Below are 72,089 nucleotides of genomic sequence, written 5' to 3' on the forward strand. Positions count from 1 at the left end.
TACTTGGCCGAACAACGGAATAAAAACCGTTGTGTCACTTGTTCTTATTCTTGTGCGATTTTCTCTATCTCCATTCATTTCACTTGCATAATTACTCTAAGTTTAATACTCATCTTGTGAAGAACAATTAAGTGAAGAAGTTTACTCCGCGTGTACCCCTCTCTCGAACTTGGCCTTAGCTCTCACTAAACTAATATCATAAGTTTGTTTTGTGAAGCTGTTTTCTATAGGATCATCTATTCACCCCCTTAGATGCTCTCAGCATTTTCAAAAATTTTACCTCCAAGATATAGGCCACACGACCAAGCACATGTCTCTTCTACAAACATAGAACAAAGTACCACACCTCGGTACCCAAGAAAATTGCTTATGAGAACAGTCGATAAATCCCCGTATGTTTAAATGACACCTTATGAATTTAAGTTGCAGGCCGAACAATGAAACAATCTACCACCTGATATCATATCAGGTCAAAATTACAAACTTCCAACCGGAAAATAGAGACTTCATGTTGATTTCAACCATAATCTGATGCATGACTACTTATTGACAGAAATATGATTGAATTTCATGCTTTGGTAAACATCCAAGTTACAAAGAGGATTTAAACGCCCTCCCCCACCCACCCACCCTTCCCTTGTGAGAGCCGAGAGGCATGATTATGATGATGTCATTCCAAACAAAGGGCAAAATCTTCTGAGCAGGAATTCGTCTCTGCATCCTTTTCAATTCATAGGGTTCTATAGCAAGTTTTTTGTATCCATTTATTCATGAGGCCTTGTTCGGTTGCGCAGGGATCGGAGATTGACAAGATGAGTAACACACCTTTCCGAAGTTTATGTCACCATGTGTTTGGGCATGCAGTTCAGCTCTCATGATAACAAGTTCAGTATTGTTGGGAGCTTTACTTGTTGCACAGTCAGTGGCATTGGACTTAAACTGGGAATTGTTGATGATTGACATCGGCTTCTTGACTACCAGCAAGGAAGTGCAGTATAGTGCTAATTGCTTGAGCTTGACATATTCCTTGTCTCATGAGCTTCTTGGTACTTCAATGTTGATCAGTATGGCAGAAAAGGGAAGCCTAGAGTCCTAGAGATAGCATATTAGCATTTGGCTTTGATAAATCAATAATCATATGGGATCTAGGAGCCAAACTTATGTCATTTTTGCACAGCAATTCATTTGATTTCTTCAAGATTTGTTACAGTCAAAATTTATAGATGGCAACTAAGAAATACTAATTGTGGCAACCGCAATGTATGGTGCACATGCTTGTCTTCACTTATGCAGCACCAACATGGAGTTTTGGTATCAGCTTGGCACATTCAGGTGTATTACAGCCACTACTGGTTGAAACATATGGACATAGGTGTGCCATTTGTGAAGCTAATAGTATGGCCTATGATGCAATTTGTATTGGTGCCACTGGATGTTGGATTACTAAAACATTGCTGTTGGTTGAGAGCAAAAAATTTGTCGTCATATATATATATTGATATGAAGACTTTGTTGGAACTCAATTTGACATCAGTGGTTGTCTTCATGCTAACATTAACAATGAGTTGGTTGAGACAATGTTTTGTTGCCAGCTAGCTGCTTGTTCTTGATCGTGCAGTGGTAGCCAAAGTTCAAACTGGAGATCATGTCTGGTAAAGCTAAGCAGCCGCGAGGGTCATCAAGGCAAGCTAAATGGCCCTTGCCCCTGTTCTTCTCGCTTCCTTCAGGATGGATCCGACAAAGTTGGATTTTTAGCCAAAACCAAAACCATAGAACTTTCCTCTTTCCTAATTCTTTCTGATTCATAGCCGCCTGCCTCCCACACTGCGTGGAGACATGTAGCAGCCACAACAATCTCCAACACGCTTACACGCATGCGCAGACAACCTGAGCTGATGGCCAGAGACAAGTTGGTCGTATTATCAGTTCGAAATTGACTGCAAAATCAACATATAGCTCCGAATATTATGCTTGGTTCAAAGATGACATTATGCTTGTTCCTCGGTCACCTACTGCAAATCCAGTAACTAGTATTGTCGTGTAATTAACACATGGTGGTGTTCATATATTTCTTGTAATTATGTTGCTAAATACAATAAAATGATAGCATAGTCTCAGAGGAACCGGTGGCAGAGGTCGTGATAGAGATGTAACATGTAGAAACCTAATTGTATCCCTTGCATAAATTTATATCCACTAACAAAAAAACATGTCCACCAAAAAACTTATACCTATGAGTATGATTTTTTTCCTAAACCCATGCCGATACAGGTTCTGGATATGCAATGGATTTCACATACCCACTAACATCAATAAGAGAAATACTTTATCACATACAAGCAACAATAAAGAAACAAGTTATTAACAAAATTTAAATTTTAGCTTGAACTTTCGTCACGAGTAGTTCATTTTAACTAGAACATAATTAATAGCATTATGATATATATTTGTAAGTTATCTAATTTTTAAGTAGATTTTTTAAAACATATAGGTTTGCAGGTATGGGTAGTACAAGAACAAACTCATACCCATTGAATTTTCTTTTAAACATCCTTATAAATAGCTCTACATAATTTGATCTCAATCATATTTTGTTTGATTGGATTTCACCCTTTAGAGTTTGGTTTTGGGCTACTGAATTTGGTTTGTGGTACTCTTCCTCTTCGAGTATGCCTTTGTACAATTATTCTAATGTTGCCTTTGCTGGGTCAGTCACCTATCAGTTCTTGTGTTCATCTGTGAGGTCTTTGTCCTTTTGTAAACAATCTAGTGTAGTCTAATATACCACAGATGTATAATATGTTTTTTTAGAAAACCGCAGGAGAACTGCGCATCTTATATATTAGAGAGGAAAAAAGACATTACAATAGAGGAGAAGTTGCAGAGCAACTCTCCCAAATAAACCCTAAGGAGATTACAGATTGTTGCTGGAAGTCGACCCGACCACGCCCAGGGCAGCAACTGAGCCCAAGCCCCCAAACTCCTTAGCTCCTGCCATTACCCAGCAAACGTACTCATCCGAGAAACACCGGAAAATCCTGGGTAATGAGGGTGACTCCCCATGGAAAACTGCTCTGTTTCTCTGGAGCCATAGACACCAAGCCCCCAGGATGATCAGAGAGTTAAGCCCCTTTTTTCTGGTCTTGACAACCTTGTGGCTTGCCTTTCCCCACCAGTCTGCAAAATTCTCTTCATCAGCTGTTAGAGTGAGGTGCCCCAAGCCAATAGCAGCAAGAATTGTGTGCCAAAATTGCCGTGCAAAAATGCACGCAGTAAGGAGGTGCTGAATTGTCTCTTGGGCCTGATCACACATAGGGCAAACATCTGGGTGTGGCATTCCCCTCAACTGTAATCTGTCGGCTGTCCAACATTTGTTCCTTATAGCCAACCAAAGGAAGAATTTGCATTTAGGAGGAGCCCAGGTCTTCCATAATCTCTTCCAAGGCTCAAAAACAGTAGAACCAAAGAGAAGGACTCTGTAGCAGGAATTAGAAGAGAACAGCCCTGATGCCTCGTGCCTCCAAACATGGCCCTGATGTATAATATGTTACCACCATTAGTTGCTACTTCAAGCTCCTATAGATGATAGCCACCTTTAGAGGTTTTTACTTATACAAGAGTGCCTTTGCTTTGTGAAAACTTGAGTGTAATCAGTGTGACAAAGAACCCTTTACACTCCGAAACCAAATAAATTGGTGCACTTCCACTTACTGAAAGAACACTATGTAAATTGCAACATTAATCTTTGTCATGTACACACCCAAAATCAGCTTGCATCAAGCCACTTTTTCTCACTTGCAGGAAAAGTTTGGTGTTTGCTTCACTTTTCAAACGACAAAGCTTTGGATCTTGTACATAAATTTTTATTTGGGTATTTGTAGCATGTATATTTTAGTTTAGTTTTTCATATGTATATAACTAAGAATAAGCTTATGATGTAGTACATGATGGTGCTTGGACAAGCTCAGGCTCACTTTAATTATTTAACAACATATCGATAAATTAAACTTGTTTTATAACTTGTGAGCAAGATTAATAACTAATGAAACTTGAATGTGTATCAAGATCTAACAACAGAAAGCCAACCATACTGAGTTTTGAGACATGGTCTAGCCAACTTTGGAGAACCGAGATAAACAATCACTCCTACTTTAGAGACCCATCTTGACCGACTTTGATGGGCGGCCTAGCCGACTCTGGTTTATATTGCATTTTTTTATTCCGAACATTTTTGTGTGTCTAACACTGCATAAACATCTTTATATGCTAACTCGTAATTAATGTAATCAACAAGCATTTAAATGAGGTGAAGAGTTTAACCTTAATCATTAGGAAACATACTTAAGGTAGCAAACATCTCAACATTTTTATGGTGTTTTATGGCTATTTTATTCATAACCCTAAGTTATACATTAATCAAACAAGATAATTATTCAAAACATGGATATGGGTGCTTCATGAAACTATAAAATGATGCTCATACTGCTTGAGGGGCATATCTTAAGAGGAATAAAATGTAAAGGTGTGCGACATTCATCCCCTAAATTACACTTTTTCACCATCCTTTTAAAGATTCCATTCCCCTAAATCCTAGCTCCCACGGTGGTTCCCTATAAATCCATCCCCATATACACAATACATCATATTCCTAATATATTTTAAATTAGTTTATTTTATATATGTATTTGTTATAGTCTAAAATGGTACATACATATTAATTTTGTGTTTAATTTGTAGTTTATATTATAAAAAATAGGGAGAAAAGGAGGACACCTTAGGTGTTGTTTGGTACGCATATTTGTAATGTAATGTGTAACTAATAATGTTAAATCATGTTTGTTTAAGTCCAACCGTAATCAGATACCACACTAGAAAGTGATATCGGTCTATTCAAACTTATGACTGTTGGTACTTGAGTGTGAATCAGTACCATTATCATTTATGTTACATTTCATGAACTAAACGACACCTTAAATTTAGGGGCAGTAGAACTTATCCCCTAAATTTAGGATGTTCTTTAGGGATAATTATTGTGACTTTAGGACACCTCTAAAGGTTTAGAGGGTGCTTTAAAGGGCACCTCTGCAGAGAGCCTGAGGCTGATGACCAGAGACAAGGAAGTCATATTGTCATGTCAAAAATTGATCACAAAATCAACACAACTCCAAATATTATGTTTGGTTCAAAGATGACCATTGGCTTGTTTCTGAGTCACTTACTGCAAATCCAATAACTAGTATATACTCTGTTGTAGCTGACGAGAACTACATTAATTCTAGCAGACGGGGTTTTCCATGATTCATGTTGTGTATTGTTGAGTAATTAACACATGGTGGTGTTCATATATTTCTTGTAATTATGATGCTAAATACAATAAAATGATAGCATAATTTTGTGCATATATTTTTGTGAAAAAAACACTTGGAACCTTGAAGGAACCTGCGAGAGAGGTCGTGACAAAGATTGCGACATGTAGGAACATGATTGTATCTCTTGCACAAACTCATATCCACCAACAAAAAACATATCCACCTAAAAACTTATACCAACGATGTGTATGATTTTTCCCCTAAAACCATACATATACGGGTTCTGAATATTATGCAACAGATTTCACATACCCACTAACATCAACAAGGGAAAAACTTCGTCGTATATAAGCAACCATACAAAAAACAAGTGATTAACAAAATTTTAATTTTAGCTTGAACTTCTATTACGAGTAATTCATTTTATCTAGAACATAATTAATAGCATTAGTTGATATATTTATAAGTTACCTTAATTTTTAGGCAGGTTTTTTCAAAAATATAGGTTTATGTGTATGTGTAGTACAAGAAGAAACTAATACCTATATACCTATTAGATTTTTTTAAACCATCTGATCTGAATCATACTTCGTTTGATTGGATTTCACCCTTTGGAGTTTGGTTTTGGGCTACTGAGTTTGGTTTGCGATACTCTTCCTCTTCGACTCTGCCTTTGTGCAATTATTCTGATGTTGTTTTTGCTAGGTGTTGCTTGGATTGTAAATCTGATAGCCACCTTTAGAGGTTTTAACTTATACTTTGAGAGAGCGCCTTTGCTTGTGACAATATGAGTGTAATTAGTGTAGCAAAGAACCCTTTATTTCACTCCAAAACCAAATATATTGATGCACACTTCAACTTACCGAAATATCACCATAAAAATTGTGAATCTTTACCATGTACACACCCAAAATCAGCTTGCATAAAGACACTTTTGCTCACTTGCGGGAGAAGTTTGGTGTTTGTTTCACTTTTCACAGGACAAAAGCTTTGGATCTTGTACATCACTTTTTATTTAAGTATTTGTAGTATATATTTAGGTTATCTTTTCATATGTATATCACTTAGAATAAGATTATGATGTAATACATGATGGTGATTGGATAAGCTTACTCACTTCAATTATTTGACAACATATCGATAAATTAAACTTGTTTTATAACATGTGAACATTACTAATAACTAATGAAACTTGACTGTGGCTGTGAAAAAAAATGTTGTGAACTATGAGCTGTGAAAAAGTATTGTGGGTTGTGAACTACTAATAATCGTTTGGTGGAAATCATTAAAAGCTAATATTTTTTCATATATATTATCACAATTTCATCTAAAAGCCGTTAAAAGCAGGTATAGAAGTGCTTTCAGTTTTACACCGAGAGAAAGTCGACTTTTAGAAAGAAAAAACTGTTTTCTTGATTTAGTCCTTTGGTTTGGCTTTTTGCTTAGGACCAAAGTTAAAGTCAAACCAAACACACTCTAAATTTTAGTCAACTTTGGAGAACCGATATAGACAACCACATCGACTTTAGAGACCCAATCTCACCGACTTTGTCGGGGGAGGCTTAACCGACTCTGATTTATATTGCACAATTTTTATACCAGACATTTTGTCGTATCTAACACTGCATTAAGGGTGTGTTTGGTTTAAGGAATGAAGTGGTCCATCTTCTTCTCACTCCTCACATTTTTATCTGGTTTGTTGAATAGAATGAGTTGATCCATCACCACCACATTCCTCATAAGCTAATAATTAGTATATACATGAGGAGTGGGTTGATTCTACTAAAATTGATGGAATGAACTTATGATGCACCACCTCATCATACATTGGGTGACTCCACAAACCAAACACACCATAACATCTTCATATGCCACTCCCTCCATTCTTTCTTATTTATCGTTGTTTAGTAATGAACTAGCGGACGCCAAATATTCGAGTTCTTTTTTATTTATCGCTGATTAGTAATGAACTAGTGGACTAGTGGACGTCAAATATTCGAGAACGAATGTAGTGCTTCACTCACGGCATCATCAACAAGAAACATGATCCACATCATGTTACAAGGGGGAACAAAAGCCATACATGAAAAACAAAAGAACAAATGCTACCTTAAAACACAGTGCTCAATATCAGAGTGATTGAATGATTTAAACATTTGGTTAATAATTCAATAAGGAGTACTTTGCACGCACAACAATCCTGCCTTTCTCGACACCCAACTTAGCACCTGTGATCAGCCAATGGCCAGGCGCATCTTGTGGGCCCTTGAATGTTTCTGTCAGGTCAACGATCTTCAGAAGTTTAGCATTATCACTTGAGGATGACGAAGATTCATCTGTTCTATGTACCGAGGAACTTGATGGGCTGTGGTCCCACACTGATCTTCTAATTGTGCACCCAGGAACCCTGGAGAACAAAAGTTTAAGGTGGAGAACACTCTTTGCACCAAAATCCCACACTCCCAACTGTGCTCCTGTAACAATATAAACACCAGATAGGTCCGTAATATTTGTTTCAGTGTACTCTATGGGTGCTGTGCTAACATGAGCAAAGTTCTTCCATTTGATTGGCTCAAACCATCGGCTGTCCTGTTCTTCAGGACCTTGCCATTTTGGAGGTCCAATAGTAATATAGGAGTCCCAATGAGGTAGGAATATTTTTGGTAATGAGCCAAGGTGCTGCAAATGAATAGCCAGACGATTCTGTTTGGCTCCTTCCAAAATCAGTTTGAGGCCAACAACTGGTCGACGGCCAACAGAGATCTGCATGTGTCTCATTCAGAGTTAGCACGTTCACAAAAAATGTTTGTCTTAAAAAAACATATCTTTTTTATGAGTAAAATGCACCACAGGAACCACACTTGTTCCCCTGGTGCAATTTACACATATTTGTGCATGCCCTGATCTTTAGACTTATATTATTGTCCCGCCCAATCGAAAAAGGTTTACGATGGTAACTGTGCTTCACAGAGAGCTAATACAAAATATCAATTTCGTGATAACAACAAAGCCTTTTAGTGCCAATCAAATAACTAAGTAGCGTTTTCATGAGAACAATTGAAATAGCCTTTCTAGTGTAAAATTAGAAAAGGTGATCACTTTACTCACATGTTCAGATTCAAGGGGTAGTCTTTACCTGTTCTGTGCTAATGAAGAGCTTTGGGCCCATTAAGCTAAACTGAAGCGATGGGCAGACTGGTTCTTTCCTATGGTGACCAGCAATACCTGGTGGAGCTGGAGCCCAAACTAGTGGGACTCGAAAATCTAAGAAGTACTGTAATTCTTCAATTGGAGGTTTGTCTGTGAAACAGAACTTATCAAAACAGTATAATTGAAGAGATATCACACTATAGCTTTAAGCTCAGGGTATTATAAATGTACTATAGCGAATGAGTTGCATAGCTGCATAGGACAAAATAAGTAATCAAAAACAGGTCTTACAGGTCAAGTATAGCTCAACTGCACGAGCAAGGTGCTTCTTTCCTGGTATATCGTCAACAAGAGAGACAATTGATAGAAAGGTGATGCCTATGACATCTGGTGCTGAGGCAACAGTTCCTCTCCAATCACTAAAACTTTGAACAAGGTCGCAACCACCCCTCCTTCTGAATATTACTGTCATATCCTGTAAGGATAAAGCAACAGTAAATCAATATTTGCATATAAATGCTAGAACGGTGGACAGTTAGGGTGCCAGGAGAGTGCATCTTCCATCTACAGGTGACTCTACAATGCCTCTCGTTACTTGTACATGCACGCATTGAGACGTCAGTTACAAAGACAAGATATAATTTTATGTGCCTTTGTCCTTACTGCCATTAATGGTGAGTAGATTAACATGTGCTAGGGAGTTCATGGTGGTACTAGTTGGAGAGGCTGGTTATGACTGGGAGTCTGGGAGTAGGTTCTCGTGGTGATTAAAGGGCCCATTTGATAGAGCTTCAGCTCTAGCTTCTGCTCCTCTCGGAATGTTGTGTTAACCCTCTGGTATAGATTCACAAGTGAATTTCAGGCAATGACATTCTCCTGGCTCTGTCTTCGAAGAAACAAACCTGCCTTAGTCTGGAGAAGACCACTCTTCTGGCAGCAGTGCGACACATGCTGGATCTGCGGTTGCCAACTTGACCTCGTTGGTGGCAGGCAATCCTGTTCGACCTTGCCCTGAGCACCCTTGAGTAGCAGCTGGGGGAGCAGCAGACAACGAAAAGGGATGGTGCGGGCGGCAGCTAGGGTTGGTGGGCAACAGAGATGGGAGCCACAGCCAGTAGAGAGGTCTCAGACAAGGCATGAATTCAGAGTGAATAAAGGAGAGTAGGTCGTATTTTGCTCCATGATTGCAGTCCAAAAACAGTGAATCGATTCATGCAATTCACAACTGGAGCTTGAGTGGGTGGCAGTGTTTGGTAGTTGTCGGTACCTCAAGATTGGGGTTCCCACTACTGCTCGGTCAAGGCGGATCCTCAGGGATTACCCTTAGTCACCATTGCTAATGGTGGTCCGTCTTAGCCCAGTGACTGGGTCTGCCCAGTAAGGCCACTGGCCTATAATCAGCGCTCCGAAACCCCAGCGAAGGGGGTCCAGGTTTGCCACGTGTCTTAGAGAAGAGGGCTCTCGACACCTGCGCCCGGGGGGGCCGACCCCCGGGAACGGCCCCAACCCTCATGGTGGGCCACCCGGACCACTGGCCTAAGGGGGTCCATTGCTGCCACGTGCTGGCCAACGCCGGAGGAGACGGGACCTCCCCCGAGCACCATCCAGACCCCCAACCAAGGTCAGTCTGAAGTTGTTACAAGGAAGGGCGGTCTCAGTCATTACTCCCCACACAAGGCGAGACCCGGTGCTGCCACGTGTTCTATGACGCGTGACGTAAGCCACCAAAGAAAGCCTGACGTCAGTCACTGAGTGTAAAGCGCCTCTGCATTAACTGCGGGCGAGACGTATACCTGCCCGCCCCAGTGGCAGGCGGTGCGTCCACAGTACGCAGGCCACACGGTAACTCACATGTTACCGAGGCAAGACCTTTGACTCCGTGCGCCGCTTGGGCTACTATTATTATGACTCCCACTGTAGCCCGCACGCTACCGAGGCAAAGGGAAACAGGCGAACAAGACATGACAACGCCGCCTGAGCACCCCTACATGTGGTGGCGCATCGGCCTTGCCGCAACCTACACCTGCGCCCTGCTCCGATTAGGCGGGGCAAGGGCACGACAAGCCAGGAGATCTACACGAAGACCAAGAGAAGATATCCATTCTCCACAGACCGTCGCTCCACTTACTCCATATCTAGCAATAGATTACTGGGCCCACTTGTTGGGGCTCAGCTTCCTTATATGTGCCCCCTTGTACTATAAAAGGGGGGCACACAACGTTACAAGGGAGGAACACACGAAAAAAAGAAAGCAATACAACTCACAGTGGATGTAGGGTATTACACTCCGGCGGTCCGAACCACTCTAACCCTGGTGTTCTTGAGTTCTTCCAGCTAATCAGGCAATCCCTAGGCCTCCTCTTCATCTTAGGATTAGGGCGGGTGCACTCTGCCACCCAGCCGGAGGATCCTACCTCCGACATTTGGCGCACCAGGTAGGGGGTGGGGCACTTAGCCTGGCCCCTTCCTGATGACATCCCACTCATCCGCCGACGAGCTCGACCAAGGTGGATTCGCCGACATTTGGCGAAAGATGGAAAAGTAAAGCCTCAAGATGCTCTCTGTCGATCTCAAGCAACGCCTCAACCGGCGTGCCACGCCATCAAGCAAAAGGTGGTGGAAACCTCAAGCACGACGCTTGAGGTTACAGTCGTTGGCCCTCCTCCAGGTCCCATCATGCCCGGGGTCGCAGGCGTTGACCCCCGACAGAGCGTGGTGGTATTCGAGGTGGTCACTATCGTCCGGCTGCCAGGCACGGACGAGGCCGCCACCGGCGATCGGCCGCTATGCTCCAAAGTAGATGGAGTCATCTCCCCCGCCCGCGGGGAATGACTTCTTCTACTTGCCAATGGGTTTCAGGAAGCCATAATAACAAAGGCTATGCATTTGTTAACATGGCCTTCTTTCCTGAAATCCATTGGTAGGTCCCCATGGGCCAAGAGCAAGGCTAGCGCAGTCCGCTGCGCTGGCCTATGTCCTGGTCCCACAACGCACATGGTGATCGTCGTCAGCCACCACACAAGCTCATGGTGTGCTCAGTCTCCATCATCGCCCACACTTGGAGGGGTTAAGTCTCAACTCCCTCAGCGTGCTGGTGGAGACCAGCAAGCAAGCCAGTAATAGGTTGCGCCTTCGACAACCTCATCATGCATGAGGTAGCTAGTCGGTCGTGGAGGGCCCATGGGAGCTCCTCACGCGCACCGATGGCTCTAAGACCCAATTCGTCTGCCACAAGCTCCATGTCGTTCAAGGTAGAAGCCAACGACCTCCGTCGGGCTCTGCCTTTGGCCATCGCCAAGGCAGAACGGGATGTTGCTTACCCTTCGAGTCAGACGCACAACGGAGCTCAGACGGTTTAGGTCAGCCCTGAGCCTTACACCCGAAAGGTAGCATGAGAACGAACTCTTCCTTTGTAATAGGATTACATTTTCTATGGTCAAGCCCGGTAAGGTCCGCCCTCGTAAACCCAGCTAGCGCCATCTGTGACCCAGTCCAGTGAGAGACGCCCTTATAAAACCGGTCTCGGGTGTCACATGTATCCGATTGCGAAGGAAGAATCAGTTCTCATCCATCAGTTCCTTTCCTGTTTACGCATGTTGTTTCCCTCTACCCCTTCCGTGGATCTAAACTTCTATTGTAATCATGAAACTCGAATAATAGTGCCTATTCTTGCACCTGGTTTAGAACATCACTTGATAATGAATGAGGATCCGATCACTAAATGTTTGGTCTAGAGAATGGTCCACGTTCGCGAGGGTGGTCCAGAGTTGGGTAGCCGCTTAGCCTGGTTCCGTACTGTAAGCCTACAACCTTCCACCATGGCCTTTCCCCTAATATTGCTAATTTCTTAATTCAAGTTGGGGACGAGCGCCGTCTGTGGGAGACTGCTGGGGCCAAGGGATTGTCCTCCCTTGTTGCCTCCCTCTCAGTTGTGGACTAGAGCTTTATAGATGAATAAGTTTATGTACGTTACGTTTAGACCATCGTAAGGCGTCAATTGTACTCCGGTCTATTTTGGACCTTGTTTCTTTCTACTTTTAATATAATGATACGCAACTCTCCTGCGTGTTCGAGAGAAAAAAAACCCAGAACAACTGACCCAGTACCTCGAGCTGAGTACTTAGGGGTCCGAACCTCATTCAAACTCAAGGGATGATCCCAAACTAGGATCGACAAGAATAAGCACTACTATTCGAAGGATTGAATACGACAAGGTAAGGATCCGCTAAGCAGCGATCCTTGGCCACAACAGGATCGACCCCTGGTCTGAGCGTAGCCTCAAGCTTCCGAGGTTACCAATATCCTAGGGGGACAGCTAAGGGAAAAAACTTGCCTTTACAATAGGAAGTGAGGCCTGGGCGCCACTCACCTAAAACCCTGTGCGGGATCCAATTTCTGTTACCTTCATGAAACCTGGATTATGCTTTCACCTTGTCGCACGGTTTCAGAATCTTCCCTTTGTGATAGATAAGGATCAGGTCACAAGGGGCTAGGTCCAAGGTAAAGGACCACGTTCTCAGGGGTGGTCCGGAGGCAAATGGCCGCTTAGCCTGGTACCGTACCGTAAGTTTGGCTCTGTAAGCCCTCCACCACCCTAGAACAACTGTTCTAGTACCTAGGACTTGGCCCCTAAAGGACTAAACCTTATCCTCACCAAGGGACAGGTTCCTGAAATCCTGCTCGACAAGGTCTGGATACATAATCCAGAGGATTGAATGTAATCAGGATGAGGTTCCCGTAAGTATGCCACTAAGCACCATAACGGGGCTATGTGCAGGGACGCCTTTTCAATTCAGGTCACCAGGCGAGGGGGCCACAAGCATGACGCCTTTTAAAAGCAAAGCGCGGTTATGGCCCCACCTACGGGTTCGCCACCTCACCCGAGGTGGGCCCGGTGGCCACTGTCGGTACCTCAAGATTGGGGTACCCACTATTGTTGGGTCAAGGCGGACCCTCCGAGACTACCCTTAGTCACCATGCTAATGGTGGTCTGTCTTAGCCCAGTGGCTGGGTCTGCCCAGTAAGGCCACTGGCCTCGAGTGAAGGCCAGCACCTATAATCAGCGTTCTGGAACCCCAGCGAAGGGGTTCCGGGTTTGCCACGTGTCTTGGATACGAGGGCTCTCGACACCTGCGCCCAGGGGCTTGACCCCCGGGAACAGCCCCAACCCTCATGGTGGGTCACCTGGACCACTGGCCTAAGGGAGTCCGGTGCTGCCACGTGCTGGCCAACACCGGAGGAGACGGGACCTCCCCCGAGCACCATACAGACCCCCAGCGAAGGGCAGTCTGGAGCTGTTACGAGGAAGGGTGGTCCCAGTCACTACTCCACACACAAGGCGAGGCCCGGTGTTGCCACGTGTTCTACGACACGTGACGTAAGCCACCAAGGAAAGCCTGACGTCTGAGTGTAAAGCGCCTCTGCATTAACTGCAGACGAGACATATACCTACCCGCCCCAGTGGCAGGCGGTGCGTCCGCAATACGCAGGCGGCATAATAATTCTCACGTTACCGAGGCAAGACCTGACTCTCTGTGCCGCTTGGGCTGCTATCATTATGGCGCCCACTGTAGCCCACGCGTTACCAAGGCGAAGGGAAATAGGCGGACATGACAGGACGACGCCGCTTGAGCACCTCTACATGTGGTGGCGCATCAGCCTACGCCACAACCTGCACCTTGCTCCGATTAGACGGGGCAAGGGCACAGCAAGCCAGGAGATCTACACGAAGACCAAAAGAAGATATTCGTTCTCCACGGACCGCCGCTCCACTTACTCCATATCTAGCAATAGATTACTGGGCCCACTTGTCGAGGCTCGGCTTCCTTGTATGCGCCGCCCTTGGACAACGTTACAAGGGAGGAACACGAAAAAAGGCAATACAACTCACAATGGATGTAGGATATTACGCTCTGACGGCCCGAACCACTCTAACTCTGGTGTTCTCGAGTTCTTCCAGGTAACCAGGCAATCCCTAGGCCCCCTCCTCGTCTTAGGATCGGGGCGGGTTCACTCCGCCACCCGGCTGGAGTTTTCTCTCCGGCAGTAGTGCTCCTCAGCTTCAAGTTGGGATGTTGGCTCAGGAACGCTGCCAAATGGCCCCTCTAATGTGCTTACTTGCATATACAAATATATTTGGTTTTGTACGCTGGGGAATCAAATTATGGAAACTGAGTCATGCTTTTGTTGAAATGTATAAGTGGATTATATACCTTCCCCTAACAGCTTAACCTTTTGGATTGAACTGGTTATTGCATTCATTCTAACATGGTATGAGAGCTAGAGTTCTAATCCTGGTAGAGATTTTATTTTGTGCCTCCGTCACTTTATTTCCATGTTTGCGCCTTGCACGTAAGTAAGGTTATTGAAATGTATAAGTTGACTGTCTACCTTCAACTAATATCTTAAGCTTTTGGGCAGAATTGGTTAGTGCATCCACTATAATAGTTTTAGGTTCGAATAGATGGCACTAAACAAATGGAACCAGCTGGCCGGAACACAGGAGAACAGACCCTCATAAGTTGAGCACAGAGCAGCTTTCTCCATTTTTATTTGGCATGGTCCTACTAACCGATTTGTATTGTAGAGCTACCGAACCAAGCTTATGTCCGATGTTCTTAGCAAGGTATCTACAGTTCATATAAGTAAACTCTACAATGCTAAGTTGTATGACACTCCTCCAGAATGGGTTCAACAAATTATGTTTTTCCCATTGAATGCACACATAGAAACAATTTCTCTCACACCAGACCTAACCTCCCTCTTTATGCTACCACTATCTAAGCAAGCTTACAGAGAGTTGCAGAATTTATTTACAAAGCTGCTTATGGTACCCTTTGATACACAGGCCATTGACCAGTGGTCCTTCATATCGGGAAATCAGATTTACACCTACAGCAAGCTTTATAATTTACCCTATGTGAATGTCCAAGTCCCTGATACTTACAGATGGATCTGGAAATCAAAATATGTTCTGAGAATTTAATTCTTTGCGTTGCTTATATTTGTGGATAGACTAAATACAAGGATTATGTCAGAAGAAGCAACTTTGATTTACAGATAATGCAAACTGTGCCATGTGCAGCACATCCATGGAGGAAGATATTGACCATCACTTTTTTGCCTGTCCCTTTGCTACACTGTGCTGGAATAATCTCAACATACAGCAGAATTTACACTTGAACTTGCATGGTAGGCTTTTAGGCTATCTCCAGCAGACTCTCTATCCAATTCCTATTTCAAACTCCACTCTGTAAACAGTGCACTCTACAGTGCAAAACAGTATTTTGCACAGCCATATGCACGATCTGCTGAGCACGGCCTTAGCAGTGAGACAAGCCTCATATTTGAAATTCTTTATGGAGATTTTCATGGCAGCCTGCTGGGAGATCTGGAAGATCAGGAATGGATTTTCTTTTATGGAGATCGTGCTAGCCGTAACCTTTGGATCATGAGATTCAAGGAACAGTCAATCCTCCAAATGGATCAAAGTCAGAGAAGATCTTCGACCTTCTGTTTTCCAATGGCTAGTCTCTTGTGTAATCTATTTTTCCTTTTTATTTTCTGTACATATGTTGTACTCTGTTTTTACTAAAAAACAAAAATGAAGTGTCGTGGGGAACTCCCCCAAAGTTTTCCCTTCAAAAAACTGACTGTAACTGTTTATTCACAATACATAACAATTTTTTAAAGATGCATCACGTGCACATACAAAAGTAACAAAGCATGCACAAACTATCCTTAGTAAACAAACAGTTGTATAACAATTCAGGCAAACCAAATAATGTAGCCAAAACACCTCCAGCAAACTTGGATAAAGAAAGCAGTAAGGAGTTTGCTGACCTTCTCACTGTAATTGATAGAAGATGCATTTGACTTATTTTCCACATCTGCAAATCTTTCCCTCCCAATTTCCCTCGCATAATTTTTGAACTCCAGCTCTGACAATTGGGACAATGAATGCTGCTTAATGTATACCTCATCCTTACCACCAACCGTAACAGAGATAATAATATGGGTACCATAGTTCTCAATAAAGCTGCAAACAAGTGAAGCAAGACCTTCAGGCTTCAGCTAGTAAGTGGCTTAAGCTAATAGGGTGCGTAGAACACTAGGCTATCTCTAGCAGATCCCCTATCTCATCCTATATTTCAAACTACACTCTGTAAACAATGTCAAACAGTGTCATCTACAGTTCCACGCCCCCTATTTTACACGTACAGCCTTATCTCCAATAGGCCGCGCAAAATACTGTTTTGCACTGTTTGCATAGTGAAGTTTCAAATAGGGAGTGGGATAGAGAGTGAAATACGGAGTCTGCTGGGGACAGTAGAGTTGTACAAAATGGCACTGATCAGAAATGGATCCTGATAACAGTATTAAATAAGACTATTACCTACTGACCTTGCCAATGCTGATGGATCCCAAACATTTGGGATCCTTCGCTTAACGCTCTCAAGCAGCGTCAGTTCAGAATTCCTAATTTTAACTCGAAACAGAGGCAGAGAATAGCCATCAATCGCAAGGGCCTTCGTGGTCGCCGCATCATTCTTCCAAGAACCGGTGAAGCTGAAGAGAGAGTTGAAGGAACCCAGCGGTACTGTCTCGGACAAACATGACTTCCTGTTGAAATACTCAGCCATCTGCCCACAAATGAATCATAGTCACATAACGCGAAGTAAACGGCCGCGGGGTATAGGACATCGACTATGATTCACAATTTCACTTCACAAGTGCACAGCAAACAGAACAGAACGCGGCACGATCCGATAGGAAGTTTCCAATCGGGACGAAGCACCCCCAGCTCACCTTATCGAAGCTGCAGACAAAGGGACCGTCCGCTGCGGCGGAGCTTGGGCCGGACCCGGACGGGAAGGGGCGGATGCGCTCGAGGTCTCTGCGGCACTGCTCGACCTCGACGTCGTGGGGCACGCTCGGGAGGACGCCGCCGTCGGGGAGCGGGAGGTCCCGCGCACGGTCCTCGAGCGCGACGAGCCTTCCGTCTCCCTTGCAGTAAAGCAGCCGGTGGTCTCCAGCTGCGTCGAGGCCGCGCCCCACCGCCAGTAGCGCTGCCTCCAGCGCGGAGCCCGCAAGGCTCATGGATGATGGGGCCCGCCCCCTCTACCTCTTCCTCCTCCACCTCGGGATTCGCGCCGACTACGAGAGGGGAAGACCGCCAGAAGGTCGGGAGCTGTCACGACGGAAGGACACGGTTTCTGGGGGACCGGACAACCGGAGGAGGGGAAGGAGACCCCGATGCCGAGGTGGTTGGGTTTGACTGGCTTTTCTTTTTCTTCATTTATTGTTTTTCCTTAATTTCGTGCTATATTTGGTTTTATGTAAGGTTGAATCAACCGCTACATCAACTATCGTCCTGTTTGTATTTATTAGTATAGTATCTATCTTTACTATCTATTAAAAGAATAGTGTATACCATATCATAATTATACCTCCGCTTGCTCCCCTCGCGATCTCAACCTCCTATTTATTATTATAGTATCTATCTTTACTATCTATTAAAAGAATAGTGTATACCATATCACAATTATGCCCCCGCTTGCTCCCCTCGCGATCTCAACCTCCGATCCAACCACCGCAAGCGCCGCCATGGATTAGCCCCATCCCCGTGCCCCCTGACCCCTCTTCGCGTGTGCCCCTGCATCTGTCCAGTTCGCCCGCGAAAGCAACGGATAGGCTCCTATGGTGACCTCATCCACGCACGCCCAACCCCGCCTCCGTGAAACCTTCGCGCGTCAACGCCTCATCCACGCACGCGGTGGATAGGCGACATTCACAACCTCCGCGACCTGCTATGGCGGCTCCACGACATCCACGCCGACAACGTCGCATCCTCTGTCTCAGCCTCATCCGTCAGGTGCCACTCTGCTTCCCTTGTCGTCGTGCGCTGCACAGGTCGAGCACACGCTGCTTGCTGCTCGGCTGGTCGTCGATGAGCATGGGGCGCTTCGTCAACTCCATGGATCCAACGTTGGGGCTGTAGGTGGTCAGGGACTAGAACAACATCGTCCAGATTGTGCTCCGCTCGCCCAAGGGAGCATCCGCGTGGGTACAGACTGGCGGACTGCTAGGGATGAAAACGGTCGGTAAACACTAAAACCATTACCATTTTCATATTTTTTATTGGAAACAAAATCGAAAACGGTAACTCCGGAAACAGAAACGATATCGGTATTTCGGAAACATCGGAAACGAAAGTTTGGTGCGGTAAATACACCGGTGACGGTCGAAATCTAAAATACGATCGCTAAACATATCAAACTTCACGATACAACAAAGTTGGCAAAAGATCACAAAGACCACAAGTTCACAGTTCATGATATAACAAGTTCACAATATAACAAGTTCACAAGGATCACAAATTTATAACATAAAAAGTTTACAAATATCACAAGTTTACAATATAACAAGTTCACAGTATAACAAGTTCATAAAGATCACAAGTTCACAGACTCAAAGTTCACAATTCACAATATCCACTCGATTTAGCTGACATGGCATGCTTACTTATGAAATATTTTCTCCACACGTAAAGAGTTTTTCATAACCTCACAGGAAAACCCTAAAACCTAGTGTGTGGAAAAGACAGACTATCGGCTCTATATCATTATATATTACTAATACATAACATGTGTATAGAAAAGGGTGGATTAGTTCGAGAGACCAAATCGTTAATCCCAACTGCGTTCCAACACCATCTATCCCAAAAAAATCTTAAGGCGTCCAAAAAATATAAAAATAAGTAATCCTTATCTAGAGACGTACAGGCGATGCGAAAAATCACATGCTGGAAAAATCCGAAAAATCTAAGACACAATTTCGAAAAATTCTGAGACATAATTCCGAGAAACAATTCCGGAAAATTCCGAGACACAAATCCGGTAATTTCCGACAAAAATCGGTAACCGAAGGGAACGGTCGGTAAAACACCACGCCGATTCCGATAGAAAATTCTGAAAACCGATTTCGTTTTCGGAAAATGCCGTTACCGGTGAATCCGATCGAAAAATTTCGAAATCGGTTTCCGGAATACCGAAAATTTCCGAAATCATTTTCATCCCTACGGACTGCTATGTCACCCTCTCCTCTCTTCATCTTGTTGGGCGATCGATCGGCTCCGCATTGCTTGTTTGGTTGTGGTTTTGACGGGGCTTTGTCGTCTGGCTGGACTGCCTGATTTGCTTCGTGGGTGAGCCTGTACGACAGCCAGGTTGGCTCATGGAGGAACAATCGCGGCGAGGAGCTCCTCTTCACCAGCAGCAAGGTGATCTCCCCTTCTTTATTTCCCACAGTTACTCTTGCCATCATCCAGTAATCTGTACTACTTAAAGGTTCTCGGATTTTTCGTGGCGTTTGATTTGCTTTAGTGTTCTTAAACCGTCACTTGTGAAAAGATGTGAGTTCAATCGGGCTGCAAAGAACAACACTGAATTGTATTCATGTATAACTGACATCAAGCATCTTGTGGCATTGTCAACTACTGGATATGTAGATGGCGCATAATGGTTTGAATGGAGAACTGGCTTGGAGACCAATCAGAATCTATGGGGCTCTCATTGTCTGTACTAACTATCCCTCCGTTCACATAAAGTTAGATTTCTCTATCCTCACATTTGTTTGTTCTCGTACTATGTATTGTATAGAGACGTTGAAGACTAAAGCCACAAATTTGTGTTCTCATTTATGTCGTCGGTGTCTGTTGACGCGGCATTATAGCTCCTGTCGGGTTTCTTGCTTTCGTGGCGTTCTGTGTTCAAGGTGCTCGATATGGTTTTGTTTAACAGGGTACAGATTTACGTGCAAGATTAAACATATTTTGAGTTTATATGATATCATATTGGAGAAACATATGGTTCATTGGTCAGACTACATGTTATTCTCAAATCATAAAAATTGTATTGACATTTCTTTAACACATCAAGAATGTAACATATGTTTTGGATGTTGAAACAATGTCAAAACATGCTTGTGAATCTGTGATGCAATATTAAAGACATTTTGGGTTTATCAAACCTCATTGTTTTTTTTGGCTAAGCTGCATGTTTTTAACGCGTCAAGAAGGTAGCACAATTACCATGTTTTGGCTATAACATTGCTGAAAGATATCTCTGATGCAAGATTGAAGACAACTTGAGTTTATCAAATCTCATATTTGAGAAACTTTTGGTTTATTGTCCAAGCTATATGTTAAACATTTTTTTTGGATTATTACATGTTAAACTAGGGTGGGCCTAGTGCAGCGGTGTAGCCTACCGTCTGTAACCGGAAGGTCCTGGGTTCGAGCACTAGCCTCTGCATATTATGTGGGTAAAGCTTGTCACTTAAAGATACCTTACCCCATACCCCGCACAGTGCAGGAAGCCTACCGCACTAGGTACATCCTTTATTACATGTTAAGCTTCTGGAGATACTGAGAACCTTGACTCATGGGTCGCTAGAGTTTCTAATTTGGGATATGGCTTTTGTCTTCTGAAAATAATTTAGATAATATTTTGACCAAAGATTTATGATTTTAGTGTTAATCTATTGTTGTCCAGTGAATTGAATATGAGCTTTGTGGATGTTATAATATGCTTTTGTATTATGCTATTAGTGGTTCAATAGAGTTCATGGAGAAGCAACATTGTCAGCTCAATGTTCAACTTTCAATGTAGTTGCCATAATCTATAACTGAACAAATGTACAAGTTGTGTTGATGCACTAAATTATCGGCTGGCTGACCGAGCTCGGCTCGGACACTCAACAAGCTGAAGGAGCAAGCTTGGCTCGGCTTGAAGTCGACTCGTGAGCCGACTCAGATCGTGAGCTGCATCCATGTGACTATGTTATTATGCTCAAATAATAGGATAGCAACAATTTTGACATGCCATTTATTCTCAATAATGATCAACTATGTTTTTCAGATTTAGGTTTTAAGAAATGTCCACAAATTCAGAAAAGTGCAGCAATATACTCTTCTTTCAATCAAGACTACTGGGTGCAGCGAAGATTGTCCTTACCGCCCTCAGGCATCAAGATACAACACTGGATTGAAGGATTGATGGACAAGAATGCTGAAGCAACAAAAAATGTATTGTTATTATAGCAATGGATTTTTTTAATAGACAAACTTTGTATGAGTGTTCTCATATAAAGATTAAAGCAACGGATAGTTAAAGGCCACAACAAATATGCAGTTTTTTGGGAAAAGAAAAATTCCATTTAGCTAGTCTTTTCGCCTGATTTTGGTCTATAATTTTGACTTTACATATGAACCCGACAAGCAAGTCTAGAGCGCGGTTAGATCAAGAACATCAACAATTTCTAGCCTTTAAGGTTACAACCAATTGTCTCTACAAAGTTTTAGAGGCAGCTTAATTTTGATTAACACCACAACACATGGTTATACATATGTTATTGTTGCACTATTTTTTCGGTTGCAACGCACAGGTATTTACCTAGTCTACTACAAAAGTAACAAAACTCTAGTATAAGGTTTTTATCATTAGTCTATAGCCATCTTAATGCTACATCAGTTTTTCATCTACCAATTAGAAGGGGCCTACGGCTATAGGGAGAGTGAAGGGGGTGGCCGACTGCATGCCACAGCCACGCTGCAAGCGTGGGGCGCCCTGTAGCCGTCATGTGCGGTGAGAGGGCGGGCGCGCGGTTGCCGATGCGGACAGCCTCAGCGCCACCTTCCTGCCTAGGGTTGAAAACAGACGGGTAAAATCCCGTCCCGACCCGTACCGTTTTCTACATTTAACCTGACTGTTTCCGTATTTACGAAAAATTATGGAAACAGGACAGAAACGAGAGATGATTTATTCCGTCTATTTTTGTGGGATCCTGTTTTTATTCGAATTGAACCCGTATTTATTCTGTATTTGGTAAATATGAGACGAGCCTAATATGTATTATGTTAGGATTTATGGGCTATGCCCAATTGAGAAATTCAAATAAATCCCAGGAAAATGACAAAAGCCCATATAAGTGTATGGCTAGGGAATGGTGGAACCAATAGCACCATATTGCTAGCTCTAGTAGAGTAGAGCTAGCTTAAATATGGAAGTCACACTCACTCACTAAGTCATGGATGAGAAGAGAGAGTGTGGAGAGCCACACGCGCGCTCGCTCGCCTCGCCCGGCATGGTCGGGGCAAAGGGCGCGGGCGCACGACATGCGCGTGAATGGTCCGCCAAAATCCGGCCCCTCGCCTTGCATGGGCGCGACTTCCTTTTGCCGTTTGATTTTTTGGTTACTTGGTTGTTCGCTATAAAATCTAAACTGAACGCGAGATTTTCGCAGGCGGATAAGATCGAAGATAGCTATCTGGTCGCGGACTCGGTCCTATAAAAGGAGCCTGGCAGCCAGCCTCCAGATCATCCCAGTTTCGCTTTCGCCTCTCTTCATAGCTGAGCCGCCTTCCAGTTCTCTTCATCCCGACCGCAGACGTGCATCTGCGATCAGGAGATCAGGTCTTCGGAACCCTTCGTCTTCTAGATCCTGCACCGGGAGAGGGCGAATAAGGTTTTGGGGAAGCGTTCTCACGCGACTGCTCGTGATCTTCTGACCTCGTCGACCCTGCTGATTTCGCTGCTTCGACATCGTTGACCCTGCTGATTCTGGCTCACGCCATCAACCAGTATGTCTGATCAGTACGCATCATCTGATTTGACTTTTTTACTTTAGTTCTTCTGATTTAGTCATGATTTATATTCGGAATTTAATCTATAATTTGTCTAATTATTCAACATATTAGTATATAAACTAAAGCATTGTGTCTTTAGGTGACAAATTATAGCACAAGTGACCATTGTAACCATCGACTCTTTTCAATGACAAGTGATCTAAAGTCTTAAACAACATTGGATGTAGCTAAATATACACTATTAACAACCATACAACAATACAATGTTGCGTCCACTACCGGAATCGCAGGCTTTGCCGAGTGTTGTATTCTTTGTCGAGTGCCTTTTGTCGGGCACTCGGCAAAGAAGGCTTTGTCGAGTGCCGCACTCGGTAAAGTTAGGCTCTCGGCAAAGAGCCCTTTACCGAGTGCTGAACACTCGGCACAGGACGACACTCGGCAAAGACAACTTTGCCGAATGTCAAACACTCGGCAAAGGGGGCTCTCGGCAAACGACCGTCAGCGGCCATCCCAAAGCTGACGGCCGTCAGTCTTTGCCGAGAGCCAACGGCTGGCACTCGGCAAAGAGGTTCTTTGCCGAGTGCCACATAGTAGGCACTCGGCAAAAGAAGCTTTGCCGAGTGTCATCTCTAGACACTCGGCAAAGTATATTTTTTTTTATTTTGTCTCCCAAAATTTTTGTGGTGTGTTCCTACACTATGTAGACCTACATGTATCATTTGTGGACAATTTTAACAGAGTTTTCAATTGTTAGTAGATTTAGTTCGTTTATTTAAATTTCTTGGGAAAATTTAGATTTGAACTGCAGGTCACTCGAAACTTGGAAAACCGTGCATGCAAAAATGATATTCATGTTACTTAGCATAAGTTACGACCGATTCCAGGAGCGGACCGGAAACTTCGAGCAACATGCTCACTAAACATGGCCGTGAACTTGTCATCCACATGTTTAAAAATTGTATAAAACACAAACAAAGTCAGAAAATCCTGAAACTTGTCCACGTGTCATGATATCATATGTACAGGCTGCGATAAAAATTTTAGAATGTTTGGAGAAAGTTGTGGGACACTATGTGTACAAACCTAATAGATCCACATTGAAACTCTATGATTTCATGTGTAGTTCTCTTAGGTTTCTACACATAGTGTCGCACTCCTTTCTCAAAACATTCTAAAATTTTTATCACAGCCTGTACATATGATATCATGACACGTGGACAAGTTTCAGGATTTTCTGACTTTGTTTGTGTTTTATACAATTTTTAAACATGTGGATGCCAAGTTATTACGGCCATGTTTAGTGAGCATGTTGCTCGAAGTTTTCGATCCGCTCCTGGAATCGGTCGTAACTTATGCTAAGTAACATGAATATCATTTTTGCATGCACGATTTTCCAAGTTTCGACTGACCTGCAGTTCAAATCTAAATTTTCCGAAGAAATTTAAATAAACGAACTAAATCTACTAACGATTGAAAACTCTGTTAAAATTGCCCACAAATGATACATGTAGGTCTACATAGTGTAGGAACATACCACAAAAATTTTGGGAGACAAAATAAAAAAAATAAAAATATACTTTGGCGAGTGTCTAGAGATGACACTCGGCAAAGTATGCTTTGCCTAGTGTCCCCAGGGTGACACTCGGCAAAGATGTGTAAGTTAATCTTTGCCGAGTGTCAGATGGTAGACACTCGGCAAAGGATCCTTTGCCGAGTGCACCGATCTGGCACTCGGCAAAGTTTATTTTAAAAGTTAAAAAAACTTTGTCGAGTGCCAGATCACGGGCACTCGGCAAAGTAGGCGAATATACTTCGCCCGCGCATTCTTCCTCCTTCTTTCTCAGCTCTCGCTCTCTCGTCTGTCTGTCGCGCCCGCCGCTGCATCCCTGCGCTGCCGCCGCCGCCCCGCGCCGTCGCCGCCTCGCCGCGTCCGCCCGCGCCCGTCCACGCCGCGTCCACGCCGCGTTCGCCCGCGCCCGCCGCGCCCTCCCTCGCCGGCGCCCACCCGTCCGCCCGCCGTGCCCTCGCCGGCGCCTGACCGCCCGCCGCTGCGCCCTCGCCCTCTCACTTTCACGCGTCGCCGCCGCCGCCGCGCCCGCTACGCCCTCGACCTCGCCCGACCGCGTCCGTGCCCCTCGCTCGACCGCGCGCGCCCTCCACGCCCTCGGCCGCAGCGCGCCCTCTACGCCGCCGTGCCCGCGCCCCTCGCCGTGCCCCCGCCACCAACGCCGCGCGCCACCACCGCCGCCGGAAGCCACCTCCTCGCGCGCCGCCACCGCCTCCCGGCCACGCGTACCACGCCACGACACGACACTCGGCAAAGGTATAAACTTTTTATGCGTCAATTTATATTTATTATTGATTAGATGATAGAATGTATAAATCATGTAAGCCAAGGTCACCCAACCATTTATAAACTTGTTACTGTGTGCATGTCAGCCATCGTGCTGTTAGTTTTATTTGCAAGTTTTAAAAACCTCAACGTACAGGGGAGGTGCTGTCGATTTTTTTTGTATTAACAGACTTGTGTTTCTTTTTAACAGAGAAGATACTTGTCTTCCTAGCCGCTGCGGGTCTGCCTGCACCGCGTCGCCACTGCACCGACCCGCCACAGCCCCACTAGCCTGAGTCCACCGCCACCCTAGGTATAACCTCTATTTCCGCATCATGGTCGTAGATCACGTAACTGAGAGCACCTAGAGGGGGGTGAATAGGTGATCCTGTAACACTTCAAAAACTTAAGCCACAAAACTTGGTTAATTGTTAGCACAATAATTGCCAAGTGGCTAAAGAGGAATCCTCAACAAAACACAATAACCAACAAGAAATCAATCACAGAGATGACACGGTGGTTATCCCGTGGTTCGGCCAAGACCACACTTGCCTACTCCACGTTGTGGCGTCCCAACGGACGAGGGTTGCAATCAACCCCTCTCAAGCGGTCCAAAGACCCACTTGAATACCACGGTGTTTTACTTGCTTTATCTCAATCCCGTTTGCGAGGAATCTCCTCAACTTGGAGCCTCTCGCCCTTACACTTAAAGTTCACAAAGAAGCACAGAGCAAGGGAGGGATTAGCAACGCACTCAAGACAAGAAACCACAGCAACACCACGCACACAAGTCGCAATGAGAGCTCACAACACAACTCAATGAGTTCACCACTCAACTAGAGCTCTAATCGCTATTGCAAAGAATCAAAGACGCAGAATCGATGTCTCGGTGCTTAGGAATGCTTAGGAGATGCTTGGTGTACTCCTCCATGCGCCTAGGGGTCCCTTTTATAGCCCCAAGGCAGCTAGGAGCCGTTGAGAGCAATCTAGGAAGGCTGATCTTGCCTTCTGTCGACTGGTGCACCGGACACTGTCCGGTGCCCGATTTCTTTACAAAAATGGCGCAGTCGACCTTTGGTAGCCTGAGAGCCGTTGGCGCACTGGACATGTCCGGTGCACACCGGACAGTCCGGTGCCCCCTTCTAGCCGTTGGCTCGGCCACGTGTCCCGCGCAGATTGCGCGGCCGAACGTTGGCCCGGCCGACCGTTGGCTCACCGGACAGTCCGGTGAATTATAGCCGTACGTCGCCGGTGAATTCCCGAGAGCTGCCTCTTCGCTCGAGCCAGCCTGGCGCACCGGACACTGTCCGGTGCACCACCGGACAGTCCGGTGCTCTCAGACTCAGCAGAGTCTTGGCTGCTCGAGCCAAGACATTTCCAATTGGATTTTTCCTGTTTCCAGCACTTAGACACAATGCATTAGTCCATAAAACAATGTACTAAGTCTGAGAAACATACCTTTATCCTTGATTTGTACTTTGTCCACCTTTTTACACTTAGGCATTTGTGTTGGACACTAAATCACCAAAATACTTAGAAATGGCCCAAGGGCACATTTCCCTTTCAATCTCCCCCTTTTTGGTGATTTATGCCAACACAACATAAAGCAAGTAGAACAAGTACAAAATCAATTCAAATAAGAACTCAAATTGTTTTGATTCGAATTTGACATATATGGATCACTCTTTGCCACCACTTGGTTTGTTTTTGCAAATCAAACTCAAATTTCTATCTCTAAGTCAACCACACATGTTAAGACATAAAGAGAGTCATTCCAAGAGAAATTGATTCAAGATTTCAAAAACTCCCCCCCCCCTTTTTTATATAATCAACACTTCTCCCCACAAGAAGCCATCTTTTGACAAGAGAGACAATAAAAAGTTTTGACAAACCAAAAGCTCTATTCTACTATTTTCAAAATTTCTCAAGTGGTAGCTGATCCATTTATCGCTTTGGCCTTTATTTTCTCCCCCTTTGGCATCAAGCACCAAAACAGGATCAATCTTGGCCCTTTAACCCCATTGCCTCACCAAAATCTTCAAATAAGAACAAAAGGGCAATAAGAGTATAAAGATGAACTTGGAAAAGTTACTCTTTTCATCGGAGTGCAGTGGAAGTCTTGCATGGTCCAAGTCCACCTTTTCCCTTTCAATTCTCCTTGGAGACTAAAACAACCAAACTCAAGTACATGGTTAGTCTCAAAGAGTCAAGTTGTAGCACAGCTCCCCCTAAATATGTGCATCACTTGCAAACAGGACTTGTGAGGTTCAGGGAGTGTTTGTACATCTTGAGCACCACAATAAGCAACAACATGCAGAATGAACATGATCAAAGGCATAAACACATGTATGCTACATTTCAATCCAAGTTCCGCGAATCTAAGATATTGAGCTCACTACGCAGCCTGCAAAAGGTCTTCTCATCTAGAGGTTTGGTAAAGATATCGGCTAGCTGGTTCTCGGTGCTAACATGAAACACTTCGATATCTCCCTTTTGCTGGTGGTCTCTCAAAAAGTGATGTCGGATGTCAATGTGCTTTGTGCGGCTGTACTCAACAGGATTTTCCGCTATTCGGATAGCACTCTCATTGTCACATATGAGTGGGACTTTGCTCAGATTGTAGCCAAAGTCCCGGAGGGTTTGCCTCATCCAAAGTAGTTGCGCGCAACACTGTCCTGCGACAACGTATTCGGCCTCAGCGGTGGATAGGGCAACAGAGGTTTGTTTCTTAGAGTTCCATGACACTAGGGACCTTCCTAAGAATTGGCACGTCCCCGATGTACTCTTCCTATCGACCTTACATCCAGCATAGTCGAAATCTGAGTATCCAATCAAGTCAAAGTTAGACCCCTTTGGATACCAGATCCCGAAGCAAGGCGTAGCGACTAAATATCTAAGAATTCGCTTCACAGCCACTAAGTGACACTCCTTAGGATCGGATTGAAATCTAGCACACATGCATACGCTAAGCATAATATCTCGTCTACTAGCACATAAATAAAGCAAAGAACCTATCATGGACCGGTATGCTTTTTGATCAACGGACTTACCTCCTTTGTTGAGGTCGGTGTGTCCGTCAGTTCCCATGGGCGTCTTTGTGGGCTTGGCGTCCTTCATCCCAAACCGCTTTAGCAAGTCTTGCGTGTACTTTGTTTGGGAGATGAAAGTGCCGTCCTTAAGTTGCTTCACTTGGAACCCAAGGAAGTAGTTCAACTCGCCCATCATCGACATCTCGAATTTCTGCGTCATAACCCTGCTAAACTCTTCACAAGACTTTTGATTAGTAGAACCAAATATTATGTCATCGACATAAATTTGGCACACAAAAAGATCACCATCGCAAGTCTTAGTAAAAAGAGTTGGATCGGCTTTCCCAACCTTGAAAGCATTAGCAATTAAAAAGTCTCTAAGGCATTTATACCATGCTCTTGGGGCTTGCTTAAGTCCATAGAGCGCCTTAGAGAGCTTACACACGTGGTCGGGGTACCGTTCATCCTCGAAGCCAGGGGGTTGCTCCACGTACACCTCCTCCTTGATCGGCCCATTGAGGAAAGCGCTCTTCACATCCATTTGGTACAACCTGAAAGAATGGTGAGCGGCATATGCTAGCAAGATACGAATTGATTCTAGCCTAGCCACAGGAGCAAAGGTCTCCTCAAAGTCCAAACCTGCGACTTGGGCATAACCTCTTGCCACAAGTCGAGCCTTGTTCCTCGTCACCACCCCGTGCTCGTCCTGTTTGTTGCGGAACACCCACTTGGTTCCCACAACATTTTGCTTGGGACGAGGCACCAGTGTCCAAACTTCATTGCGCTTGAAATTGTTGAGTTCCTCCTGCATGGCCAACACCCAGTCCGGATCTAGCAAGGCCTCTTCTACCCTAAAAGGCTCAATAGAAGAGACAAAGGAGTAATGCTCACAGAAATTAACTAATCTTGAACGAGTAGTTACTCCCTTGCTAATATCACCCAATATTTGGTCGACGGGATGATCCCTTTGGATCGTCGCTCGAACTTGGGTTGGAGGTGCCTGAGGTGCTTCTTCTTCTTCAACTTGATCATCCTGTGCTCCCCCTTGATCATGCGCCTCCACTTGAGGTACCTGTTCGTCATCTTGGGATGGGGGATGCACCATAGTTGAGGAAGACGGTTGATCTTGCTCCAAATGTTCCTGAGGCCGCACATCTCCAATCGCCATGGTGCGTATCGCGGCCGTTGGAACATCTTCTTCATCTACATCATCAAGATCAACAACTTGCTCTCTTGGAGAGCCATTAGTCTCATCAAATACAACATCGCTAGAGACTTCAACCAAACCCGATGATTTGTTGAAGACTCTATACGCCTTTGTATTTGAATCATAACCTAATAAAAACCCTTCTACAGCTTTGGGAGCAAATTTAGAGGTTCTACCTTTCTTCACAAGAATATAACACTTGCTCCCAAAAACACGAAAATAAGATACATTGGGTTTGTTACCAGTCAGCAGCTCGTATGAAGTCTTCTTGAGGAGGCGGTGAAGGTAGACCCTATTGATGGCGTGGCAAGCCGTGTTCACGGCTTCCGACCAAAAGCACTCGGGGGTCTTGAACTCTCCAAGCATAGTCCTCGCCATATCTATGAGTGTCCTGTTCTTCCTCTCTACTACACCATTTTGCTGAGGTGTGTAGGGAGCGGAGAACTCGTGCTTGATCCCCTCCTCCTCAAGGAACTCCTCCACTTGAAGATTCTTGAATTCAAACCCGTTGTCGCTCCTTATCTTCTTTACCTTGAGCTCAAACTCATTTTGAGCTCTCCTGAGGAAGCGCTTGAGGGTCCCTTGGGTTTCAGACTTATCCTGCAAAAAGAACACCCAAGTGAAGCAGGAAAAGTCATCAACAATAACTAGACCATAATTACTTCCTCCTATGCTCAGATAGGCGACGGGTCCGAAGAGGTCCATATGCAGCAGCTCCAGTGGTCTTGATGTGGTCATCACATTTTTGCTGTGATGTGCTCCTCCCACTTGTTTACCTGCTTGACAAGCTGCACAAGGTCTATCTTTTTCGAAATGAACATTGGTTAGACCTATCACGTGTTCTCCCTTTAGAAGCTTGTGGAGGTTCTTCATCCCCACATGTGCTAAGCGGCGATGCCACAACCAGCCCATGCAAGTCTTAGCTATTAAGCATGCATCTAGACCGGCCTCTTCTTTTGCAAAATCAACTAAGTAAAGTTTGCCGTCTAGTACACCCTTAAAAGCTAGTGAACCATCACATCTTCTAAAGACAGACACATCTACATTTGTAAATAAACAGTTATATCCCATATTACATAATTGACTAACAGATAGTAAATTATATCCAAGACTCTCCACTAAAAACACATTAGAGATAGAATGCTCATTTGATATTGCAATCTTGCCTAAACCTTTCACCTTGCCTTGGTTCCCATCACCGAATATGATTGAATCTTGGGAATCCTTATTCTTGACGTAGGAGGTGAACATCTTCTTCTCCCCCGTCATATGGTTTGTGCATCCGCTGTCGATAATCTAGCTTGAACCCCCGGATGCATAAACCTGCAAGGCAAATTTAGGCTTGGGTCTTAGGTACCCAACTCTTGTTGGGTCCTACAAGGTTAGTCACAATTTCCTTAGGAACCCAAATGCAAGTTTTATCACCTTTGCATTTTGCCCCTAATTTCCTAGCAACTATCTTCCTATCCTTTCTACAAATAGCAAAGGAAGCATTCAAAGCATGATAAATTGTAGAGGGACCATTCATAACTTTCCTAGGAGCATGAGCAAAATTCTTTCTAGGCACATGATGAATATTTTTCCTAGGCATATCTCTACAATGCATATAGGAAGAACTAGAAGCATACATAGCATAAGAATCATAGGCATGTGAATCAAAAGCATTACAACTCCTATGAGACTGTCTTCTATTATTGTACATAAAAGCATGGTTCTTTTTAGTACTACTTGCCATAGGGGCCTTCCCTTTCTCCTTGGCGGAGATGGGAGCCTTATGGCTTGTTAAGTCCTTGGCTTCCCTCTTGAAGCCAAGTCCATCCTTAATTGAGGGGTGTCTACCAATCGTGTAGGCATCCCTTGCAAATTTTAGCTTATCGAAATCACTTTTGCTAGTCTTAAGTTGGGCATTAAGACTAGCTACTTCATCATTTAATCTCGAAATTGAAACTAGGTGTCCATTACAGGCATCAATATCAAAATCCTTACACCTAGTGCAAATCATAACATGTTCTACACAAGAATTAGATTTATTTGCTACTTCTAATTTAGCATTTAAATCATTGTTAACACTTTGTAAAGTAGAAATGGTTTCATGACACGTAGATAGTTCATAAGAAAGCATTTCATTTCTTTTAACTTCTAAAGCATAGGATTTTTGTGCCTCTACAAATTTGTCATGTTCATCATACAACAAATCCTCTTGCTTTTCTAAAAGCCTATCCTTTTCATTCAAGGCATCAATCAATTCATTGATTTTATCAATTTTATTTCTTTCCAATCCCTTGAACAAGCTAGAGTAATCTATTTCCTCATCACTAGATTCGTCTTCACTTGAAGAAGCATAAGTAGAGTCTCGAATACATACCTTCTTCTCCCTTGCCATGAGGCATGTGTGACGCTCGTTGGGAAAGAGGTATGACTTGTTGAAGGCGGTGGCGGCGAGTCCTTCATTGTCGGAGTCGGACGAGGAGCAATCCGAATCCCACTCCTTGCCAAGATGTGCCTCGCCCTTTGCCTTCTTATAGTTCTTCTTTTTCTCCCTCTTGTTCCCTTGATCCTGATCACTATCATTGTCGGGACAGTTAGCAATAAAATGACCAAGCTTACCGCATTTGAAGCATGAGCGCTTCCCCTTGACTTTGGTCTTGCTTGGCTGTCCCTTGCGACCCTTAAGCGCCGTCTTGAATCTTTTGATGATGAGGGTCATCTCTTCATCATTAAGTCCGGCAGCCTCAATTTGTGCCACCTTACTAGGTAGCGCCTCCTTGCTTCTTGTTGCCTTGAGAGCAAGGGTTGCGGCTCGTTGATCGGACCATTCAAGGCGTCGTCCACGTACCTCGCCTCCTTGATCATCATTCGCCCGCTAACGAATTTTCCAAGGACTTCTTCGGGCGACATTTTGGTGCACCTGGGATTCTCACGAATATTATTTACCAAATGAGGATCAAGAACGGTAAAGGACCTTAGCATCAGTCGGACGACGTCGTGGTCCGTCCATCGCGTTCTTCCATAGCTCCTTATTTTGTTGATAAGGGTCTTGAGTCGGTTGTATGTTTGTGTCGGCTCCTCGCCCCTTATCATCGCGAACCGTCCAAGCTCGCCCTCCACCAACTCCATCTTGGTGAGCAAGGTGACGTCGTTCCCCTCATGAGAAATCTTGAGGGTGTCCCAGATCTGCTTGGCGTTATCCAAGCCGCTCACTTTGTGGTATTCATCCCTGCACAGTGAAGCTAGAAGAACAGTAGTAGCTTGTGCATTCTTATGAATTTGTTCATTAATGAACATGGGACTATCCAAACTATCAAAGTGCATTCCACTCTCTACAATCTCCCATATACTAGGATGGAGAGAGAATAGGTGACTACGCATTTTGTGGCTCCAAAATCCGTAGTCCTCTCCATCAAAGTGTGGAGGCTTGCCGAGAGGAATGGAGAGCAAATGTGAATTTGAACTTTGCGGAATACGAGAGTAGTCAAAAGAAAAGTTCGAATTAACCGGTTTCCTTCTCTCGTAGTCGTTGTGGTCGTCGTCCTTTTTGGGAAGAAGTAGACTCATCGCTGTCGTCGTAGTAGACGATCTCCTTGATGCGCCTCGTCTTCTTCTTCTTCCCTTCCTTCCATCTATGGCCCGAGCCGGAGTCGTTAGGCTTGTCGTCCTTTGGCTCATTGACGAAGGATTCCTTTTCTTTATCGTTGATCACGATACCCTTCCCCTTAGGATCCATCTCTTCGGGCGGTTAGTCCCTTTGTGAAGAGAACGGCTCCGATACCAATTGAGAGCACCTAGAGGGGGGGGGTGAATAGGTGATCCTGTAACACTTCAAAAACTTAAGCCACAAAACTTGGTTAATTGTTAGCACAATAATTGCCAAGTGGCTAAAGAGGAATCCTCAACAAAACACAATAACCAACAAGAAATCAATCACAGAGATGACACAGTGGTTATCCCGTGGTTCGGCCAAGACCACGCTTGCCTACACCACGTTGTGGCGTCCCAACGGACGAGGGTTGCAATCAACCCCTCTCAAGCGGTCCAAAGACCCACTTGAATACCACGGTGTTTTGCTTGCTTTATCTCAATCCCGTTTGCGAGGAATCTCCTCAACTTGGAGCCTCTCGCCCTTACACTTAAAGTTCACAAAGAAGCACAGAGCAAGGGAGGGATTAGCAACGCACTCAAGACAAGAAATCACAGCAACACCACACACACAAGTCGCAATGAGAGCTCACAACACAACTCAATGAGTTCACCACTCAACTAGAGCTCTAATCGCTATTGCAAAGAATCAAAGGCGCGGAATCGATGTATCGGTGCTTAGGAATGCTTAGGAGATGCTTGGTGTACTCCTCCATGCGCCTAGGGGTCCCTTTTATAGCCCCAAGGCAGCTAGGAGCCGTTGAGAGCAATCTAGGAAGGCTGATCTTGCCTTCTGTCGACTGGTGCACCGGACAGTCCGGTGCACACCGGACACTGTCCGGTGCCCGATTTCTTTCCAAAAATGGCGCAGTCGACCGTTGGTAGCCTGAGAGCCGTTGGCGCACCGGACATGTCCGATGCACACCGGACAGTCCGGTGCCCCCTTCTAGCCGTTGGCTCGGCCACGTGTCCCGCGCAGATTGCGCGGCCGACCGTTGGCCCGGCCGACCGTTGGCTCACCGGACAGTCCGGTGCACACCGGACAGTCCGATGAATTATAGCCGTACGTCGCCGATGAATTCCCGAGAGCTGCCTCTTCGCTCGAGCCAGCCTGGCGCACCGGACAGTCCGGTGCTCTCAGACTCAGCAGAGTCTTGGCTGCTCGAGCCAAGACATTTCCAATTGGATTTTTCCTGTTTCCAGCACTTAGACACAATGCATTAGTCCATAAAACAATGTACTAAGTCTGAGAAACATACCTTTATCCTTGATTTGTACTTTGTCCACCTTTTTACACTTAGGCACTTGTGTTGGACACTAAATCACCAAAATACTTAGAAATGGCCCAAGGGCACATTTCCCTTTCAGTAACCCAGTTAGGCGTCTCCCGTTCGAAAGTGATATGGTGCAGATATGCAGATCTTTGCATATCTACAAATGTATCAGTTTCGAATTGTCCATGTTTTTTGGATAGCCCGCGGTTGTGTAGATGGTGTTAGTTTCATGCTCTACTCCGGTCCAAGATAGAGTTTCGGCGTCACCTCCCTGTTGTTCTCCGGACAGTACACTCTCCCTGCCAGGACGTGTATCCGGAGAACAGCGGGGAGGTGCTGCCGAAATTCTATCTCGGATCGGAGTAGAGCATGGAAACTAACTCCATCTACGCAACCGCGGGTGGGATTAGGACCTATCATCACCTATTAGAAGGTAGGAACGTAGTGTACATGCATTACATGTCTATATTAAACTATACTCGGTTATATATATTAGAGGATGGAGGACCGTGAGTGGATGTACACGGGCCGCGTTCGACGTAATGATGTCACCCCTGAATGGATTAGGAAGACCGATGCTTTCGTGGAACGGGCATATGGCGAAGCTGCTAAAGGAGCTAGCCTAGTCCCTTGTCCGTGCAGCAAATGTGACAACCAGAAAAGAAAACCAAAGAAGGCCATGGTAGAACATATTTGGAAGAATGGATTTACGCCGGACTATACTCGGTGGATCTTCCATGGTGAAGCGCATCGCACGAGAGAGGAGGTGGTGAGACAACGCGTCGAGGATTACGATGCTGATGCCGGGGTAGCGGACATGTTGAACGACTATCACGAGGCACAGTTCGTCGAAGGACGTATGGAGGACGAGCCAGAGGCGACCGCAAAGGCATTCTACGACATGTTTGACGCGGCACAGAAACCCCTTCACGGCAAGACAAAGGTTTCTCAACTGGATGCCATTGGGCGTATAATGGCGTTCAAGTCGCAGTATAGCATGAGTCGAGACGCCTTCGATGGTTTGTTGACAGTTATTGGCAGCCTGCTTCCGGAGGATCACGTTCTGCCAAAGAGCATGTACGAGGCACAGAAACTCCTTCGTGCACTCAAGATGACGTATGAGCAGATACATGCTTGTCCGAAGGGCTGTGTCCTATTTAGGAAAGAACACACTGAGGCAAAGTACTATCCGAAGTGTAAATCGCCTAGGTTCATGGAGGTAGACTCTGGTGATGGACAGAAGAGGCAGCTCGACATCCCCGTGACAATCCTATGCCACCTTTCGTTCATACCGAGGATCCAGCGTCTATACATGACAGAGGAATCCGTGAAAAAGATGACATGGCACAAAAAAGGCAAACGATACAATCCTGACAAGATGGTTCACGCATCCAATGGTGAAGCATGGACCCACTTTGATGCCATTCACCATGAGAAAGCCAAAAAGGCTCGTAATGTTCGTGTTGCGCTGGCCACAGATGGGTTCAATCCATATGGAATGACCGCTGCCCCATACACATGTTGGCCCGTGTTCGTTATCCCCATCAATCTCCCCCTAGGCGTATGCTTTCAAAGACAGAACATATTCGTGTTGTTGATAATTCCTGGACACCCGGGGAATAAAATGGGCGTGTACATGGAGCCTTTGATTGATGAATTGGTCCGTGCTTGGGAGGAAAGGGTATGGACGTATGACCGAGCTACGAAGACAAACTTCAAAATGCATGTTTGGTACCAGTACTCCATGCATGACTTTCCGGCGTATGGGCTATTTTGCGCCTGGTGTGTTCACGGTAAGTTCCCATGCCCACTTTGCAAGGAAGCTCTTAGGTTCATTTGGTTGAAGAAGGGTGGCAAATATTCGTCATTCGATAAACATCGACAATTTCTCCCTCCTGACCATGCATTCCGACTAGACATCAAGAACTTTACGAAAGGTGTCGTGGTGACAGACCGCCCACCTGCAATGATGACTGGTGCCGAAGTTCGCGAACAGATAGATGGTCTCATGGCCAACCCAGAAGGTGGTTTTGTGGGATATGGTGATCAACATATGTGGACACATAAGTCGGGCTTGACTTGGCTCCCCTATTATGATGACCTGCTCCTTCCACACAACATTGACGTGATGCACACTGAAAAGAATGTCGCCGAGGCACTTTGGGCAACAATTATGGAGATTCCTGATAAGTCAAAGGATAACGTAAAGGCAAGAGTGGATCTGGCAGAGTTATGTGATAGACCAAACCAAGAGATGAAGCTGCCTAGTGGTGGTAAGACATGGAGAAGGCCTAAGGCCGATTTCGTCCTGAGCAGGGCCTAGAGGAAGGAAGTACTACAGTGGATCAAGATGTTAATGTTCCCTGATGGGTATGCAGCTAACCTTAGTAGGGGGTGAACTTATCTACTCTGCGAGTCTTAGGGATGAAGAGTCATGACTTCCACATATGGATTGAACGAATTCTTCCGGCGATGGTTCGAGGCTATGTCCCTGAGCATGTCTGGCTAGCGCTTGCAGAGTTGAGCTATTTCTTCCGCCAGCTTTGTGCAAAAGAGTTAGCTCGGACCATGATTGCAGACTTGGAAAGGATGGCACCCGTGTTACTATGTAAGCTGGAGAAGATCTTTCCACCCGGCTTCTTCAATCCGATGCAGCATTTGATTATTCATCTCCCGTATGAGGCACGAATGGGGGGGCCCGTGCAGGGACGTTGGTGCTATCCAATCGAGAGATGTCTAAAGACTATCCGAAAGAAATGTAGAAATAAATGCAAAATCGAGGCTTCCATTACAGAGGCATACATACTGGATAAGGTGTCAAACTTCACAACAACTTACTATGGTGACAAACTGTCGAGCGTGCATAATCCACCCCCTCGTTACAATGATGGCGACAATGAATCGAACCTCAACATTTTTCGAGGGCAACTCGGAAGCGCAAGTGGTTCGACCACCAAGACCCTGAGACATGAAGAGTGGCGCCATATCATGCTATATGTATTGACCAACCTTGAAGAGGTGACGCCATACATGGAGCAATTTCTTCATGAATTCTGGCATCGATCAAGGGACCCAACTCCACAGGAATATGATACCCTTCTTCGAAAGGGTGCGGGAAATGGATTGCCCGATTTCATTTCCGGGTGTAAACGTAAGGTACGTGCTTAGTTTGTCATTTGAAGTTGCTCTTACGTGCGAATAATATAACAATCTAGCGTGTTTGAACTTGCAGGGCCAAAGAGAGCCGTCTATGAGTGCCAAGTTGAGACAAGTAGCCAATGGCTTTGCCTATAGGGTCAGGAAATTTTCTGGGTATGACGTCAATGGATACCGTTTTCGCACAACAAGCTACGACCAAAGTCGGCCCAATCGAAAAACCACGTGTTCTGGAGTCTTTACGCCCGGGCTTGACGAGGTCGAGTATTATGGAAGAATTGAAGAAATATATGAACTCAATTTTTATGGTTCCAAACCTATTACTCCAGTGATATTCAAATGTCATTGGTTTGACCCTGAAGTTACGAGATTGACACATTCTAATCCTGGGCTAGTCGAAATTCGACAGGATTCCACCTTACCAGGAGACGATGTCTATATTGTGGCCCAACAGGCCACACAAGTGTATTATCTTCCATATGCGTGCCAAACGAAACAACATCTTAAGGGTTGGGATGTTGTGTATAAGGTATCACCGCACGCTAAATTACCTGTTCCAAACGATGAAGATTATAACTTAGACCCGGAGACATATGACGGAGAGTTCTTCCAAGAAGATGGGCTCGAAGGGCAATTTGAGATAGACTTAACCGAAGCGATCGGAATGGAAGTAGATATTGAAATGGTTGTTGATGACGAGGATGATGAGGTGCAAAATGAGAATGACTTAGAAATACTTGAAGGCAATGCCAGTGACGAAATTGCGCCTTCAGATGATGTTGACTATGAAATGGTTGATAGTGATGATGACACTTATGATCCGACTAACCCGGACACATATGAAGATTATTTTTAATCGATGTAATGCTATATTTCATTTATTTTGCATATGTTTCTAAATACATATTTTTTTATCTGTGCTTAATTGTCTACTCTTAATTGCAGGTTGTTGGACAAAGATGGTGGGCGGTGGGACGAGGACGAGGAGGGGGGGGAGGGGGAGGAGGAGCACCCGTAGGACGGAGGAGGCGCAGCAGGACGACGCCGTACAGCAGTAGGTGGAGCAGCAAGCCGCTGTCGATGCGGCACAGCAGGACGACGACGATGCGGCGCAGCAGGATGACGACGACGACGACGACGCCGCTCAGCAGGACGTCTCAGGTTCTGGCTCCTCAGGTTCGAGGAGTATCTACCTGCGAGGTCCCGCGAGTCTCCCTAAGCGACCCATACTTCGTGACAGACGTCCGCTGATACGACCCGATGGAGAGAGGTAGGTAACTTTAGATGTTGTTGCTGCCTTTTCATATTATATGTTCAAATTAATAATAGAAACTAATACTTCATCTTAATCACTTGGACAAGTCTTGGATGGTTTTGGAGACTGCAGGGGGTCACGGCCGCAACCCCAATGGCATCCTCGGCCTTCTATGCAGGGAACACTTCCCTGGACTTGTCGAGTACGCCGGAGTGACGAGCCCAGCATACACCTTCGACCACTACGCCGTCGCCCCGATGCAGTAGATCGAGACGACAGACAATTCAACAAGAAGGCGGAGCGGGTGAAGCAAGAGCTATGGGTAAGTCTTCCTCGCACTATATTGTTTAATAAGTCACATTTGTTGCATATTCTTGAAATAATGTATGGATACATCATATTTGTATGTAGGATTTCTTCAGATGCGATGCTGGATACGAGGCCATGGCGGATGTGGTGTCTACTACGTGCTGTAAGAAGCTCGTCGTGGACATGCACTACGAGGCGCGCATCCAGGCCATCGTCACTTACCACGGCTCCGTCCTTGGGGAGAAGGTGAACAAGAAGGCCGCCCGAACCATGTCGTTGACTCCGGACCAGTACTTGCAGGTAAATACAAAACTTTATTATTGGTACTAAATATGCTTATTTTTATCTTCTGATATGCGGTGTACTTATATTTTTTTTAGATGATTCCTCATTGGTGCGCCGCGCATCCTGAGTGCTGGGAGCAAATGGTGCAGAGGTGGTGCTCGGCTGAGTGGGACGAGGCGCACAACGCTAGCCGGGAACGGCGTTTGCTGATGCAAGGTCCCTCCCACCATCAAGGCAGCCGCAGCCTGGGCAAATACGCGGAAGCATGGGTACGCGCTCTTTTTTATTTAGGTATATAACTTTCGATTAGGCATGATTTCTAACCATCTCGTTGGTTTTCTCGCAGTCGGCGGCACATGGTGGCGCGCCTTGCTCCACGTTCTCGGCATATGCTATGGCCCACAAGGGGAAGGCGACGTCCGACGTCACCTACAACCCGGATGACGGACCCGAGGCGTACACCAACCTCGCCATCCACAGCCGCCTCAGTGAGTACACCGTCATGGCCAAGGACGTCCATGGGCCAGATTACGATCCGAGGACCGAGGACATCGACGGAGATGTCCTCATGAGGGTCGGAGGAGGCAAGAGGCATGGGCGGTACTGGATTGCCGATGGGGCAATCGACTCGTCCTCCACTCCCACTCTCTCTCAGGTGCGAGCAAGGAGCACGAGCGCGAGCCCAGCCATACGACCTCGGCAGGACAGCTCACATCATCGTATCCAGCAACTCCAGGTTATTCCTTATCTATTCATCGTTCATTGATTATTATATATATTCTCTTTGCATTATCGTAACATTAGGGCGAAATATTACAGACTCAGCTAGATGATGATAGGAGGCAACGTGAGGAGCTGGAGAAGAGGATGGCGGAGATGTTCGCGTACATGCAGAGCCTTGGCGCCGCACAGGGTCATGCTCCACCACCTCCGTTGTTCCCTGCAACTGACCCTCTGAGTTCACTACTCCTGTGAGTATCAAAATTTTAGTACTGCATGATATATATTCATATGTTCTCACACATACAATCTCTTCTCTATGCAGGGTCAATCGACGGCGTCGAACAACCCTCATGCTTCGTCCAGCCCTTCGCCGAACCAGTCCAGATGCCCACCTTGTTGATGATCCAGACTTGGTCTTGTGAGTGTTGGTGATGTTTGGCTAGACTTGGTCTTGTGAGATACTTGGTGATGTTAGTGATGATGATCCAGACTTATATCTGTTTTGTGATGATCCTGACTTATATTTGTGAGACTTATATTAGTGAGACTTTGTGATATATATGTGTCGGCGTTTCGAGACCGGGGGATCCCTAGGCCGACGAGTGAATGTCGCCGCGTGCCCCAGCCTAGATGGGTCGAGCGCGAAGGGGGGAGAGCGAGGCGGCCGGAGACCGGCGTGAGAGAGGTGGGAATCCCGCGGCCTTCGTGTTCGTCCCGCGCCCAGGTCGGGTGCGCTTGCAGTAGGGGGTTACAAGCGTCCACGCGGGAGAGGGAGCGAGCGGCCCCAGGCGAGCGCCTGTCTCGTCCTCGTCCCCGCGCGGCCAACCTTCTCTAAGAGGGCCCTGGTCCTTCCTTTTATAGGCGTAAGGAGGGGATCCAGGTGTACAATGGGGGGTGTAGCAGAGTGCTACGTGTCTAGCGGAGGAGAGCTAGCACCCTAAGTACATGCCATTGTGGCAGCCGGAGAGATTTTGGCACCCAGCTGGTGTGATGTCGTGGCCGTCGGAGGAGCGATGGAGCCTGGTGGAGGGACAGCTGTCGGAGCGGTTGAGTCCTTGCTGACGTCCTCCTGCTTCCGTAAGGGGGCCGAGAGCCGCCGTCGTCACAGAGTATGGGGGCGCCATCATTGCCTATCTGGCGGAGCGAGCCAGATGGGACGCCGGTCTTGTTTCCTGCGGCCTGAGTCAGCTCGGGGTAGGGCGATGATGGCGCCTCCTGTCGACGTGGCTGGCCTGCGCCCTAGGTTGGGCGATGTGGAAGCTCCTCCGAAGCCGAGGTCGAGTCTGTCTTCCGTGGCCGAGGTCGAGTCCGAGCCCCTGGGTCGGGCGAGGCGGAGGCCGTCGGCTGAGGCTAGGGCGGAGTCCGAGCCCTGGGGTCGGGCGAAGCGGAGTTCGTCGTCTTCTGGGGCTGAGCCTGAGTCCGAGCCCTGGGTCGGGCGGAGCGGAGTTCGCCGTCTTCCGGGACTTAGCCTGAGTCCGAGCCCTGGGTCGGGCGGAGCGGAGTTCGTCGTCTTCTGGGACTTAGCCCGAGTCTGAGCCCTAGGTCGGGCGGAGCGGAGTTCGCCGTCTTCCGGGACTTAGCCCGAGTCCGAGCCCTGGGTCGGGCGAAGCGGAGCTTCCTATGGTGCCTTCGGCCGGGCTTGACTGCCTGTCAGTCTCACTCTGTCAAGTGGCACCGCAGTCGAAGTGGCGCAGGCGGTGCTGTCCTTCTGTCAGGCCGGTCAGTGGAGCGGTGAAGTGACGGCGGTCACTTCGGCTCTGCCGGCTGGGGGGGGCGCGTCAGGATAAAGGTGTCAGGCCACCTTTGCATTAAATGCTCCTGCGATTTGGTCGGTTGGTGCGGCGATTTGGTCAGGGTTGTTTCTTAGCGAAGGCAGAGCCTCAGGCGAGCCGGAAATATATTCGCCGTTGGAGGGGGGCCTCGGGCGAGACGGAAATCCTCCGGGGTCGGCTGCTCTTGTCCGAGGCTAGGCTCGGGCGAGGCGTGATCGAGTCGCTCGAATGGACTGATCCCTGACTTAGTCGCACCCATCAGGACTTTGCAGCTTTATGCTGATGGGGGTTACCAGCTGAGAATTAGGAGCCTTGAGGGTACCCCTAATTATGGTCCCCGACAATATGGTGTTGATGATAAATTTGTTCATTCTGTGATGCGATTGATATATAATGTGATGTGAATGATATATATCTTTTGTTTGTTTGGATGGAACAGCAAAAACAAATAAAAAGGGACATCCTGGTCACTTTGCCGAGTGTAACACTCGGCAAAGGGTCGCTTTGCCGAGTGCTATGACCATGACACTCGGCAAAGAAGGAAACCTGGGAACCGGTAAAGCCATCTTTGCCGAGTGCTGACCATGGCACTCGGCAAAGAAGGAAACCTGGGAACCGACAAAGCTATCTTTGTTGAGTGTTGTTGCCAAGGCACTCGGCAAAGGGACTGGCAAAGGAGCCCACTGAAGGACTCTTTGCCGAGTGTCGGTCCACTACACAAGCTGCTGGTCTGCTGCACCGCCGCCTAGTATTCTGGAGCTGTCCATGGAAGCTCTGGGCTTATTACTGATGATCTTTCCAGAGCTAGCTAGGATCCTTTGTGCTGTGTGTGCACGCACATAGAAGAATCTGCGCCGACCTTCTCCCAAGACTGTGTTGTATCATTGTATGTGCACGCAGATAGAAGAATCTGCACCGACCTTCTCCCAAGACGGTAGTAGTCTCTGACCCCGCCCCGCCTGGAAGGATGGATACCTGCCGACCGAACTATGGTCCGCGTGTGACGACGCCCATGCCAGTGTTAGCGTGGCTCTTGGGTCTCCTCGTGGCGTGATTCGCACTTTCGCAGTGCTACGCTACGCACAGTTGCAGCGGCGAGCCGAGCCGGCAACAATTGCACAGTCCCTTCCGTCTCCGTCAAGCATAGCCGTCTCTAAGTTTTTTTTTGACCCCGGTACAAGACATAAACATAAGCCCTGGGATCTATGATATATAGAGATAGAAACAATCTAAAATATATCTTTTTATATTTGATCTATTCTCATATTATTGTCATCTCATATTATCTGTTTTAAAGTCAAGATTTTACAAAATAATAAACAACTTTTGTCTTTTTATACTATTTATATTTAGAAAATTTAAAAAACTGAGGCCCTACGTCGCTCCATTTGCACTGGGCCCGGGACGGCCCTGCCGTCAAGCTAAGAGATTACAGATCCGATCCACTTCCACCCGTGCCACGGCAGCGATGCGATCCATGATTGCGCCATCATCGCCATTGCCATGCGCTTCTTAAAAGTTTCTCGTGGCCTTGTGGGTCATTATGGCTGCTTTGCTTCTTAAAAGTTTCTCGTGGCCGTGTGGGTCATTATGGCTGCTTCGCTTCTTAAAAGTTTCTCGTGGCCTTGTGGGTCATTATGGTTGCTTCGTCGCTTCCTGCTGCTAACTAAGATCCTCACGGCCACCGCCGCCAGCACCACACTGTAACGCCCTGAATTTGGGGTAGAATTTTTTCTTCTTGTCTCTCACCAAATTCAGGCGTTACCCTTTTCTTTTCTCGTTCCCTCGCTAAACCTTGATCTTTTCCAAAGTTATAGCAGAGTTTGGCTTGGATTTCCCGTGTAAAGAAAACCCCTAAATTACTTGATGTTGTTTGATGCACCATGCCGAACTATGCATTCTTTGATTGCTTAGAGATGTAAGTGCATTCATCTAGAAAGATCGGATTTCGAAAAGGAGAAAAACCTTTTCTTTCTTTTTCTTTTTCTTTCTCTCTCTTTTTTTCTCTTTTTCTTTTCTCTCTCCCGCGCCGTGGGCCGCCCTGGCCGGCCCAGCCCCCACCCCGCGCCCCTTTGGGCCCATTGGCCCAGCCGCCCCCTCCCAATCCCCCCCAATTCCCCCCAATCCCTCTCCCTCCCTCTCATTCTCTCTCTTCCCCACCCCAGCCGCCGCCCCTGCCCTAGCCGCCGCCCCCTGCAGCTCGGCCGCACCGCCGCTCGGCCGCCCCGTCCCCATCCCCGGTGAGCCCTCCCCTCTCCCCTCCCCTCCCTCTCCCCGGTCAGGCCGCCGCCCGGCCCAACCGCCCCTGCCCGCGCGCCCAGCCACCGCTCGGTCGCCCCTATGGCCACCCGGCTCGGCCGCCCCTGTGCCCGCCCGGCTCGGCCGCCCGCGCTGCCGCTCGGCCGCCCCTGCCCCCGGCCCAGCCGCCCCAGCTCGGCCGCCGCCGCCCCTGCGCGCCCTGCCCCGCCCCTGGCCGGCTCGGCCGCCCCTGCGCGCCAGCTCGGCCGCCCCCTGCCCCTGCGCCCCCGCCGGCTCAGCCGCCCGCCCCCCGCCAGCTCGGCCGCCCGCCGCCGGCTTGGCCGCCCCCGCCCCTGCCCAGGCCGGTTCAACCGCCCCCTGGCCGGTTCAACCGCCCCCCTTTTTTTATTTTATTTTATTTTATTTTATTTTCTTTCATTACTATTACTTATTTTATTTTAGGCAGGATAATCATTGTTCATGTTATTGAAATAGGAGACTTGATTTAGAATTCTGTTACGCTAGTTAATTCATATAATCAATTGTTTATCCAGTTCAATGTTGATCAACTAAAAATGACTAGGTTTCCATTAGTGCATATAACTAAATTCTTTTGTTAGAACCAATTGTAACTAATCATTAGTGCATAAGCTTTAACCCCCCCCCCCCCCGCGAGACCTTTTCTCGTTTCTTTCTAACCATAATGAATGTGACATCGAATGTCATACTTGATGCATATCCACTTTATTTGTTCCCTTGTATGATGTACTGTTTGCTTCCCAATTTGAATGGATGTATGTATGTATGCTTGCAATCGCATAGAGAACGATCCGGTTGAAGAGCCCGAGGAACTCGCAGGAGAAGCCCCTGAGCAGCAGTCGGTTGGTGGAGGCAAGTGTCCCTTGACCTATCTATGTCCTATTCATTATTTAATTCACCTCCCGCTGTATACATTTATGCCTAAGGATTGACTAGTTTTGTTATCCCTGTCCTTGCTTACCTATTTGGGTTGGATTATTATTGTTTAGCTTTATGCTATTGCTCAACCATAATCAATGAACATGATGAGATTATCTATGATACGCTGTTTTCCCTCTTCTTATTATGATGTTATACTTGTGGCCTTTAAGGGGGCTCGAGCGGTTTCTCGAGTGCCTCTCCGTAAGGACCTGTTCTATGGATGACCGCCCGGGAAAACAGTGCAACCATGAGGGTGGAATGGGGTGCCCTTAGATGAATAATTAGAGGATCCGGGGTGTAGTTCACTTAGCCGTCGTGCCGTCAATGGGGCTCGGTGTATGCGGCTCGCTCTGCCAAGTTTGGGTTCGCCCCTTGGGGAGGAGTGCGGTGCATTTAGGAAACCTAACGGGTGGCTACAGCCCCGGGGAATCTTTGTAAAGGCTACGTAGTGATGCCCTGCTAGGCCACCTAGGTAGTGGTCAATGGGGAGTAGCTCTCTCCGGGCAGAATGGGAATCACGGCTTGTGGGTAAAGTGCACAACCTCTGCAGAGTGTTTAAAAACTGATATATCAGCCGTGCTCGCGGTTATGAGCGGCCAAGGGAGCTCCAGTGATTAGTGGTACTTGATCAGAGACATTATGGTACAGGTGGCTATGAGATCGATGGTTTTGGTTATGACTATGGTGCTGGTAAGTGGTATTCTTTCCGTTTGGAAAGGGTACATCGGGTTAATAACTTGGGTTAAAGCTAAAACCTGGCTTTCTATTAGTAAATAATAACCTGACCAACTAAAAGCAACTGCTTGACTTATCCCCACATAAAGCTAGTCCACTACAGCCAAACAGGATGCTTGCTGAGTATGTTGATGTGTACTCACCCTTGCTCTACACACCAAACCCCCCCCCCCCCGTCCCCAGGTTGTCAGCATTGCAACCACTGCTCAGGCGAAGATGAAGCTATGGAAGGAGACTTCCAGGAGTTCCAAGACTACGACGAGTTCTAGGTGTGGGTTAGCGGCAACCCCCAGTCGGCTGCCTGTGAAGGCCGCGTTTATCTACGTTTCTTTTCCGCACTTTGATTTATTGTAAGGACTATATGGACGTCTCAGACGTATGATGTAATCAACTATTTTCCCCCTTTAATACTATTTTGAGCACTGTGTGATGATGTCCATGTTATGTAACTGTTGTGTACGTGAATAACTGATCCTGGCACGTACATGGTTCGCATTCGGTTTGCCTTCTAGAACCGGGTGTGACATATGTGGTATCAAAGCCGTGCTGACTGTAGGACCGCTAACCTAGAATAGAATGGTCGTTCTAAGGACTATAGACCTCTGTCCCTGCCTTGACTTTGATATCCCTTCAAAAGTTGGTCATACCGACCAAACCTATGTTCTACTATATATAATACCTTGCTGAAAATCATGTTTTATTCTAATCCTTCATTTATTTATGATTCATTACTTGCTGGTCATATTAATTCTGTTCTCACCCTTTTGCTTGCGATGTCTTTTGTAGATGGCTCGACTTAGACACACTGCACAAAAGTCAGTCATCCCCTTCTTACCCTCCCGCCTTGCTGAGCGTCCGCTTCGCCGTCCCGTGGCTGGACAGTCCAGCCACTTGGAGAGACTGCACCACCGCCTGCGTGAGGAGCAGGAACGTCGACGACAGGAGCAGCAGGGCTCTTCTTTCTCGCTCCACCAGGAGATAGAGTCTGTGAGGAGCTGCTCCCCTGTGCTTCCTCTGGAGGCGCCCCCTGCACCATCACTGGGCGCCCCAGCTTCTGGAGTAGCTGCTGGAGGAGACCCAGACGACGGAGGTGGCGACGACAGCTCGAGCCACGACACCGACTTCTCTGCTAACCATGAGCCGGAAGGATGGGTTGCTCGACCCATCACTCGCGACGCTGCTCGCGGGTGTCACTTCCACGATGCGCTCGACACCCTGCTACGTCGGGCATTTAACCGGCATACTTGGTCCGTCGAGTATCGCTGTGTGGTCTACCAGCACAGTCGCGGGGTCTACCCGGACCGCTGGGAGGCAACCTGCTTGGTGCGCTGCCCGGAGAACAGTCTCCAGGGTGCAGAGGCCTGCTCAGAGCACTATTCTATCTCTGAGCGGGACTCAGCTGAGGCAGCCATGCAAGATGCTGCACGGCGTGCGCTTTCGCACTACTGCTCGGTTTTCGGTGGGGCAGCTGACGGTCTTGACCTGAAGTATTACCCCCGCCGTCCATCTGGCAGCACAGGAGGCGTGATTGTCTCACCTGTCGGTGAGGGCAATCCTAGGTTGAGCAGCACAGTCAACCTAGCCGCCGTGCTAAACACGGAGCTGGACCATGCATTAGACGAGCTGAGTAGGGCTCGTGCTGAGATCGCCCTGCTGCGGGCTGAGCGCGCGGAACGTCGTCACCTGGATGGTGGTTCCCCCGCTCCCGTCGGGACTCAGCACCCGTACCGCTCACCTCAGCGTGGACACCAGTCTTATGGCAATCCCGACTGCAAGACCAAGATAACTCTAGAACCATAGATCGTTAGAGTTGGATCTTGTAATTAATACGAAATATATACATAGAAGCTTCAGTCTTAGCGTTAGTCTCGCTTTTAGTTAGTCTTAGTTAGACAGGGTAGTTTGCTATATCCTGTGCATTTATGCTTGTTATGATGAACTATGTTTGGTTTGGATCTTTGTAATGACTGTCACCAGAGTGTGGGTATCTCCTGCATTTTGGTTTACCTATTATGTTAATAAAGTTAGTTATATAGTTGGGAAACCTTTTATTCCACTTTCCTCTTTATCTGAGAAGCTGTGTGGTCTGTGTTGAAGATCAGTGAAGATGCTCATCTGTTCAGTGCTGTTGAAGAATTCTATACTCTTTTCTTATGCTGCAAGATTTGCCAGATCAGTTCTGATGTGTGGTTGCATTCTGCAGATGTCAGAGAACAGGCGCAGAGGAGGAAGGCGTGCTCAGCAGGAGCGAGCCGCTCAACAAGAGGAGGTGCCCCAGCAGCAGCACCTGCCGCCCCCGCCCCCGATGACCATCGCGCAGATGTTTCTGATGCAGACTCAGGCAGTTCAAGCCATCGGTCAGACTTTGGCCGCCATTCAGCAGCAGCAGCAGCAACAGCAGCAGGCCCCACCTCAGCCTCAGCCTCAGATGCCCAGAGATAAGCGTGCTGAATTCATGAGAGGTCATCCACCAACGTTCGCTCATTCTTCTGACCACATGGATGCGGAAGACTGGCTGCGCACTGTGGAGCGGGAGTTGCATACCGCTCAGTGCGATGACAGGGAGAAAGTCCTGTATGGTCCCCGTCTGTTGAGAGGAGCAGCCCAATCATGGTGGGAGTCTTACCTCGCCACCCATGCCCACCCTGACGCCATCACCTGGGAAGAGTTCAGAGGAAGCTTTCGTCAGTACCATGTCCCTGCAGGTCTGATGACTGTGAAGAAGGAGGAGTTCCTGGCTCTCAAGCAAGGGCCATCGTCTGTCAGTGAATACCGGGACAGGTTTCTGCAGTTGTCTCGCTATGCTCCTGAAGATGTCAACACCGACGCCAAGCGACAGTACCGTTTCCTGAGAGGCTTGGTTGACCCTCTGCAGTACCAACTGATGAATCACACCTTCCCGACATTCCAGCACCTGATTGACAGAGCAATCATGACAGAGAGAAAGCGTAAAGAGATGGAGGATCATAAGCGCAAGATCAGTGGACCCCAGCCTGGAAGCAGCAGTCGTCCTCGTTTCTCAGGCAATCAACCTCAGCAGCATCAGCAGTTCCAAAGGCAGTATCCTCAGCATCAGTATCAGAACCGTCAGAGCAATCAGTCAGGAGGTCAGTTTCAAAGGCAGAATCAGCAGGCACCTCGTCTTCCTGCCCCAGCAAACCAGCAGAACAGTCAGGCAGCACCAGCTCAGGTTGGAAACAGGGCATGTTTCCATTGTGGAGAGCAAGGCCACTGGGTGATGCAATGTCCGAAGAAGGCAGCCCAGCAGCAGTCAGGCCCCAATGCCCCAGCAAAGCAGAATGTGCCTCAGCCTGGAGCAGGCGATCGCTCTCAGCCGCGTTACAATCATGGGAGACTGAACCACTTGGAGGCGGAAGTAGTTCAGGAGACCCCCGGCATGAAAGTAGGTATGTTCCCAGTCGACTCCCATATTGCAGAAGTGTTATTCGATACTGGAGCAACGCATTCTTTCATTACTGCATCATGGGTAGAAGCACATAATCTTCCAATTATTACCATGTCAACCCCCATTCAAATTGACTCAGCCGGTGGTAGAATTCGAGCCGATAGCATTTGTTTGAATATAAGTGTGGAAATAAGGGGGATAGCGTTTCCCGCCAACCTTATAGTAATGGGTACTCAGGGAATAGATGTCATCCTAGGGATGAATTGGCTAGATAAGTATCAGGCAGTTATCAGTTGTGATAAGAGGACAATCAAGTTGGTGTCTCCAGTAGGAGAGGAGGTGGTGACCGAGTTAGTCCCGCCTGAGCCAAAGAAAGGAAGTTGTTATCAGCTAGCTGTTGATAGCAGTGAAGCAGACCCAATTGAGTGTATCAAGGTTGTGTCTGAGTTCCCGGATGTGTTTCCAAAGGACTTACCGGGTATGCCACCAGAGCGGAAAGTTGAGTTTGCCATAGAGCTTCTTCCTGGAACCGCCCCTATCTTCAAGAGAGCTTACAGAATATCTAGACCAGAGTTGGTTGAGCTTAAGGAGCAGATTGATGAGCTGTCAGAGAAAGGTTACATCCGGCCAAGCACCTCGCCTTGGGCCGCCCCTGTCCTATTTGTGGAGAAGAAAGATGGCACCAAGAGGATGTGTATCGATTATCGAGCTTTGAATGAAGTCATGATTAAGAACAAGTATCCCTTGCCCAGAATAGAAGATCTGTTCGACCAGTTGAGAGGAGCCAGTGTGTTCTTCAAGATTGATCTGAGGTCAGGTTATCATCAGCTCAAGATCCGACCTTCGGACATTCCGAAGACGGCATTCATTACCAAGTATGGTTTGTATGAGTTCACAGTGATGTCTTTTGGTTTGACCAATGCGCCAGCGTTCTTTATGAACTTGATGAACAGTGTATTCATGGACTATCTTGATAAGTTTGTGGTGGTATTCATTGATGACATTCTGGTTTGTTCTCAAAGCGAAGAAGAGCACGCAGATCATTTGAGGATGGTATTGCAGAGATTGCGAGAGCACCAGTTGTATGCAAAGTTGAGCAAGTGTGAATTCTGGATCAATGAAGTCCTGTTCTTGGGTCACATAATCAACAAAGAAGGATTGGTTGTGGATCCGAAGAAAGTGGCAGACATTTTGAACTAGAAAGCGCCAACAGATGCTCGAGGAATCAAGAGTTTCATTGGAATGACCGGATATTATCGGCGATTCATTGAAGGGTTTTCGAAGATTGCGAAACCTATGACAGCGTTGCTAGGCAACAAAGTTGAGTTCAAGTGGACCCAGAAATGTCAGGAGGCCTTCGAAGCGCTGAAAGAGAAGTTGACTACATCGCCTGTCCTAGTCTTGCCTGATGTGCACAAGCCCTTCTCGGTGTATTGTGATGCTTGTTACACAGGTTTGGGATGTGTGTTGATGCAAGAGGGAAGAGTTGTGGCTTACTCGTCCCGACAGCTGAAGGTTCATGAGAAGAACTACCCAATCCATGATCTAGAGTTGGCAACAGTGGTTCACGCACTGAAGACATGGAGGCACTATCTGTATGGACAGAAATGCAATGTTTACACAGATCACAAGAGTCTGAAGTACATATTCACTCAGTCAGAGTTGAACATGAGGCAGCGAAGATGGTTAGAGTTGATCAAAGATTATGAGTTGGAGATCCATTACCATCCAGGCAAAGCAAACGTAGTGGCGGATGCTTTGAGCAGGAAGAGTCAAGTCAATCTGATGGTCGCTCGTCCGATGCCTTATGAGTTGGCCAAGGAGTTTGACAGGTTGAGTCTCGGATTTCTGAACAATTCGCGAGGAGTCACAGTTGAGTTGGAACCTACCTTGGAGCGCGAAATCAAAGAAGCGCAGAAGGATGATGAGAAGATCAATGAGATCCGGCGACTGATTCTAGATGGCAGAGGCAAAGATTTTCGAGAAGATGCAGAAAGCGTGATATGGTTCAAAGACCGCTTGTGTGTTCCCAATGTCCAGTCTATTCGGGAGTTGATTCTTAAGGAAGCTCATGAGACAGGTTATTCGATTCACCCTGGCAGTGAGAAGATGTATCAGGATCTGAAGAAGAAATTCTGGTGGTACGGAATGAAGAGGGAAATCGCAGAGCATGTGGCTATGTGCGATAGTTGTCGAAGAATTAAGGCAGAGCACCAGAGACCTGCTGGATTGTTGCAACCGTTGCAGATCCCTCAGTGGAAATGGGATGAAATTGGTATGGATTTCATAGTCGGATTGCCTCGCACTCGAGCCGGCTACGATTCCATTTGGGTAGTAGTGGACCGCTTGACCAAGTCAGCCCACTTCATACCTGTTAAGACCAACTACAGCAGTGCAGTATTGGCAGAGTTGTATATGTCTCGGATCGTTTGTCTTCATGGTGTGCCAAAGAAGATAGTGTCAGATAGAGGAACGCAGTTCACCTCTCATTTCTGGCAGCAGTTGCATGAAGCTTTGGGCACGCATTTGAATTTCAGTTCAGCTTACCACCCGCAGACAGATGGCCAGACCGAAAGGACCAACCAAATTCTTGAAGACATGTTGAGAGCCTGTGCGTTGCAAGATCAGTCCGGATGGGATAAGAGATTGCCTTATGCAGAGTTTTCCTATAACAACAGTTATCAGGCCAGTTTGAAGATGTCACCGTTTCAGGCGCTTTATGGGAGGAGTTGTAGAACTCCGTTGCAATGGGATCAGCCTGGAGAAAAGCAAGTGTTTGGGCCAGACATTTTGCTTGAAGCCGAAGAGAACATCAAGATGGTCCGAGAGAATCTGAAGATAGCGCAATCGAGGCAGCGAAGCTATGCAGACACAAGAAGAAGAGAACTGAGTTTCAAAGTCGGAGACTTTGTATATATGAAGGTGTCACCGATCAGAGGAGTCAGAAGATTCGGAGTGAAAGGCAAGCTAGCACCCCGCTACATTGGTCCGTATCAGATTCTTGCAAGACGTGGAGAAGTGGCCTATCAGCTCAGTTTGCCAGAGAATTTGTCTGCTGTGCATGATGTCTTTCATGTGTCTCAGTTGAAGAAGTGCTTGCGTGTGCCAGAAGAGCAGTTGCCAGTGGAAGGTCTTGAAGTCCAGGAGGACTTGACCTACGTTGAGAAGCCAGTGCAAATCCTTGAGGTCGCAGACAGAGTCACCCGAAGGAAAACCATCAGAATGTGCAAAGTCAGATGGAATCACCACTCTGAGGAAGAAGCAACCTGGGAGCGTGAAGACGATCTGATGGCTAAATACCCTGAGCTCTTTGCTAGCCAACCCTGAATCTCGAGGGCGAGATTCTTTTAAGGGGGATAGGTTTGTAACGCCCTGAATTTGGGGGTAGAATTTTTTCTTCTTGTCTCTCACCAAATTCAGGCGTTACCCTTTTCTTTTCTCGTTCCCTCGCTAAACCTTGATCTTTTCCAAAGTTATAGCGGAGTTTGGCTTGGATTTCCCGTGTAAAGAAAAACCCTAAATTACTTGATGTTGTTTGATGCACCATGCCGAACTATGCATTCTTTGATTGCTTAGAGATGTAAGTGCATTCATCTAGAAAGATCGGATTTCGAAAAGGAGAAAAACCTTTTCTTTCTTTTTCTTTTTCTTTCTCTCTCTTTTTTTCTCTTTTTCTTTTCTCTCTCCCGCGCCGTGGGCCGCCCTGGCCGGCCCAGCCGCCCCCCCCCCGCGCGCCCCTTTGGGCCCATTGGCCCAGCCGCCCCCTCCCAATCCCCCCCAATTCCCCCCAATCCCTCTCCCTCCCTCTCATTCTCTCTCTTCCCCACCCCAGCCGCCGCCCCTGCCCTAGCCGCCGCCCCCTGCAGCTCGGCCGCCCCCTGCAGCTCGGCCGCACCGCCGCTCGGCCGCCCCGTCCCCGTCCCCGGTGAGCCCTCCCCTCTCCCTTCCCTCTCCCCTCCCCTCCCTCTCCCCGGTCAGGCCGCCGCCCGGCCCAACCGCCCCTGCCCGCGCGCCCAGCCGCCGCTCGGCCGCCCCTGTGGCCACCCGGCTCGGCCACCCCTGTGCCCGCCCGGCTCGGCCGCCCGCGCCGCCGCTCTGCCGCCCCTGCCCTCGGCCCAGCCGCCCCAGCTCGGCCGCCGCCGCCCCTGCGCGCCCTGCCCCGCCCCTGGCCGGCTCGGCCGCCCCTGCGCGCCAGCTCGGCCGCCCCCTGCCCCTGCGCCCCCGCCGGCTCAGCCGCCCGCCCCCCGCCAGCTCGGCCGCCCGCCGCCGGCTTGGCCGCCCCCGCCCCTGCCCAGGCCGGTTCAACCGCCCCCTGGCCGGTTCAACCGCCCCCCCTTTTTTATTTTATTTTATTTTCTTTCATTACTATTACTTATTTTATTTTAGGCAGGATAATCATTGTTCATGTTATTGAAATAGGAGACTTGATTTAGAATTCCGTTACGCTAGTTAATTCATATAATCAATTGTTTATCCAGTTCAATGTTGATCAACTAAAAATGACTAGGTTTCCATTAGTGCATATAACTAAATTCTTTTGTTAGAACCAATTGTAACTAATCATTAGTGCATAAGCTTTAACCCCCCCCGCGAGACCTTTTCTCGTTTCTTTCTAACCATAATGAATGCGACATCGAATGTCATACTTGATGCATATCCACTTTATTTGTTCCCTTGTATGATGTACTGTTTGCTTCCCAATTTGAATGGATGTATGTATGTATGCTTGCAATCGCATAGAGAACGATCCGGTTGAAGAGCCCGAGGAACTCGCAGGAGAAGCCCCTGAGCAGCAGTCGGTTGGTGGAGGCAAGTGTCCCTTGACCTATCTATGTCCTATTCATTATTTAATTCACCTCCCGCTGTATACATTTATGCCTAAGGATTGACTAGTTTTGTTATCCCTGTCCTTGCTTACCTATTTGGGTTGGATTATTATTGTTTAGCTTTATGCTATTGCTCAACCATAATCAATGAACATGATGAGATTATCTATGATACGCTGTTTTCCCTCTTCTTATTATGATGTTATACTTGTGGCCTTTAAGGGGGCTCGAGCGGTTTCTCGAGTGCCTCTCCGTAAGGACCTGTTCTATGGATGACCGCCCGGGAAAACAGTGCAACCATGAGGGTGGAATGGGGTGCTCTTAGATGAATAATTAGAGGATCCGGGGTGTAGTTCACTTAGCCGCCGTGCCGTCAATGGGGCTCGGTGTATGCGGCTCGCTCTGCCAAGTTTGGGTTCGCCCCTTGGGGAGGAGTGCGGTGCATTTAGGAAACCTAACGGGTGGCTACAGCCCCGGGGAATCTTTGTAAAGGCTACGTAGTGATGCCCTGCTAGGCCACCTAGGTAGTGGTCAATGGGGAGTAGCTCTCTCCGGGCAGAATGGGAATCACGGCTTGTGGGTAAAGTGCACAACCTCTGCAGAGTGTTTAAAAACTGATATATCAGCCGTGCTCGCGGTTATGAGCGGCCAAGGGAGCTCCAGTGATTAGTGGTACTTGATCAGAGACATTATGGTACAGGTGGCTATGAGATCGATGGTTTTGGTTATGACTATGGTGCTGGTAAGTGGTATTCTTTCCGTTTGGAAAGGGTACATCGGGTTAATAACTTGGGTTAAAGCTAAAACCTGGCTTTCTATTAGTAAATAATAACCTGACCAACTAAAAGCAACTGCTTGACTTATCCCCACATAAAGCTAGTCCACTACAGCCAAACAGGATGCTTGCTGAGTATGTTGATGTGTACTCACCCTTGCTCTACACACCAAACCCCCCCCCATCCCCAGGTTGTCAGCATTGCAACCACTGCTCAGGCGAAGATGAAGCTGTGGAAGGAGACTTCCAGGAGTTCCAAGACTACGACGAGTTCTAGGTGTGGGTTAGCGGCAACCCCCAGTCGGCTGCCTGTGAAGGCCGCGTTTATCTACGTTTCTTTTCCGCACTTTGATTTATTGTAAGGACTATATGGACGTCTCAGACGTATGATGTAATCAACTATTTTTCCCCTTTAATACTATTTTGAGCACTGTGTGATGATGTCCATGTTATGTAACTGCTGTGTACGTGAATAACTGATCCTAGCACGTACATGGTTCGCATTCGGTTTGCCTTCTAGAACCGGGTGTGACACACACTGCCGCCCGACGCGCAGCTACTACGACGACGATGCCACAGGAGAAGTGGGGTCGTGGCCTTGTGGGTCATTGTGACCTATATTCTTGTAATCTTGGTGATCTTGTCACCTTTGTGTGTCGTCTTGAGGGTGTCCCAAATCTCCTTATCCATTTGTAGCCCGTTCACCTCGTTGAATTCCTCCCTACACAAAGAGGTGACCATGGTGGTTTACGAGTTGCAGTGGATGGTTTGGGCCACCTCATTAGAGTCGTAGTCCTCCTCATCCTTTCATGGTAGGTTTATCCCTAAATCAACAACATCCCAAATACTTGGGTGGAGAGAGTATAGATGATTTTCATTTTAATACTCCACCACGAATAATTATCACCATTAAATTATGGTGGTTTTCCTAATGGTACCGAAAGTAAAGAAGTGTGTTTAGGAATGTGAGGATGTTGAAAAAGGATTTGATTGTTTTTAACCATCTTGTGCTCATGACGCTTTGAAGATGTTGACTCGACGCCAGATGTGGAAGGCGATGGAGATGTGTCGGTTTCGTAGTAGACCACGTTTCTCATCCTTTTCTTTTTCTTGTCGTCCTTCTTGTGCGATTTGGAGAATCCTTAGGATTCTCCTTCTTTCTCCTCATGCTTCTTCTCAAATGACACCTTTTGCCTATTGCTTTCTTTGGGCTTTTCTCCCAATGATAGCATTTTCCATCTTCTCTCCCGAGGGTGCCTTCTCGTTCTTGGCGACTTCTTCCGACATCACTTCGAGTTGTTAAACTCTAGATGAAGTGTCAGGATCCGATAACAATTAAAAGTCGCCTAGAGGGGGTGAATAGGTGAAACCTAAAATTTATCATGAAATACAAAAAACTAGGACCATGTTAGGCATTAGAACGAGAACTAATCAATCAGAGTAAGGAGGACTTGTTCATCTTGTTAGAGTTGCTCAAATGATTGCAAAAATACTTTGTGAGCAACTCAAATGATATAGAATCAAACACAAGCAAGAGAACTAAAGAGAGAAGGGGAGGGAGAAACAACACAAGAATCACAAAGAACATGGATGATTTGTTTCTCGAGGTTAGGTTCTGAAGAACCTACTCCCCTTTGAGGAGCCCACTAAGGACGAGTCTCTTTCAATCCTTTCCCTATCTCAAACGGTCACTTAGACCGGATGGGTGTTTCTTATCAATCTCAAAGGACACCAAGTCCCTGCAAGGATTACCACACGATTTGGCATCTCTTGCTATCTTTACAAAGAGAGAATGGAGTTGGGATGAGAATGAGACACAATCAAGATCATAAGAACTTTGCAACAACTCAAAAACAAATCTCTCGCAAGGCGCTAGCTCTTTTCTAGCTCAAATCACCTGAATGTGGCACTTGGAGGGTATTAAATGCTTGGGAGTAGCTGCACTAGGTGTAGAGGTGTTTGGTGTAGCTCTTGTGTCGTTAATATGCTGATTGTGAGGTATTTATAGCCCCAACTAACCTAAATAGTTGTTGAAGGTGTTCTTCTAAAAGTGGACAGACTCCGTGTGCACCAAACCTCCAACAACGACGGCCAGGTTAGCTCAAACATTGAAGGTACATTGCTCCACTGGACCTAAACCCTAAACCCTAAACCTTGAACAGTGAAGGTATGTTGCTCCACCGGACCTTGGCCACGTTAGCTCAACTGTTAAAACCCAATAGGGAGCCGTTGGACTCGGGCAGTCCGGTGCCCAACTCCCAAGTAGCCAAATTCCGACCTCTTTAGTAAAGAGGTACAATGCACCACCGAACTGGTACTGTATGCAAGGACCTAGGGTTCATTTCCAGTCCTAAGAATAGCCCCTACAGACCCCACTGGTAATGCGGTCCAGTGCACCACTGGTCCGGTGCCTTCTAGTTTTGTAGAAATCGTTTGAAATTCTTCAATCTTTCTTCAAATGGATTTGGTTGTTCCTGATAGTGTTCTTATGACTTAGGCAATATATCTAGTGACTATCCAACTACTCTAAGTCATGGATTTTGGGTAGTTTTGATCTCTCCAACTCATATCCCATTTTTGGCGCAAACTAGCTCCAAAAGAGTGAAACTTTGATTATGAGTTTTCTAACCTCTCTAGATGTATCAAATATATATTCCTAGGGGCATTTAGAACTCATCCTAAGTATAGAACTACAACTAGTTCTTATATTCCAAGTTTTACCCCTCTAAGGCTGGATTTGAGCTATTTTTTGACTTAGAAGCATATAGGTTGATCTTATGAACTTATGAACATACACTTAGCAAACCAGTTGGCCCAAACAATTGTGATGGTCATCAAGCACCAAAACAAGTGTAGAAATGGATTAAACCCCATTTCCCTTTCAAAAATGATTTATTCATACTTTAAGAATCATCTATAACCCACAATCACAACAGTTTCCCATCTCATCATTCATATTGTTCTAAACAACACAAGGAAACACAAAGAGCCATTATAAGCAACACAATAGCATTTGTGATGTCACATAGGCGACACATAGCATCCAATTGTGCCGCCACCACAACACTGAAATACAATCACATCTTAGCGACCATTCCTTGCTCGTAGCTGACGTGGTCTGTGCAGTGCACCGATTGATGCGACTCACATGCCCTCTGCTGCAAGGCGCGACCTAGTAAGGTTGTGGCTAACAGATCGTGCATATGGTCGTGCAAAACACTATTTTACGTTATTTTACACTGTTTACATAGTGGAAGTTTGAAATCAGGGATGAGATGAGTAAGACTGCTACAGGTAGCCTAAGTCAATGGCGGCGTAACCATATGCCCACGCATTCGCCGGGATTTGTTCCACGACCCATGCGTTGGGGTTGAAAACCATAATAGGGTGATGGAGAATCGTCAGGACTCCTCACGAGTATGCCAGGGGAGATTCCACAAGTGGACTAAACTACACTAGTTTCATGTTGAATCTGTATTGAACCCACCCTGAGATTATTCTTGTGAATCGAGCCACGATAGGGAATGGCCTAACTAAACATGCCCTATAACGGCAACAAAGCATCCCTTAGACCCCTTCCAATGGTTCACGGAATCGCTTCCCTCAACCCCACGGTAGTGTACACTAGCTCCCCCTTGTCGTTCAACGGTTTCACCTTAGGGGCACTCTACATGGGGAGAGGGGCTATAGTCTCCCCCTTTCACATGCGAGGAGCTATAATCTCCCCTTTCATTAACCAATGCCTTTTATATGAGAAACTAACTCTTTTTAAATTGAATTACCTAATAATAATATATATTACGATACTACAACTGAATATAGAGAATTATTAGAGAGTAGGTGGATAGGAGAAGAATTTTTGAAGGGTGGTATTTAAACATGAATATACCGACTGATTGGATGGTTGTGTGCGCGTAGCTAGGCTCATGCGAGTTTGTGCCGTCAGGTACGATCATTTACCGTGTATTTGTGGGTGTAGGTAAATAAGTCTATGATGTATCAGTGCGTGCGAGCTCAGCTTTCTAGATACAGTGAACCAAACACACGTTGGACCATAGTCCATGCATCGAAGCCTAGCTCTCCTGATACGAGCAACCAAACACACAAACAAAGTGTGGATAGAGGATTTGGAAGGGAATATTTATATTCCACCCCTCTGTTGTTCTGATAGAGTGGCGATCTATCTTGGATGCCTTGATTAGATTGTCTGCAATGGTTCTTCCTAAATTTGTCCTCCCCTATATCCCACTTTTGCGTCACGTCACCCAGATTCTATCCCTACTTTCTCACGTAGTGGTTCCCCTAAATTCTCCCATAATACCCCACTGCAACAATAAAATACCATTTTTCATACCTATTTGTCGGTGTTTTGAACCGAGGATCCTACCGACTAGTGAATTAGTGTTGTGTGCCTAGCCCCAGATGGGTGATGCAAGGAAACACAAGTCTTTATCCTGGTTCAGGCAAGAGAATGCCCTACTTCCAGCAGAGAGGGGATGAGACTTATATTACTTGCACCTAAGTGCTTGTAGTAGGGGCTACAAGCTAGTCGGGAGAGGGAGAGGATCCTAAGTCCCTGGGGATGATTGAGGCAAGTGCAAATATCAGTGTGGAGGTGAAAACCGTGAAGTGTTCTCTCCTCCTTGAAGCCTTGGGCTCCTCTACTTATAGCCTCAAGGAGGGCTACCAGGAGCGCCATGGTTTATCGTGTATGGGAGAGGAGACGTGTCCGGACCCCTATAGCCGGTATGGTCGTCAGTATGGCCTTCATACCCGTTGTTGACTTGAACTGGGAGGAGGACGTTCAGTCCCTATATTTGCATCTCGATCGAGCTGAGTAGAGAGTCGAGGCTAGGGTCTAGGGCTCGGTCGCGTACCCAAGCCTGCCTGATGGGGGTGTTGTCTGAGTCATAGTTGTTGACACAATAGTAGGTATGGTAAAAAGTGCTTGGCAATCTGTAAAGTATCCTGACGCCAACTTTGTAGCTTCTGGTGACGTTGGGCGTCCTTTTGTCGATGCTATCAAGGGCGAGGCCATGCTCGGGCGAGACGTAAGTCGTACCGAGGCCATGACCGAGCCTGCTCTAGGGCATGCAGTCATGCAGGGAACAGTTAAAGGAGTGGCCTCCTATGGGATTCGTGGGGAGTTGTTGCCGGGGCAGTTGGTTGAAGCCAGGCTCAGGCGAGACGAAGTTTTCTCTGAGGCTGAGGCTGAATGCAGGCGAGGCGGAGTTTCCTCCCGAGGGTGAGACCATGCCCTTACGTACACATGCCCCGTTTGGAGTTGTCTGAGTTTAGTAGAGGACGTGGAGGAGCAGTGGCCGTTATTCTCGGGCATGCGTCATCGTAGTTGGTGAAAGCAGAGGGGACCGCGGTCCTGTCACTCCTGTTTGACTGCGGCGTCACGTGGGGTAGGTATTCACATTGAATGCTCATGTCTTCGTGGTTCCCGTGACCTTTGACTGAGGGCGGACTCAGGGTTGTCCTCCTGTCCAAGATGAGCTCAGGCAAGACGGAAACAACCATTCCGTGAAGAGGGGACCTCGGGCGGGACGAGGATTTCCTAGAGTGCAGGCTGAGACGAGGTGAAGTTTTGAGCGACCGCCGAGTGGGGTTTCAGGCGAATCATGGCTCATTCTTTTTTGATCTCGGAGAATGTGTCTTCTATAGTTTAGGGGTTAAGCGTGTTTAGGATCGTAATCCAGATACCTCTAATTACGATACCTGACACTATTCATCATTCATTATCATTTTTTCTTAACTAACAAATAATGGCGTGCACGAAAATCGAGTAAAGGGTGTCGTTTAGCACACCCCTTGATCTGGCAGTTCCAGTGCCTCTCCATAGCACTGTAGACCATTTAGGGGCTTGCGCTGCGGCGTTTGGCGGGGCACTATAGGACCTGATTGGTTCATTTCCCCGTTGAGTCTTGCTCACATCCCAGGTATAAGCTCTCATGGAACACTCGAAGCATGCACCACCTTCTTGTTTGGTTGTCAGCATAAGTTTATACAGGCTAGATAGAGATGTTGATTAGTTACCCGAATTATGATGCACATATGAAGACAATAAAAAATCAAAAATATTCTTTCCAATTTAAACATATGAACCTTGCATCCGTTTATTCTGACCTGGGTCTATTCACCTAACCAAATTGCGTTCGTAGTCGCTACATGTCTTGTTTGTTTCAGTTTTTTTCAGCTTCTGGCCACTAGGAGCTACTGCAGACTGCCAAACAACCAGGTTTTTCAGTATGTGTTTATGAAAATCACTTTAATAAAAATCGTCCAAAATCAAATAAACACATAATCGACTGAGTCGTTGCGATAATAAGAAACTGTCACTTTCTACACTCTAAATCATATAGATTCTTTTATCTTACTGTTTGGAACCAAATTGAGCCTTGCGGACGGTCCGGCCCTGAGGCCGGACGGTTCGCGGTCCGGACAGTCCGCGCGTGGGGGCCAGACGGTCCGCGCGTACGCAGAGCAGATTAGGGTTCCGAGTTTTGTGTTACGGTTGTTAGCTAAAATCACGGGAAAAGCTCGGAAATTAGTTTGTAAAGGGTCCAGCCCCCCTCCTCTATAAATAGAGAGGTATACGGCCGATTTGAATCATCATCAATCGAATCAACAACACTTCTATTTCACATTTTATCCTAGGAGTAGTTCTAGTCTTGTTTAGGTTTAGCCTCTCGATCTCCAAATTCTTCGCCTCTCTTCGACTCTACGCCGATTAGAGGAGTCTAGGTCAGCCGGCCCGAGCCTAGACAACTCCTAGGATCTCTCCTCCCCGACGGGGTCCCTCCCGGGAGCGAGATCCAGGCGCCGTCGGCGATCTTCCACCGCCCCTGCGCACGCGCGGACCGTCCGGCCCTTGGGCGCGGACCGTCCAGCCCCAGGGCGCGGACTGTCCGACCGTCAGGCAGGAGCCCTAGCCTTGCACCAGGCCGTGGACCGTCCGGCCCCTGCGTGCGGACCGTCCGCCCCTGTGCAGAGAGCACCGCCGCGCCTCGCACCAGACCGCGGACCGTCCAGCCCCTGCGCGCGGACCGTCCGCCCCTGTGCAGAGGGCACCGCCACGGTTCTTGTTGAGTGTTTGGCGCTCCGAAAAGGCGTCAACATACTTTTTGGCGACTCCGCTGGGGACAACACATATAGACCTATCAAATCGACCCTCAATGGCTGGTTGAAATGATAGCTCTGAAGTTTCCACAAGCAATATCATCACGCCGACATGGGAAACCTTGCCGGCTGAGGAACAACTCCTGTTCGAGGAGCGCCAGGAGCAGCTGATCCAAGAAGCAAAGGCGAAGTTCCTGGCTGACTTCAAGGTGGACAGGAACAACAAAGTCGTTCGGCAATGGGCGACAGATCTAGCTTCGCTCCGACCTACTACGATTACCCCCAATGTAAGTAGCACCAACGAACTCCAATCTCTTAAAGATTACATAGACGAACAACGAGATCAGTTGCAACGTATCGTAGGGGATATACAAAACGATCATAACAGGCTAGTGCGTGCGCTTGATAAGTCTACTATGGCAAATCTTCCTTCGCACGAGGTTGAACTGAGGGAATACACACGTAATTCATCGGCTACAGGTTGTCACGACCAGTCACAACCCCTTTATGGGACGCCGATAGACATGTACCTTGGGCAACAACAGCCTGCCACGCACATCGGCGATAAATTTGCCGATCTGCGCATGTCGGGACCGTCCGCACGTGAGCGCGGACCGTTCGGGCCAACGGCGGTCGATCCCATTTTTAGAAGCGAATTACCGAGGCCTGCACCCAAGTCGCCACATGCCGTGCAAACCCTAGATAACCCATTCGGACCATCTGCGTATGGCGCCAGACAGTCCGAATACAATGTCGGACGGTCCGGCCACATGACCGGACAGTCCGTGCACGGAGCCGGACGGTCCGCGTATTTAACCGGACGGTCCGGCACAGAGTTTTTTAAGGAGGATGGATATCCAACTCCGTATTCGTCCCAGCTAGACTCCCCATCTCACCATACGACACACCAGCACCATAATATAATCTATCAAACCCGTGAGAGTGAGTAATTTCCGGCCCCTAGAAGGCCAGAAAGGAATGGCCAGTCCTATGAGCCTCATAGGGCATGCATTAACGCGTCGCAAAACCCAAACCAATGGGGAGGAAAACAATATACCAACATCCAAACAAACTCACCCATATTGGATCAAAGAGCCGATGGTCTCCCACCGGCTGCCATCGATATAGTAAGGGAGGAAATAGCTGGGGCGTTCCGAGATAAGCTCGGAGTTAGTATAGTCCCTGGGGACAGTCATATCGGAGACCTTATGATAGCCAGTTTGACCGGCTCCCATACCCACAGGGGACCAGAATACCCGAATTCGTAAAGTTTTCGGGTGACCAAGAAAAGAGCACGCGCGAGCACATAGACCTTCTTAGCACAGTTAGGAGAATTGGCCGACACCGAAGCATTCCGTGTACGTTTATTTTCATTATCTTTAACAGGGACTGCATTCACATGGTATGCCACGCTCCCTCCTAATTCTATTTTGTCGTGGGGAGATTTAGAACAAAAATTTCATGAACATTTCTTCTCTGGCGATTATGAGCTAGATTTAGTAGACTTAGTGGCCCTACGACAAGAAAAGGATGAATCAGTTAGTGATTACATCCGGAGATTCCGAGATACGAGAAACCGATGCTTTCAAATTCATTTAACAGATAAACAACTGCCGGGAATAGCCTTTGATGGATTGCACTATTATTTAAAAAGAGAAATTAGAAGGCATCCAGTTCTTTACGCTAGCACAATTACATCAGAAAGCTTCGACTTGTGAAAGCCGAAGCAAAGAACTAGTCAAAACGGTTCATCATAATATCCATATAGTAGAACACAATCAAAGTAGTTCGGACGATGAACCAAAGGAAATTTACACTGCTGAAATAGTTTGGCCTGAGCAGGTCAAATCTTCGGCTTGCTCCTCCTTGCAGCCAATTCAAAAGAAACAGCAGGAGGAGATTAAGTTTACATTTAATGTTGGCAAATGTGATAAGATATTCGATGAATTACTAAAAAATGGTAACATTAAAATTGATTATATCGTTCCACCTGCCGACGAACTAAAGCGTCGCGCATACTGCAAGTGGCACAACTCATTTTCCCATGTCACTAATGATTGTAATGTGTTCCGACGATAAATCCAATCGGCCATTAACGAAGGACGGTTGAAATTTCAGGAGGACACGGAGCCCTTTCCGATGAATATGATCGACTTCAAGGGCAAAAGGGTCCTAATTCGGCCCAGCACAGCCGATAAGGGCAAAGACAAAGAAGTCATCATCGGCAACTCACGGGAGGCCGATGGAAACAACAAAATTTCTTGCAGGAAAGTGGTGGCCGAAAAGACTCCTGGTGGAGGAGAGATACTGAAAGTAACCATCACAAACTCCGGCACTGGGGGGCAAGCGCAGACAAGGGGATATGCGCGAGAACCCATACTATGCATCGCGGATAGTCCGATATCCAGGTGCGGACGGTCCGTAGCATCACCGGACGATCTGGAGCGTTCCAGCAGACGGTCCGGCAACGCCGAAGAGCCACGGCGACCACGTACCTTCAAACCACGACGACCAGAAATAGGTACGTGGAAAACTAACACGTTAAAGGCAACTGGTCGGTTGGTAAAATCTAGCCCGACCTTTGATCAATTATTGTCTAAATATGTGAAAAAGAAGGCTGGCCCCAGCAACCGGCCACCAAAGGGACCTCGCTTACTCACCCAGGTGCGACGGCAGGTTAGGCCGATTGGACCACCACACCAATCGGAAAGAACGGGAGGTCATAATGTTCAATTAAGACCTAACGTGCCTGCATGGACACCTCCACACCATATCCACCTATGTCATATCCGTACGCATACATACCTGCACCATATGTCCCAAATCAAATGTGGGGCATGCCACCATACCCATTTGGGATGCCACAGTACCCCGCTTGGGGGGCACCTCAAACATTTGTATTCAATAGGTTGACACCTCCAGTACAACCGATTGAGAGCCCCTCAATCTGGTCCACGAGCACAGGCCCAGCAAGATTGCCGAACAACTCGGCCCAAAGGCTGACTAATCCGGCAGGGGGGCATACAGCTACAACCCCCAACAGTACGAAAAAGGGAGACATCATTAAAATAGGAACGACAGATGTCGTCGTACAACAAAATAACGAAGGGCCGATGATTTTTGGTGAATCGGCCAACACAAACAAAAAAGAAAGTACGACTGTCAATAAAATAGCCGATCCAAAATACTCCATGCCCCGATGGTGCCCATCGGGATTGACACGATCGCAAAAGCAAAAATTACAGCGCCTTAGAGCAAAGGAGAATCAGGAGAAGGAGGCGAAAAAATATTCAATGACACATCCGCAGTATCCGCCACCACAAAAGAGATGGAGACCAAAGGCCATTGAGGAAAATCAAACGGCCATAAAGACAGAAAATAAAACAACAACTGTGCAGCTCTTTGCAGGTATAGCAGACAGTCCGGCTATAAAGACCGGACCAACCGTACAGGGCGCGGACCGTCCGACCCCTGAGGCCGACTCATCCGCAATACAGCATGATACCTGCAACGACGTACCAACACCCATGGAGGAAGACGACCTGCAAGGAGAAGACCTGGTCGACTACAAAGCTACGCCAGAACATTTAGAAAATTAGGAAAGCAAGGTGACGAATTGGTCAGAACCAGTATGGCGCTCGGCGGTATTGGGACTAACAGTTCGATTAAAGCTAAAGGGGTCAAGTCCGTTGAGTCAACCATCAGGACTAAGGCCACTGCGTGTCATCCTAGTAAGTGTCAAGATGCCTAAGAAAACTGATGTGATCACATCGAGTTAGTTGCTTTTGGTTCGCTCAGCTCCACCAAAAGGCAGTGGGCATATGTTTGGAACCAAATTGAGCCTTGCGGACGGTCCGCGGTTCGGACAGTCCGCGCCTGGGGGCCGGACGGTCCGCGCGTGCGCAGAGCAGATTAGGGTTCCGAATTTTGTGTTACGGTTGTTAGCTAAAATCACGGGAAAAACTTGGAAATTAGTTTGTAAAGGGTCCAGCCCCCCTCCTCTATAAATAGAGAGGTATACAGCCGATTTGAATCATCATCAATCGAATCAACAACACTTCTATTTCACATTTTATCCTAGGAGTAGTTCTAGTCTAGTTTAGGTTTAGCCTCTCGATCTCCAAATTCTTCGCCTCTCTTCGACTCTATGCCGATTAGAGGAGTCTAGGTCGGCCGGCCCGAGCCTAGACAACCCCTAGGATCTCTCCTCCCCGACGGGGTCCCTCCCGGGAGCGAGATACAGGCGCCGCCGACGATCTTCCGCCGCCACTGCGCACGCGCGGACCGTCCGGCCGTCAGGCAGGAGCCCTAGCCTTGCACCAGGCCGCGGACCGTCCGGCCCCTGCGCGCAGATCGTCCGCCCCTGTGCAGAGAGCACCGCCGCGTCTCGCACCAGGCCGCGGACCGTCCGGCCCCTGCGCGCGGACCGTCCGCCCCTGTGCAGAAGGCACCGCCACGGTTCTTGTTGAGTGTTTGGCGCTCCGAAAAGGCGTCAACACTTACTCAATACGTAAGGCATGTTTGGTTCGTTACCTCAATTGCCACACTTTCCCTAACTTTTCTGCCTAAGATTAGTTATTCAATTTGGACGACTAACCTTAGGCAAAGTGTGACACATTTAGCCACAAACCAAACATGCCCGTAATCTCTACGATACTAAGTCTCCACGGCCAAATTCTTTCCACGACTAAATTATCAAAAAAAAAAAACTTCTCAGTGAATCAACCTATATTGCTAGAGGAGGGAGAGATGCGGCCTGCTACAGCCTACGGATGCAAATCAGTGCCCAGGTAGCCAACCGTGCTCCAGAGTGGCAGAGTCCAGAGACCAGACCCGCGAGCTCACCGCTCAGACTTTACCGCCAAGCCTTTTGTTCACCGTTACTCCGTTCACCCCGCGAGGCGTGACTCGTGAGCTCTCCGTGTCTTGGCGATGACTGGGCGACCGACGATGCAGCCGTAGGCCAGGGGCCCCAGGTCTTCCTCTGGTCCTTCTCCGGCGAAGAGCACCGGTCAGGTGCGCCCGCTCTCTTTTCCCTTCCTACCAGTGGCGGATCTAGACTAGATAAGGGATTAAGGGGGCAAAGGGGGTGCTGACCTTGGATGCTGTTGCTGGCGTTGCATACTCCCTGAGCAGCTGGGGCACCACCATGCCGCCACACAAGCCGCAGGCTGCCTGGCGCCTTCGCGGAGCCGCAGCTGTCGAGCGCAGGATCTGGTCGTCTAGGGGGCTGGGGTCTCGATGAATCTCGGCGATTGCTGGGACTTTTGGCAGGATTGGGAAGCACCTGAGGGTGCCAGCGGCGGCGGCTGAAACGGTAGCTCCTACAGAAGACAAACGAGTAGCGTAAGGAGCGAGCGATGCCGGCATGCGTTGAATGACCTGGCGTGTGTTAGGGGTGTCCGGTTGGGCTTGGACTATTGAGCATGCACAATGGGGGGTGGGGGCGCTTAGCCAAAAACCGTTTTTTCTTTACCATACCATTGGCACCTGATGCTTGGAAGGTAAGGTGAGTTAGCACCAATGCTCAATGCAAGTTAAAAAGGCAGTTGAACCTATCTAACCGCCTGTTTTACACTTTAGGAATTAACGTCTATGCTGATGCTTAATGATTTACCATAATCTCTCTCCTTATGCACCCATCTCTAAGCTAAACACCATGAATTGTAAATGCCCAATGTTTCTTGGGCTGGACCTGGGCTGTAGCACCCTATCCAGGGGATTCAGATCCGCTCATGCCTCCTACTGTCTGACACCGAGCACCCAAACCCTAAACTAAGCTATTTGGTTACCTGTGTTCGGATTTGATCTAAATCACAGGTATGTACATGTATTATGCCTACTAACTTCGATCAGGTGTACATGTGTACACCCATGTCCTGTGCTCCCGAACTCCCACCTGCAAGCCCAAATTGCAGTATGGAAGGTGGTGAGCTTAGGGTGCTCCAGATGTCTTTAATGGTGGAGTGGAACTAAAACCTTGCTAGTTCTGTTTAGCTGTGTGGAACTTGGATGGAGGTTGTTGGTTTACTTCTTATAGAACATGGTGTCAAAATCATCCTGGCAATGTATGCTGTGCTAATTTTGACCAAGAAATTGATCTGTCTGTTCTTCAAGTGACTTGTTTTTAGTTTAGCATCTCATGTTGGCGACATAAAGAATATGACATATGATATTGTTAGACAGGGTTGTGTTATGGGCCTTAGGCCTTATTAGCTTCAGCCATATGGGTTCATGCCCAGCCAACCTGATCCTTGTGTAGAGGCCAGCTAGGGCTGCGGGTTGTAGTTGGATTCCAAGTCCGGGACTTCGGGACTCTAGTAGATCGAGTTGAGGTCGGTTGTGTTTCCATAAGCCGCCCCTGTCCTCACCTATATATGTGACATGTCCCTCAATAATCAATCTATATAGTTTTCCCAACTTACTGATATATTGCCTATCTGACTTATTTTTGACATTGAGATGAATATATGCAGTTGCTGTGCTGCATGTATTTAGTTTTGAACTGGCTTGTATAGGTTGTGTTCTCCACTTGTTGAATCATGTGCTCCCTTGCATTTTTTCATTCATTTTCCCTTAAGTTTTAGTTGCATTCTTTTGTGAGCCATGAATAAAATAGGCCTTTTCAAAGTGTCGGTGTTTTGACCCGAGGATCCTACCGACTAGTGAATTAGTGTTGCGTGCCCTGGCCCAGATGGGTGATGCAAGGAGACACAAGTCTTTGTCTTGGTTCAGGCAAGAGAAGACCCTACTTCCAGCAGAGGGGGATGAGACTTATATTACTTACACCTAAGTGCTTGCAGTAGAGAATACAAGTTGGTCGGGAGAGGGAAATTATCCCAAGTCCCTGGGATTGATTGAGGCAAGTGCCAATATCTGTGTGGAGGTGAAAACCGTGAAGTGTTCCTCTCCCTCCCTGAAGACCTAGGCTCCTCTATTTGTAGCCTCCTGGACGGCCATTAGGAGCGCCAGAGCTTGTCGTATATGGGAGAGGAGGCGTGTCCGAGCCCCTGTAGCTAGTATGGCCTTTGGTATGGCCTTTGTACTTGCTGTTGACTTGAGCTGGGAAGGGGGTGTCCGGTTCCTGTATTTGCATCTTTGACTGTGCAGAGAGCCGAGGCCAGTGCCAGGGGCTCGGTCGTGCACCCAAGCCTGTTCGATGGAGGAGTTGTACGAGTCGTAGTGGTTGGAGCAGTGGTAAGTATGGCAAAAAGCTCTTGGCAATACGTAGGGTATCCGACATTAGCTCTACAGCTTCTAGTGACGGCGGGCGTGCTGTCGTCGGTATTATCAAGGCCGAAGCCATGCTCGGGCGAGATAGAAGTCTTCTCGATGCCATGGACGAGCCTGCTCTGGGGTTCGCAGTCGTGTAGGGAACAGTTGAAGGAGTGGCCGTTCGCGGAATTCGCGGGGGGCAGGTGGTTGAGGCCGAGGTTGGTCGAGGTGGAGTTTGTTCCGAGGCTGAGGCCAGCTTCGGGCGAGGCGTAGATTCTTCCCGAGGGCTAGACCATGCTTCGTCGTACGTGCGTCCCATTCGGATTTGTTTGAACTCTGTTAACGGCGTGGGGGAGCAGTAGCCTTTATCCCGGGCATGCGTCATCGTAGTTGGTGAAAGTGGACAGGACCACGGTCCCGTCGCTTCTGTTTGACTGCGGTATCATGTGGGATAGGTATTCGCATTGAATGCTCATGTCTCCACGGTTCCCGTGACCTTTGATTGAGGCCGGGCGAGGGCGAGGCGTAAACCGTTGTACCGTGAAGAGGGGACCTCGGGCGAGACGAGGATTTTCGCGAGCGCCGCCCTCGCCCGAGGGCAGGCTCGGGCGAGGCGGAGGTTTGAGCAACCGCCCTAGCGGGGGCTCGGACGAATCGTGGCTCATACTTATTTGACCTCGGGGAACGTGTCTCACGGTAGCTTTAGCTTTAAGCGTGTTTAGGGGTGTAATCTAGGTACCCCTAATTACGATACCTGACACAAAGCAAGTACTGGGGACATATGCATTAACACAAGAACATTTTAATATTTGTTGGCACTATTAAGCATATTCACATTTCTTTTCATCACTGTAGGTCCTGACACATCTATTTTGACTGGATAACAACGAAGGTTTCTCTGATATTCTGATGTTGTAGCAGTTACTGTGGACGATGTTCGTTTGTGTTTATCATTTTCTTGGTCTTGTTCGGGGCAACAACGACATTGGGAATAAGTGTACGGCAGACAAACAGTAACATGGGAAGGAAAGGCTCAGAAATGTCACCAAGTAAAAGGTATCCCTTGAGGTCTCCACATAGTAGTGGTAGAGTTCTTCGCTCTGCCTTAGCCAATGATAATAAGGACAGTGAGCCTCTGAATGCTGCTGCTGCTACCCAAGCCGCTGTGAAAAAAAGAAGTGGCAGTCAGTTGGATAGTCCTAATAGCAGTGTCAGGTTGTTTCACTCTACATCAAAAAATAAGAACGAGGCATGTAGCGGGCCTCTAAATGACAGGATCCCTGATAAGCCAGCTGCAAATAAAAGAAAACGTGCCAGTCCTTCACAGGTGGGAAGTTCCAGCAACAGTGTCAGGGTGCTTCGCTCTGCAATAAAAAATAAAGATGAGGCATGCAGTAAATCTCTAAGTGACAGGACCGCTGGTGAGCCAGCTGCAAATAAAAGAAAAAACGTCAATCGCTCAAAGACGGGGAGTCTGAGCTGTGGTGTCAGGGTGCTTCTATCTGCTTCAAAAGCTAAGGATGAGACATCTACCAAGCCTTTAAATGATAGTGCTGCTGTTGAACCAGCTTCAGGTAAAAGGAAAGGCACCAGTCCGTCAAAGGTGGGAAGTGCCAGCAATAGTGTCAGGGTGCTTCGATCTACTTCAAAATATAAGAATGAGACATGTACTGAGCCTTTAAATGATAGTGGTGCTGTTGAACCAGCTGCAAATAAAAGGAAAGGTGTCAGTCGTTCAAAGAAGAGAAGTCTCAATAGCAGTGTCAGGGTGCTTCGCTCTGCCTCAAATAATAAGATTGAGGTATCTATTAAGCCTCTAGGTAATAGTACTGCTGGCCAACCAGCTGCGAAAAGAAGAAAAAGCGGCAGTTCCTTCGAGGCAGGAAGCCCTGTGAGCAGTGCCAGGGTGCTTCGCTCTACCTCAGAAAGGAAGAATGAGGCATCTAAGCCTTTAAATGAAAGTACTGCTGCTCAACCAGCTGCGAGGAAAAAAAAAGCTGGGGTAATTTCAAAGACCGACAATCCAAAGATTGGTCTCAGGGTTCTTCGCTCTGCCTCAGGAAAGAAGAATGAAGCATGTATTGGGCATGTAAATGATAGTACTTCTGCTGAACCAACTGTGACAAAAAGAAACCGCAAGCCTTCAATGGATCGCAGTCCCAAGAAGGACTACTTAAAAATTTGTCAAAGAGTTAGATATATTTTGAATCGAATGAACTATCAACAAACCTTTATTCAAGCTTATGCAAGTGAAGGTTGGAAAGGCCAAAGGTTTGTCATCCAAACATGTTTCATATTGCTGTTCAATGCCATTTTGTGCATTTTCCCATTTTCTTGAATTAGGGTTTGATTTGGAGCATTTATTAGTTCATTTCATTCCAAAAAGGATATAATTAGTTGGTACTAGGTAGGATACAATCTGTACAATATCCTCATATACTAAGTGTCTAACTTGGTTTTCTTTTTTATGTGTAACTGCTATTCCATATTTACTGTTTTTTATTAGGGTGGTATGACAAATAGAACAGATGTTGGTTCTCGGGTACATATCGGCTGCATTCAATGTTCCACTGCCTATAATATTTCGGGATGTCTTGCAATTCACATTCAACTATGCATTTCTGTAATTCTATTAATAGACTTCAAGTGTGTCCTCTTGTCATGTACTGTTTTGATGGTATAAATGTGCAGTTTGGAAAAAATAAGACCTGAAAAGGAGCTTGAA

The 72,089-nt window shown here is 47.2% G+C and overlaps 2 protein-coding genes across 3 annotated transcripts in view; one reads left to right on the forward strand and one right to left on the reverse strand.

Moving 5' to 3' along the window:
- Window positions 1–7,393: 7,393 nt before the first annotated feature.
- LOC100283592 (MAC/Perforin domain containing protein) lies at window positions 7,394–17,716 on the reverse strand. The gene is given in 6 exon segments (NM_001156493.1): window positions 7,394–8,072; window positions 8,446–8,609; window positions 8,751–8,934; window positions 16,302–16,497; window positions 16,863–17,101; window positions 17,268–17,716. Coding segments are annotated over 6 exon segments (1,677 nt in total). The 5' UTR covers window positions 17,559–17,716; the 3' UTR covers window positions 7,394–7,469.
- Window positions 17,717–66,910: 49,194 nt separating this feature from the next.
- The window catches only part of LOC542536 (uncharacterized), a 14,273-nt gene continuing 9,094 nt past the window's right edge, over window positions 66,911–72,089 (forward strand). Inside the window, exons 1-3 of one of the 2 annotated variants that reach the window (NM_001351746.1) lie at window positions 66,911–67,165; window positions 70,220–71,635; window positions 72,056–72,089. The exon at window positions 72,056–72,089 is cut by the window's right edge and continues 132 nt beyond it. In NM_001351746.1, the coding sequence (NP_001338675.1) occupies window positions 70,383–71,635; window positions 72,056–72,089 (1,287 nt within the window). In that variant the 5' untranslated portion in view covers window positions 66,911–67,165; window positions 70,220–70,382. The remainder of the gene's footprint in view (window positions 67,166–70,219; window positions 71,636–72,055) is intronic. The other variant, XM_023300796.2, reaches the window with a different exon arrangement.

This window comes from Zea mays, chromosome 8, assembly GCF_902167145.1.
Source record: "Zea mays cultivar B73 chromosome 8, Zm-B73-REFERENCE-NAM-5.0, whole genome shotgun sequence".
Taxonomy (NCBI): Eukaryota; Viridiplantae; Streptophyta; class Magnoliopsida; order Poales; family Poaceae; genus Zea; species Zea mays.